General features: G+C 36.4%; 4 protein-coding genes and 1 pseudogene across 11 annotated transcripts; 3 read left to right on the top strand and 2 right to left on the bottom strand.

The window, feature by feature from the left end:
- The first annotated feature begins 205 nt into the window (after positions 1-205).
- Positions 206-14,490, top strand: LOC140021505 (DExH-box ATP-dependent RNA helicase DExH5, mitochondrial-like). Its single transcript, XM_072072493.1, has 19 exons — positions 206-838; positions 2,240-2,394; positions 2,480-2,567; positions 2,948-3,178; positions 4,919-5,014; positions 5,937-6,125; positions 6,216-6,375; positions 6,457-6,587; positions 7,381-7,548; positions 7,636-7,908; positions 8,985-9,179; positions 10,219-10,422; positions 10,598-10,667; positions 10,784-10,932; positions 12,576-12,881; positions 13,168-13,227; positions 13,306-13,458; positions 13,675-13,785; positions 13,995-14,490. The coding sequence occupies exons 1-19, from the start codon at positions 452-454 to the stop codon at positions 14,460-14,462; spliced, it is 3,594 nt and encodes a 1,197-aa protein (XP_071928594.1). The 5' UTR covers positions 206-451; the 3' UTR covers positions 14,463-14,490.
- A 7,359-nt stretch (positions 14,491-21,849) lies between these two features.
- LOC113719358 (CDP-diacylglycerol--serine O-phosphatidyltransferase 1) lies at positions 21,850-30,535 on the top strand. Of its 5 annotated transcripts, none has more exons than XM_027244569.2 (14): positions 21,850-22,286; positions 22,510-22,575; positions 23,791-23,957; positions 25,267-25,332; positions 25,429-25,488; positions 26,165-26,255; positions 26,708-26,762; positions 26,902-26,981; positions 27,117-27,233; positions 27,321-27,405; positions 28,237-28,328; positions 29,591-29,889; positions 29,977-30,065; positions 30,217-30,535. In XM_027244569.2, exons 2-14 carry the CDS (start codon positions 22,573-22,575, stop codon positions 30,342-30,344), a joined length of 1,332 nt encoding a protein of 443 aa, XP_027100370.1. In that variant the 5' UTR covers positions 21,850-22,286; positions 22,510-22,572; the 3' UTR covers positions 30,345-30,535. The 5 variants fall into 5 exon arrangements, with proteins under 5 accessions (XP_027100370.1, XP_071928738.1, XP_027100372.1 ...); XM_027244571.2 differs by having other exon boundaries at positions 21,851-22,286; positions 29,591-29,844; XM_072072637.1 differs by lacking the exon at positions 25,429-25,488.
- Positions 30,536-38,248: 7,713 nt separating this feature from the next.
- On the bottom strand, positions 38,249-41,017 carry LOC140021589 (palmitoyl-acyl carrier protein thioesterase, chloroplastic-like). The gene is made up of 6 exons (XM_072072797.1): positions 40,464-41,017; positions 40,255-40,388; positions 39,426-39,539; positions 39,175-39,343; positions 39,032-39,100; positions 38,249-38,923 (listed from the first exon to the last, which is right to left on the bottom strand). Exons 1-6 carry the CDS (start codon positions 40,824-40,826, stop codon positions 38,582-38,584), a joined length of 1,191 nt encoding a protein of 396 aa, XP_071928898.1. The 5' UTR covers positions 40,827-41,017; the 3' UTR covers positions 38,249-38,581.
- A 578-nt stretch (positions 41,018-41,595) lies between these two features.
- LOC113718577 (putative tRNA pseudouridine synthase) lies at positions 41,596-44,648 on the top strand (annotated as a pseudogene).
- Positions 44,649-46,378: 1,730 nt separating this feature from the next.
- Positions 46,379-52,591, bottom strand: LOC113719699 (uncharacterized). Of its 4 annotated transcripts, none has more exons than XM_027244984.2 (5): positions 49,881-52,591; positions 48,133-48,238; positions 47,934-48,034; positions 47,530-47,608; positions 46,379-46,769 (listed from the first exon to the last, which is right to left on the bottom strand). In XM_027244984.2, exon 1 carries the CDS (start codon positions 52,303-52,305, stop codon positions 50,041-50,043), a length of 2,265 nt encoding a protein of 754 aa, XP_027100785.1. In that variant the 5' UTR covers positions 52,306-52,591; the 3' UTR covers positions 46,379-46,769; positions 47,530-47,608; positions 47,934-48,034; positions 48,133-48,238; positions 49,881-50,040. The 4 variants fall into 4 exon arrangements, with proteins under 4 accessions (XP_027100785.1, XP_027100784.1, XP_071928742.1 ...); XM_027244983.2 differs by having other exon boundaries at positions 46,379-46,748; XM_072072641.1 differs by having other exon boundaries at positions 46,379-46,748; positions 48,133-48,209.
- Positions 52,592-57,562: the final 4,971 nt, after the last annotated feature.

Raw genomic sequence — 57,562 nt, 5'->3', positions numbered from 1 at the left:
TATTAGAGGCTGGAAACTATTATTAAGTGAGGCTAAACATGAAATCATTAATTTGCATTGAAGCTAATCAGCAGCTAAATGGTTTGATTAATTATTTAATCATGAAGAAGAAGACAAGGGCTACAGAAAAGTGTCTGAAATGGTAAATATACTTTAAAACTGTTCTAACCGATGGTTTTGACTGCTCCTGATCAATTGGGATCTCAAAACTAATCTAATCTAGCATTAAGCCCACAAATCTAGTTTGTGAATCTTTCTTCCATATATCACCCCCCAATAAATCAGGTCACGTGACTCCTTCACATTAATCGCCTTTTGAACCAACCACCCGATCAAACCGTTTCTCTTCAGCCCAAACCCCCACAAAAACAGCTAAAACTTCCATGACTGTTCCGGCCACCGGAATCGGCACCAGCACCGCTGACTCACCTCACCGGACACCTCGCCGTGGATGATCCTCTCTTCTCTCCATTTCTATACTTACAATTCACACGCCAAAACCCTAAAACCCCAGAAATTGGTAGTATCTCGGGAGGTGAAAATGAAGGACCGGTTGCCGTCTTCCTACGGCGCTGTCTATGTTCCTCCGCACCACCGCCTCCGCTCCGTCATTTCCAAAACCGGCACTCCTACTGCTCCTCCCACGTCTCCTCCTCGTGCTATTCATTCCAAGCCGGCGTTAACCAACAGTGATGATAAACACAGCTCATTTGTAAATTCTAGAAACAATACTTATCTGCCTCCTCACCATTTTCACCAGCAGCTTAAGAAGAAAAGCTCGACTGATGACGTGTCATCGGAAGGCTCCGACCGTGACATTGATCTCCCTGTTCATCCAGTAAATCTCGAATTTGCTTAGCTTTTACATAAATGATAGTTTTGTTTAGTTTGTAGTCATGATTAATGTGCTTATTGTTATTGATTCTGTTGTGAAGTTGACGGATTGGGAACAAGTTTATTAATTTTTTTTTGGTGGAACTTACTATGTGGTATGTAATTTATAGCTTCACATTTTGGTTGCTTTTCCCCATTGTAAAGGCTGAGCTGGTTCTCTAGAAAATTTTTTAATATTTTTGCTGGATATATGGGCAATGGTGAAAATTGATTAGCAGTCAAGTTGAATGTTTATCAGGTGACTGAAGTCGAGTTAATTGGTGATTTCTTTCATATTGTCAGTGGATGTATAGCTGCATGAATAAGCATCTAATTGAAGGGAAAAAGGAAAAGGAATTTTTTTGGAGTCAAATTACAGGCGATAATATAATTATACCTTAACTATTAGTGATTCATTAGCATGTTAAAAATCTTAATTTTCAGACTTGATAGGAAATGGTGTTTACTGCTGTTGTCGTTTTCATGTTACGGATTTATGTTAACATAATCTGCTTGAAGGAGTCTTGATGAAGTATTATTCTTTGGTATTCATCATGTCTTGTCAACGTGAAGTTCTCTATTTTCAGTTTTGCAAGCTGTCATTGTGGCTCTCTCTTTTTGTTTAACTTCTGGGATATTTTTTTAAAATTCTTTGATTATCCATTATTGGAGAGTTCTAATGAATTTTGCAAGGGTGAGTTCTGCTTAGTGTTCCCGTTGGCACATAAGGCTGGTTGGCATGTTTGCTACTTCATCACGGTGTCCTCATATTGCATAGATTTTCTCAATTAATTGTTTAAAGTCTGAGTTAAGAAAAGGCTTTCATGAGCATAAAAGCAATGCAGTTCTCCTCACAAAAACATTATAATTAAGTGTTCCAAAAAGGTTCCAATAATCTGAAGCCATCCAAGATGGTGTGGTGCAATTTAGCATTTAGATTAGTGTCTAAGAATTCATTTGATTGGTTCTGGGATGTTTTGTCTAAATTTTTCTTTATTTATATATTCCTCATTTATTACCATTTACCATTTAGTGTATCCTGGGTCAATTAAACTATTGCTTCTCTCATTTTCTTCGAGATGTAAAGTTCTATTGAGTGTGTTCGACAGCAATAGATGCAACGTAGGATGCCAGTTAGTTGTACAAGTAGTTAAATTTGTAGTACTTCTTTGACAGATTGAAAGGGTAGGTATTGGTGCGCCTTTTGTGTGCAACATGCATTCAAAAAATGAAATAGACTTGTCTGTATTGAGTTTTGTGACTGCTCAACTTACGATTTTAGCTGAGTAATATTAGACTTCTTATGTATATGAGGAGGGAATGATGCGTTTGTTTCTTCTTAAAGCTTATATATGATAATTTCCAGGGTGGTTCCTCTTTTGATAATATTGATTCTTGGAAGTGGAAGCTAACCACTCTTCTGCGAAACAAGGATAAGCAAGAAGTAGTATCAAGGGAGAAAAAGGATAGGCGTGATTATGAAGATATAGCAGCTCTGGCAAGCCAAATGGGTTTGTATAGGTATCTTCAACTTCATAGGATCAGCTTTACTTATGTCTCAACATACTTTTGGCATGCAATCTCGACATGTGATTGTCTTTTGCAGCCATCTGTATGCTAAAGTGGTTGTTGTCAGCAAGGCTCCCCTGCCGAACTACAGGTTTGATCTGGATGACAAGCGTCCTCAGAGAGAGGTATGTTTAAGCTCATAAAGCTTTATGTGTACCCTCGCTTAAGTGCATGCTTGATGGTTTGATATATATTTGTGCAATTAGTTTTGTTTCATTTGGTCTTACAAACATGTTGGCTTTCGTTGTTCTTTCAATTTATTCATTTAGATTGTCTACCTTTTGGATGCAACTGGCTTTTCCCTCCTATTTTGAGTCATATCAATTTCCTCGATGTGAGTAGGTTTAATCATTGCCAACTGAGTTAAAAAGGTGCTTGCTGTTGCCATGGCCTCATTAGAATTCTTGCTTACGAAGAATGTTCTTCCTTTACCATTTCATTTACTCCCTCTTCTACTTTCACCTTTGGAAGTTACTAAATTTCTGGATCAACAAATTTATCACAGGTGATCTTGCATCCAGGGATACTGAGAAGCGTGGACTACTATTTGCGAGAGTACATGTCCCAAAAGCCTAAGGGCATGGATATGTTTTCAAGGTCAAGCAGTAATGGTAGTATTGCCACTGATGAGGGGCTTTTTGAGCAACCAGAACCATTCTCACATAATAAGGCTGCCATGAAGAAAATTATTTCACGGAGAAGTTTGCAGATGCACACTGAGCGGCAAACCTGGCAGGTTCAAGAACCTTTCAAATCTAGAAAGCATGATATCCCTCTTTCATGACTAAAAAGTGGAATTATTGGGATATTTGCTGTTTCAAGAAAGCAACTTGCTTGCTGTCCTGTATTTTTATTTCAATTCAGCTGTGTTTGCACTTAAAAATTATCCCAGAGTCATAGCTTATATGGCCAAGTTGCATAAAACACATTTGAAGGAGGTGCACAATGGTGCATAGTTACATTCAATTAGAGAGCGTGAGTTTTCATAACACAGGGATGTTACTTCTCAACCTAGTGGTCTCTCATTTTCATGTTGGAAGGGCTCTAGAGTTCTTGTTGAATGGCTGGAGAAGCATATTGGCATTTGCAAGATTTTGAGAACTTTTTTTTCTATTTGGTGTTTGCATGTTACCCGGGGCATGGTTCCTTGGGCCTAAGTGCCAAATATAAACTTAGAGAAAGACAAGTGCACATAAACACGGTGATGGAACTTTAATAGCAGTTGCATAGTTTCACAAAAAACATTATGTGGTTGATAGCTTTGCCATTTCAGATATGTGGTATAAACAGGCAAAAGTGTCAGCGATATATGGCAGAGGGTAAGTAGTTAAGATAGGAATACTGTAAAAAGGATCAGCAGTTGGGTATAGTTCATTGGGCAAATAGAGATAATAATTGCAGAATTAAGATGGGCCAATTATGGGTACTGGGAGGGAAGAGAAAGCTCAATAAAGGTAATGATGCTAACTGAAGAAGTCATCATTTTAGGTGTCCTATGGCTTCTTATTCTGGAAAACTTCATTGGAGTAGACAAGCTTTCGTATCACATTACAGAATCACTTGGAGAAGAAGAAATTAGCAAAAAGAGTCAAAATAAACCAACTGAATTGTGAGTTTGGCGAGTTGAAACCAAAAAATTGGTGCTGTGAAGGGAACTATCAATGGGGTAGCAACTTAAGTGAATGCTTAATGTGAAATGGATCAATTTCCATATTCTGGTTCTTCTGATACAATTTTAGCATTGAGGGGCTTTGTTCGCAACTTTTGCGCTGCATTTTGTCCCTCTTAGTACATAACCATGCACATTTTTTTCCTTCTGGCCTCTTGTTTGTTTTTCATTTCTCCTTTGTTCAAACAGCAGTATATTGCTGATTTATCTCGAACTACATTTTTTTGTCATTCGAGAAAAATTTATTTCTTAACACTTGTTGATTTTTTCATCTTTTAATTCTCTTCTTAAAGTAGAAGGTTGTGACTGCCCTTGTGATTAACTGTTGGAGCTTTAGGCCTAGTAATATCTCACCAGAGTGTGGAAATATCATTCACCTGACTGGTTAGGTTCTTAATAATGCCAGTAAGATAGCAGTCCCTGATGAGATCTTCCGTTGGTGAGATGCACCACTAGTTTTAGTTCTTATCAGCTGTTGCAGTAGCATGTATGGCTTGGAATGTAGTATCTGACATGCTATTTGTGCTGCTTATTGAGGTTGATTACACTCTCTTTGAGTTGATGTAGCTTCTCCATTGGCTTGGGGATCCAAGAAATCCTTCTTGATGCTTGTGTGAAGTTTCAAGTTCATAGAGTTTCTGTTCTCTGTTATGGTGTTCTCATACGCATTGCTTATTTAGCTATCGAGTATTTAAGGCTTAATGCAGAGTCTGGAGCTATGCAGAACGTTTAAACTTTTCAGTTTCTTGTTTAATTGAAAGAAAAGTGAGGTGTAATTGTAGTTATAATGCTTTTTGGTTTTGATAGGAATCTCAACAAGGCCAGAAGATAATGGAATTTCGCAGGAGTCTTCCTGCTTACAAGGAAAAGGATGCAATATTAAGTGCCATTGCAAATAACCAGGTAGTGGAAATGCTAATTTTGACCTTACTGATTGCCTGCCAAGAGTCAAAGACCTTTGAGAATTATGCATATTTCTAAATTTTCTGGACCATTAGACAAAATATTTTTAGCTACATCTTTCATCCTCTCCTCTTTTGCATCAAAATCAGTTTATTTGTCATCTGTCCATTAGATTAAGCTAAAAATTTTTCAGACTTTCTTTCCACTCTATTCTGCCCTTACCAATATGCTAATCAAATTGCAGTTTGGTATGAGTTCTTAAACAGTCCAGGAAAGATGTTCTGACAAGAAAGTTTTTCTTGCTTTCTAATATTTTGGTGCATAAGTTGTATTATGGCCTTGCTGATACTAGCCAAACCCCAAGGGCTACACATTTTCTAGAGAGAGAGTTTTATTAATTCAACTTCTGAAACTTTGATAGGGGTCTCTTGCACCCATTTCTTCCTGTTATTGATGCTTAAATGTCTTTTTTGTTTCTTTTCTTTTTCTTTTTGTTGGAGAATGCATGCAAATTATTCTTATTGGTGGAGGGAAGATATAATGCCCCAGTTAGTATTGAAAAGCTTGGCTGGGATTATTCTCCAGTGCATTTCGTGATAACAATCTATTAAAAAACTCTTCCTTTGTGCATCTGTTTTTATTGTTATTAGCTATATATTAGCGTAGCTTTGTGAAATATTTATAGATATTTAAGTCTTCATAAATTTGTTCCAACAAGAACAAGCAAGCGCACACACACACCAAAAAAAAGGAATAAAAAAAGATAGATATTGAGACAATGGGACTTTAAATTAGTTTTGAACATTATGGGAATCTTTCAGTTTTTCACTTGGAAGCTTTTCTTCTATAAGTAGATTGAAATATTTTCTCTGGTTATTATAACTTATTTCATTGAAGATGAGAAAACATTTGTTGTCTATAGGTGGTTATAATCTCTGGTGAAACTGGTTGTGGAAAGACAACACAGATTCCACAGTACATTTTGGAGTCTGAGATTGAGGCTACTCGTGGTGCAATGTGCAATATCATATGCACTCAACCTCGAAGAATATCTGCAATGTCTGTATCTGAAAGAGTCGCTGCAGAGAGGGGAGAATTGTTGGGTGAAACAGTAAGTCCCGATATTTCCAAATGTTCAGTATAGCCAGGGATGAGTTTGCAGACATGTAAAGTGACCTAAATATCTGATGTATATTCTCAGGTTGGTTATAAAGTCCGATTAGAAGGTGTGAAAGGAAGGGATACTCACCTCCTTTTTTGCACAACAGGCATCTTGTTAAGAAGGTTATTGGTAGATAGGAACTTAAAAGGTGTATCACATGTTATTGTTGATGAGGTCCATGAACGTGGAATGAATGAAGGTAAAATCTTGTCTTTACAGAGATCGTACCATCAGATCTCATTAAGGAAAGTTTCTAACTTCTAGTTATTCTTGATTTCAGATTTCCTGCTTATAGTTTTAAAAGATCTACTTCCTCATCGACCAGAATTGAGGCTGATTTTGATGAGTGCAACACTGGATGCAGAGCTCTTCTCGTCATACTTTGGCAGGGCTCCTATGGTCCACATTCCAGTGAGCATACACTGCATCTTGCACTTATAAGGAAATTATGGTTTATCTTGACTGGCTAAATTTTCTTTCAGATCACTTCATTTAATTTCTTTTTGTGGGTTTCCTTTCTTTTTTCTTTTATTTATTTATTTATTTATTTTGTTTGTTTTCTTGTGTGTGTGAATAAGACTTGCGTGGTTTTGTGCATATTTCAACTCGTTTTGTTTGATGTGTGTTCAAGAGTTACAATTGTATAGCTTGTAAATCAGCTGGTGCCTGGTGTTGAATTTTTTCTGAAATTCATGAAGGCTTTGATGTTAGGAAAATTTTTAAGATGATGCCCCTTTAGTGAAATGTTTTACCCACTACAGATCTGGTAAAAGAATCTGGTCATCAAACACATTTCTCATCCAAATTTGTTTTTTGGAGCTTATGGTTCCTCCAATGATTTTCATGTTTTCAATTTTAATTTTTTATTTTAGCGTCCCAGTTTGACGTTTAACTTGCTTTTTCAACTTTCACGTTGAAAATCATGCCAAGGCAATGCAGAACATTTAATATGGGATTTGGATTATTTGCCATTTAGTCATTGTCGGCCTTGTTAAGACCATGGTTATCATGGATTATGTGTGAGAAATTGGAGTTAGTCTGAGTTTGTGGGGTTTTACTGGTCTTGGTGTTCAGTCAGAAAAGATGGAAAAGATATATAGTTTTGCAATGCTATAACAGTTTTTCTTGTGAAACAAATGGATGAATAATTTGTGCAATCAGTGGAACCCCAAGTGAAATTTGTTATCAACTCGTGTTTATCTAGGGCTTCACGTATCCTGTACGAACTCATTTTCTGGAGAACATTTTGGAAATGACGGGATACAGGTTAACACCATACAATCAAATTGATGATTATGGTCTGGAGAAATTATGGAAAATGAACAAGCAAGCTCCAAGAAAGAGGAAAAGCCAAATTGCTTCTGCTGTTGAGGTATTGTAAGTTACTATTACTTCTACTTCATTCTAAGTTTGTCATTCTCTTGCTGACATGCTTTGCATGTTTGGTAAATGTAATCAGGATGCACTTAGAGCAGCTGACTTTGAGGATTATAGCCCACTGACACGGGAGTCCTTGTCTTGTTGGAACCCTGATTGCATTGGGTTCAACCTTATAGAGCATCTTCTGGATTATATATGTCAAAATGAAAAGCCTGGTGCTGTGTTAGTTTTTATGACTGGTTGGGATGACATAAGTGCATTGAAAGAAAAGCTCCAGGGCCATCAAATAATAGGAGATCCAAACCAGGTTCTGCTGTTGACCTGCCATGGTTCTATGGCTAGTTCCGAACAGGTGATTTCAAAGTATACAAATTTTTTGCTTCTTGGGTTTCTCATTTTATAAAGTTGTGTTGAAATGAACACGTCTGTTGGTAATGTTTGTCATTCCACCAAAACTTAGCAGATGCCTTGGCATTTGTCTATTGTAGCTGTAGATTCCTGGTGATCAGGAGTGTAGGAAAATATAAATATACACGTAAACCCATCTCAGTGATGGAAGATAGATCAATGAGAAATTATTAAGTAATTTAAATTGAAGTATTTGCTTAACAAGGAAGAAAAGGTGCGAGGATTAGACGGTTGAATGATACGAAATTTCTTTCCTGAGTTTTCTGCCACCATCCTGCCACTGACAAGTGCCGGTCATCACCCTACTTCTCCAAAGGTGACCCACCCATGGAAACATTGGTTTCGCCTGTGGCCCACCAGAGATGCTCTAAGAGTTGAGTTTCCTTTCAGTTGCTTTAGCCGAAGCTGCCTTAGATGCTCCTTTTCTGGCATAATAATCAGCAGCAACGATATTTTTGTCAATTTGACACTCTTAAGATGGTTTCTGTCATCTAGATTTAAAAATAACACAGAACATTTTATATCAGATGTGCAACATGTTCTTTCTTCCTTTTTTCCGGTGCAGTTAAATGTTTGGCTGAGCCTTTTTTTTTATGCTCATATCTGTTTCGAAGTGTTGTTGTTTGCTTTGACTTCTATTTGTTTAATCAAGCTGATTCTGACAAGCAGCCATGGAGGTGCGTTTGGAAGTAGCTTTGCCTGTTTGAAAAATTATATTAAACCAAAGCTTCATCTTTCTGAATTGCTTGTTGGATGACTGCTTTTAAGGTGCCTGAGAGAAGTTGAAATATCAAGAAGGAAACATGAGTTCCAAATATTTCTTTATCTTGAAGCATTTTGACAGGTTGTAGTGTCAATAGTTCAACATTTAGGCCGTAACATGTATCTCACAGAAACTTTAGTAGTCTTATATTTTTTTGCTTTCAGCTTTATGTGCAGAGTAATAAATTTTACCATTTGAAGTTAATTATGAGACATCCAATTCTAGTGATTTATGCTTTTGATCTTGGATGCCTGCAGAGTTTAATTTTTAACAAAGCTGAAGATGGAGTAAGAAAGATTATCTTAGCTACTAATATTGCTGAAACCAGTATCACAATTGATGATGTTGTACTTGTGATTGACTGTGGAAAGGCAAAGGAGACATCATATGATGCATTAAATAACACTCCTTGCTTGCTTCCTTCCTGGATCTCTAAAGTTTCAGCCAAACAAGTGAGTACTTTTCTTTTTGGATAGTTTATTTCATGTGGTAGCCTTGCTTGCATTATTTTGTGATCTTGTTGCCCTCAAAAGTTGATTTTTCTCCTTTGGCTTTTTAACCACGAGCATAACATTTGCGAGGATGTAGCCTCAGGGCATTGTCATGTTCAGGCAAATAATAAAAGGACCAATATTTTTTCCCTTCAAAGAGTTGATCAGATCTCTTGTTTGGCCGACAATGAACAACGGATACATACTACTGTGATATAAACTTAGGGCATTGCGATGTTGGGAAAATGAAAAAACATATAGAGGAATAAAAAATCTGATCTTAGTGACTGTGGGATTGAGAATGAAATATTTAATGACCATATCATTTACTTGAATATAAGAGAGCTTTAAGATACAGGTGTCGCAGTATCGAGATCATTGTTTTGATGAAAAGGTAAAAATCAAAGGGTTATTGTTGTTTCAGGAATGTTTAATTACTAGACACATATGACAGGGAAGGGGCAGCTGTTACAAAATCATTGTGTAGTTTTGAGGTTTTATGAAAAAGAATGTAGTTGATGTCAACAGCATTTAACTGGCAGTTTAGGTATACATAAAATCATGAAAATTTTTGGGTTAACATAAGCTTGTAGGAATTTGAAAAAATTCTTTGTAGTTATGGCAGGAGGTATTGTGGTTTAGTTTAACTTACCCTTAACTTTAGGTCTTTGTATCATATGGGCAAGTCCTTCACAAGAAAAGTAAGGCAATAAAAATTGACAGTTTTTTCTTATTCTATGATGTTATTCCAGCAAATTTTTATTTTGGAACAAGTAGTATTGATCATAGTCAGGTGGGTGATGATAAATTGCCTCCGTAATTCTGCTAGGTTTGCATGCAGAAAAGAATTTCCTTCCAAAAATCTTATCATAGCCCTTCTATGATGCTAATTTGGAAATTTGAGGGGGTTCCTATAGCACTCTTATGAGTGATATACTGCTCTTAAGTTTTGATTTCTATATTGACTACCCCATTATCTTATTGGTTCATGGAATTTCAGAGAAGAGGAAGAGCTGGACGTGTACAACCAGGAGAATGTTACCGTCTTTATCCCAGATGTGTATATGATGCTTTTGCAGATTATCAGTTGCCAGAGATATTGAGAACACCTCTGCAGTCACTTTGTTTGCAAATCAAAAGTCTAAAACTCGGTAGTATTTCAGAGTTCCTTTCTAGAGCTCTGCAGTCACCAGAGTTACTAGCGGTAATACTACGAAGTATACCTTTCATTTTGTTCTTATCACTTGTGTAATGTGGAGCCTCTTCTTTTGCAATATTTCCAGTTGGTTCCTTTAGCAACATGGGCACTTGACCTCCCAGCACACAAATTGTTAAATTCCAACATTACTAACTAATTCTTTTTCCTGAATTTGCTACAGGTGCAAAATGCTATCGAGTATTTGAAGGTTATTGGGGCTTTAGATGAGAATGAAAACCTGACTGTTTTAGGTATTTGTTCATTGTGTGTTCCATCGCCAGCCTGTGTTTTGTTTATTAATCATGGATATCAGCAGATCAACATTTAGTATAGATTCTGATATTGTGTTTCATCATTTTCTGGACAGGGCGCTACTTAACTATGCTTCCCATGGAGCCTAAATTTGGGAAGATGCTAGTACTTGGTGCCATCTTTTATTGTCTGGACCCTATATTAACTATTGTTGCTGGTCTAAGTGTCCGTGATCCTTTCTTAAGCCCTTTAGACAAAAAAGATGTAAGTCAAGCTTTCTTTTCCTTATATAGATTCTTTCTGCTTGTCACATGTAACAGTTGGTCTTTCTTCTATTCTACTCCTACAAATATTATTTTGATCTCCAAAATGTCCTAAAGACCTGGTGCTATATCCAGTCTACCAGTGTGGTGGTTTTCCTGCCCTTGCATATCCTTTCCAGTTAAATCATCCAGTTAATTTGTAGAACTGCTAATATTTTGTGCAATAGTTATGATTTTAGTCATGTACATCAAACAAGGATAAGCAGGAGTTGCTGATGGCATTATTTGGATGGTCAGATGGTCAACAGAAGCATGTGACTAGTTGCTTAATGTTATTTTCTGCTGTCAAACCTCTAGTCCATCCAAAAACATGTTTACATTGCTGTGATCTGCTGATGATCTGGTTCCAGCAACCTTACTTTGCACTGTATTTCTGTATTAACCTTTTCCATATAGTCAGATGTAAGTGAAATAAAACAATTCTTGTATTGCACCTTGTATGGGGGCCACATGATTTCTTGGGTGAAATGTTGTTGGCAGTTAATGCCACTATCATTTTCCCTGAAGCAGTTACCTTGTTTTCATTTTGTCTGTCTTCAACCAGCTTCTACCCTTCTTTCTTAAACAATCATTTGACTTATTACGAAATTGGGGAATCCAGCAACGCTAAAAATATAAAACAGAAAGGCATATCAGGATTAAGGGAAAAAGAAAGTGATCCTGTACATTAGGTTATCTTGTTAAGATAGACTGTTTATCTTGTTAAGATAAACCGATCCCATACATTAGGTTATACTGCTCGTTAAACAAGGGCTCTCCAGGCATTTTGTGGATCATTGGCTACCAAAAGAGTGAACTATTGCTTGCAAATGCATTTCCAAATGGAGAATATCAGACTAATTACTGCAAAACTTTGAATTCTATCAAAATTAGGTTCCACATCTTAATCTCAACACATAAATAACCTGACATTTTCTGTCTGCTTGTGATCATGTCACTTCATATCTGTTATAGGGGTTACATGGACTTTTAAAAGTCTAATTGATGAAAGAAGAACCTGGTTTGCACCTGTTGCTCCATTGCCCCTCTGCTGTGTCCATATTCGTGTATGTGTGAATGAAAACTTGGTATAAATTGGATTTTCTGCTCCTCGTTGATGCTCTTTTAAGTCTGTGTCTTAGTGCATAAGCAATAATTTTCCCTTTAATTAGAGGACATTGTGGGGGATAATTAGTGCCAGTAATTTATGTGTCAAAATCACTGAGAGTAACAAGTTAGACTCACCATTAATGTTAAGGATCATTATCGAAATAGCATTTGAGGTAAAATACTGGTGTTTCTGAAAATGTATGTTTTGATGCTAAGGTGACATTGTTAACATTGCAGATGAGATGTTGCCAGTTCATAAAGTGCAAAAGAAAAATCATTGGCAAGGCTTAATTTGAAAGTACTAGGCACTTCACTGTCAAGCTTCTACTGGCATTAACTTCTAAGTACTTGGATTTAGGATTTTAAGCACAAGTGGAAGTTCCTTTGGCAATCTGTGAGCAGTTATGTGTGATCAAGCTGATTTGCATTATTAACAGGCATTTTGAGATATCTATGTTAATGAACTGTTTCATAAAATGGCTTTTTTATTCTCAGCTAGCAGAAGCTGCAAAAGCACAGTTTTCTCAAGACTACAGTGACCACCTTGCCCTTGTTAGGGCATATGACGGATGGAAAGATTCTGAAATGGACCTAGCTGGATACGAGTACTGCTGGAAGAATTTTCTGTCAGCACAGTCGATGAAAGCAATTGATTCTCTTAGAAAAGAGTTCTACTTGTTGCTCAAGGATACAGGCCTTGTTGATAGCAACTCCACCACCTACAACACCTGGAGTTATGACGAGCATCTCCTCAGGGCAGTTATTTGCTATGGGTTGTATCCAGGAATTTGTTCTGTTGTGGTAAGCCATGCTCTTGTTGGAGGTTCTGTATATAGTTTCTTATGGCCTTTGGTTTCTTGGTGCATCAGTAATAATGCTTATATAATATGAACATAATATTGACCTTTTGTGTTTGAATGAACTGAATCGTGCTACAAGACACCGCTAACTGTAGCATCACGTTTTTTAATATGATTAGTGAATTAGTTTACGTATATACTGACATCGTGGAAATCTTGCTTGTTATAGATTTTTGTGTAGACCTTGCTTGTTATATTTCTGATTGCTTGCACAAATTTCATTACAGCCAAATGAAAAGTCGTTCTCATTCAAAACAATGGAAGATGGTCAGGTGCTTCTATACTCTGTAAGTGTTCATCCTCTACCTCCTTGTTTTCAAATTCTCGAAGTGGTGTTGGCTAATTTTTGTTTCAACTTTATTCAGAACTCAGTCAATGGACGTGAATCTAGAATACCATATCCATGGCTAGTTTTCAATGAGAAGATCAAGGTGAACTCTATTTTTCTTCGGGATTCAACAGCCGTGTCTGATTCAGTACTCCTCCTTTTCGGTGGAAGTGTCTTGAAAGGGGACATGGTGAGTTCATTCATTTAAGCATATATATTCTGCCTTAACAAACCCTCTTGCCTTAAGACCACACATCTCTTTAGCTGCAAAACTAAGGTCCAAGAAAATTAAAGAGAGAGAGGGAGAAGAAGGATATCAGGCTTTCGTTGTTGCTGCTTGTTTTGAGATTATAGCGTCGTTATGCATTTGATGTGTAATGTGAAATTGTGTTCTTCTTTTTGACAGGATGGACACATAAAAATGCTTGGTGGATACCTGGAGTTCTTTATGAGCCCTAGTGTAGCTGAAATGTACCAAAGCTTAAGGAGAGAACTCGAGGAGTTAATTCAGACCAAAGTATGTCGAATAGTGAAAGAAAGTTTTGTCATGCCTGAATGTTGCTCCTATCCTATTTCATTGCAGATTTTGTTTTCTGTGATTGTCTGTAACGATTTTTACCTAGTATTGCTGCATTTTTTTGTTCCCTACGACTCTTGGTTGCTTAGTGTTTCATAAGTGTAATCACTTGTAAACAGTGTACTAAAACTAATGAAGTTCATCTACAGCTCCTAAATCCTAGAATGGACATACACTCCCATCATGCGCTCCTATCAGCAATTAGATTGTTGATCACTGAGGATCAAGGTGATGGCAGATTTGTATTCAATCGGCAGGTTCTACAACCCCCAAAACCATCTGCTGTGGCAGTAGCAGCACCACCAACCTTGATGTCTAGGACAGAAAGTGGCCCTGGAGGTGATAATTCAAAGAGTCAACTACAAACATTGCTGACACGAGCAGGATATGCAGCACCCATCTACAAGACCAAGCAAGAGAAGAATAATCAGTTTCTAGCAACAGTTGAATTTAATGGAGTGCAAATAATGGGCCACCCTTGTAACAACAAGAAACAAGCAGAAAAAGATGCAGCAGCTGAGGCTCTCGAGTGGCTGTTGGAAGGACACCAGAGAGGTCATGATTATATTGAACAAATGTCCTTGTTTCTCAAAAAAAGCAAGAAAGAGCACAGATAACGTTGGTGTTGTCATAGAATGAACAGAAGTAAGCTGCCATATTGCAAGATCACGATGATGAAGCATGGAAGTGTTGCTTCTAAGTGCATGCCTTGCAGGCTTACGGAGTACGGATTCTGCTCTTGCACCAAGGAGCTTATCCATTGACAGATAGATAAAAGGTTGTCAATGTGAAGTTTGTTTATGGCAAGAGCTATTGGGTCGGTATATCCAGGCACAGAGATGCAAGTGTTGGTCAGATATGCAGCCGCTCCTGGATGTGGATGGATTGGCAGATAGACGAAGTTGTAGAAATTAGGCTAGAGGATTAATTGTTATTATGAAGTGGCAACGAGGTCAGGAGCCTTTGTGCTTCTACCAAGCAAGCACTTTGAGATGATCCCGATGAAAATATGCATGATAGCATATGGAGAGATCTCTGAAAACCGGGCTAGTGTATTCCTTTAGTGCTTAATGATCACGTTGATGCTTGTTGTACCTAATGTTCTGTTGTAAGATCATCATCATAATCCGATGGGTCATCATTTTCCTTTCAGTCTCCAATCACCTGTATTGTGAAGGTTTTTTCTTAGTGTTTGCTTTACGATTGCTAGCAACCGACCGTTTTAAGTCATAAACCATGTACCTATTCCTCAATCAACAACACATAAGCGGGGCACGCGCAGGCCTGCTTGATAACCTGGAAAACTTTCTGAAGTCTAAATTTCAGGTACAAGAAAACAGACACTGCAGAGTTGAAGGTTGCCGTCATAGTTAATTCTTGTGGAAGAGAAGAGTCTGTCTCTCTCTCTATCTCTCTTCTTCTTCCTTTTTTTTTTTTTTATTTAAAAAAAAAAGAGGGGTGGGGGGTGGGGGGTGGGGGGTGGGTCAAGCCTGCGTGGTTTTTCTTGTATTCATTGAATTAGAGCATCAAAAGTTACAGTTGGATTATCATAGGCGCCTTATATGCACTTTCCTTGTGCGCCATATCTTTAGTTGTTGATTGAGCGAAAAATGCTGCAGTTCCAAGTTATTTTTCTTCTGAGACAAATACGCCTGCGAATCTGTGAACGTGTGTGCATGAAAATTAGTAAGTTGTTGGACCACCTCCAGAAGATTGTGACACTGTTCCCAAATCAAATGAAATAAAAAATCAGGAGTGTCCTCGAAATGCGACATTGATCTGACTGTCGGGGATCATCTATGTGATTAGGTAAATAATGTTGAGAGAAATGGAATCTAACCATACGAGATTGGGACAGCTTGGGAAACTCTGTTCCTCCTTGTCTTGAATCCTTAACTGAGAAATGCGTTGTTAATTAGTCTCAATCTTTGCTGCGCATGAAAAGGCAAAATTTAAGTCTGTAGGGTCGGCAAATGGCCAAATGCTGTGCTCCTGTTCACAAAATGAGGGCCTTAATATGTTCATAATGGTGGTGGGGAAAAGAAGAGATATAAAGGCTTCAAGTACTTAAGTTTCAACTTTCAAATCCATCCTGTCAAATCCATTGGAGTGCATGCTTTTGATTTGTTATGTTACTATCAATTTCAAGCCTGATAAACAGATTTTTATAAAACTGAAGGGATCATGAAAATAGTAAAATATGCATGTACGCACTAGTCACATAAAACACTTTTTTTTAAAAAAATTTTTTTCGTCTTTTGCCTTGTTCAAATTACAAAACTCAAAGAAAGAGAGAATTATGAGTTCAATTTGTTGGTGCCCTCTTCATAGTGAATCAATATTGGACCAATCATATGATTAAAGTGTCATATATAATTGGTATTAGCAAAAAATTTTATGAGCAACGAACTTCAATTCCTCCTTTAAATCTTTTGAATATCCAGTAGGACATATTGAGGCGAGAGTTTCTTGGCAAGAGCTAATCCCTTCCAAGGCCCACGGTTTGGGTTCCAAATTCAACCAGTCCATTATGTAACTAGGAAAAGTAGATAATTTTAGAAATCTGCCCTGAGGTTTTGTGAAATATCACTTAGCTCCTCTAAATTTTCAAGATTTGGCTTAGCTCCCCTCGAATTGATATTTTGTTAACAGTGTCAGCCCTTCTAATCAAAAGTAATAGAGTATTAGAAAATGCACGTTAGAGGAGAGAGAGTATTTTGGTGTCCTTAATACCCTTAGGCTGTTCAAAAATAAACAATTGAGAAACTAGGAAATGAAAACATTTTGAAAGTGAGAGAGTAACAGTATGATCAAGAGAAAGGTTTGCTGCAATCAGTAGCTAGTAGACTGTTGAAAGCCAATGGTCACTTCAAATGTTGCAGCATTAATAAAAGGCACAAACAACATCAAGAGAGGTAAATTGAGAGGAAATTGGTAGTAAAAAATGACTAGTTCAACCTACGAGGGGCGGTCATACAAATTATCATCATTGTTGAACATTAAAAGTCGCTATTGTGGATCCTATTTTTGATCATAAAATCTCGGGCTTAAGCACCACTATCAAAGGTGAATATTATCATATTCCAATGTATATCAAGTATCGAATTCGTTTACAACCCAAACCATCTCCTGTTACTTATTACATGATTATTTAGAACATCAAATAGTTTAGATTTTTAATTGTTATATAGTAAAGTTTGCGGAATCATGCCTTTACTCCAAAACATTAGGGAATCCCTTTGCTGGTTGTGCAAATTTCTTCTTATTTCCAAGAAATACACCTATTATTCTTTACATAAGAGAGGAAAAAAGGATGGTCCTGCCAAGTAGAAACAAAAGTTCTTTTGTAGGTTATAGCACTCTGATAAAGAAGTTTGCGCCTTTGCTACTATGAGAGACAATTCGTGTCTTTGCTATATCTAGGGTGTAAAAAATGTGCCAATCTCATTTCTAGCCCTTTTCTATTACATGCCAAGATTTCTCTCTCTCTCTCTCTCTGTTGAAGCTAGATAATTGCTTGAGAAATGAGTGTATTGTTGGCAATTCTTCCCCTCTAATAGTGACATATAATCCCCCCATCGCTTCACAAGAGTTAAGCGAGATTTTGAAAATGTCGGGGGAGTTAAGTGATGTTTCGTGAAGTCTCGGAGGAGGTTTCCAAAATGATCCTAAAAAAGAAAGGCAAAACTGAAAACCAATTGATTTTAGAGTTGTTCTAGAATCCAAATCAACCAATTTAGATAAGAGTCTTAGTGGCTTTCAAGCCAACAGGATGTCCTATGATTCTTCGTCGTGTGGCTGTGTGTTTGCTGGACTGTTGGCCACAACGGTGTGATGACAATCACAAGTTGCAATTTGACCTAAAGTTTATGTCACATTTTCATCAATTGAATTTGACAGTAAAGCTTAATGGGACACATGTTTTTTAATCTTGTCGAATTGAAATTTGTGGATCCTTTTCTGGGAAGAGCCCTTGTCCCAATATATATGGCCATGGGCTAATTGTTTTTTACTACTTTCCGTTGTGTCTTCTTTTTCTGGGCCATGTTGGTTTAGATCTTAGATGCGTGATTCCCAACCTATAATATAACCAAGAAAGATGGGTCAAAATCTCAAACCATATGGGGAGGTGGGACGGCCTGTCAGGTCTAAATCAATTATTATTTTCTAAGCTTGCTTGGTCTTGATGATCATCATAAGGACAAAATTTTTGTCATCAGCATAGATTAAGGCCCTTCTACTTTCACCAAATTAAGTTACAGAGGGATAAATTAAATTCCCCCCCAAAAATGCCTTGCTTTCAATAAATAATAGCCAAAACCATTTGCACCGTCGATCGATCGATATTAATACATCGGTTGCTTCCTTTGTTTTGGAACACTGTTGTTATGAAATTTTTGAGATATGAATCGAATTTACGCAAGTAATCTGTCACAAAAATGTAAAACCTCACAAATTCCAGACAAAATGTACGTGCGAGAATGACCTATTATGAAAAACACAGTGCATATACAGACCGATGGATCTATAACATACTTTCTTCCATTAGAATTTGCATGAAAGTCGAAAGATTTATACTCAAAATATGTAAAACAAGAGGGGGCAAATTTATAGACTACACCACTGCGCATTATACTAAACAGAGATGTCATTGTATGCTAGAGAGAAGATTTGATGGGTTGTGGAATAATATTGTCTCTTTCTGTTTGGAATCTCTCTATATCTTCAACCCTACAGTCAATATTGACCGTGGGCCACATTTTTTGTACATTACATGTAGTTCTAATAGTCGTTTATTAAATAATTCTGGGCCCAACTGCAACTAAAACCTTAGTATTCTTAATTTTTCTGTCTCTTCATTTCCAATTTTGGGTTGAGAATAGTAGGATACTACCTACCAATCTGGACCACACAAGGTGGCTTGCCAGCTTGCTGTTTTTTTTTTTTCTAATTTTTTGAGAATCAAGAATTGGCAATTGCATTGGGGGTAATTGTTGTCCAAACCTTCTTATCCTGAGTGAACCATTGCATATTACACTGTTGATGTATTATCAGATAATGAATTACATGAAAAAAATTGATCTATCATTATTGTTTGATAGCTTGGGGAAAGCTTTTTCAGCAGAGAAATGCCCCAGGGACTTAAACAGCTGATTATTTCTCCAAATATATTTACTTACATCATCATTACAATTTTCAATACATCTTTTTATCTTCTCAATTACCTTTTTATCTCACATACATCACATCACAAAAAGTGCTACAGTAAAAATATCTCAAATAACTTACAATCCAAACAAACCTTTTGTTTGTTAAGAGTAAACTTTTCTAAAAGCCATAAAAGTTGCAGAAAAACACATTGAGCCAATACTTTGCTCCTGTTTTACCCTTGAAATTAAAGTTGTGGCTCAATTTTTCAAGTCAAGAAGGAAAAAAGATAGTAGCAACTTGGCCCTTAAAAATTTTTGCCATAAATGACATTAGGGTCATTATTGATCATTTGCTCAAACAAAAAATGGGGTTGAGTGCCTCTCCTATGTAGAAATAGTTGATAGCTATTGTTGTGTCTAGTGGTAAGAGCTAGCCAAGTAATTTCTTGAATCTCAAGCACCCTAATCTTAATCAAGATATCTTGCCTCAAATGATTAGTCATTCACAAAATCATGGTCGGTTATATTTGCCAGACTAGAGGACATTTCAATGTATCTTAATGAAGATATCTTATTCCAATTATTGTGTAATCTTCCAATGTATTGGAATGATTGTACCAAATATTCTGACAAATAATGACGAGGGTATCAAAGTTTTTGTACTTAATTATACACAACAAACTTTTCTAGGAACTCAAGAATCACGGAAACAAAAAGTTGTGCAGTCAAAGAAATTAAGCAAAGTAATTAGACCTACATCATTGGAAGGTCCCAAAAGAACAGAAAGCAATCTTTCTGAATCTTTTGTGGTTAATAAATCAAACCAGGAATCATTACATCCTAGATCCTCACAGCCATTGTTTGACTGGCACTCTTTTTCTTTTCTGATTTTTAAAGCTAATAGGTGGGCAATAATTAATAAAGCCACTGGAGTAGAGTTTATCCACTCTCATTTTAACTGGCTAAGCCAACTTCAGTGAATCCAACCCCACCACTCTCTGTACAGACTTTTTCATGAGCTGGGGAATCAAGAAAAAGAGATTTCCAAAAAGGGCAAACTTCTTTTGCTTAGATCTCTTTGCAGGTTTTTCTAGCAGGTGCCTTTAGACCACTTATTAGCATGTATAGTATTCACTTAATCTATCACTTAAAAAATATAATGCTTGAAATATATCTTAACAAGTGTCCTACGGACATCCGTTAGACAGATCGCTCTTCATTTTTAGTAGACTATCCTGAGGCTCAACCAAGTATTTGTAATCTGCTATTGCAGTGAAAAAATGCAACATCTCAAGCACTGGGGTTTGTTGGACCAGTTGAAGCCTGTATTTTAATGCAAACTAAAATTTGTCAGGGATAGCCAGTAAAATGGCATGTTGGTCACATATACCAGCCTGGGCAATGGTACAAGGCATATGCCTGAAAGCACCTAATTAACAGTTGATAATATGCTGTTGCTATTGGAAATTGCTATCCCAGAAAGAAGGGCCCTTTAGGCTTTAGGCAATAGGCATCTACATAAAGGACCTTTTGTCACTGTCAATAAAGTTGCCAAGAAGACTTTCCACGTTTGCTTCTCAATTTAATTATTAGTACTTTTTTTTATTTTTCCCTTCTAGTTGAGGTTTTATTTTTATTTTTCCCTTCCAGTTGAGGTTTTATTCACTTGGAAGAATTTTGCTCGAGGGGTGGAGTAGAATCGAGCTTCATTAATCATTGAGTATTGGTATGAAGATTTGAAAAACATAAATATCTTGACATATAAAAAGAACAAGCTGGTTCATCCACATATTTAAGCTGCAATTCATGTATATCCCTTGCAGAACAACAAAACTGTACTTTCATTTATTAAGGTCTCGTTTGGATTGCATTTTTCGTCATTTTTCGTGAAAAAATTACTGTAGCGATTTGATGTATGTAAGGAAAAAAGGTAATAGAAAAATGTGTTCACGGAAAATGACAAAATTTTTCTACCGAAAACAGCAATCGAAGCAAGGCCTAACATTCTCATCCTCCTAGCTATGTTTAGTAGTAGTAGTATTAAACAGATGGTACCTCTTGTGAACTTTCTGGCTCTGTGCAACCACCTTGTACAAATTCTCCATATATACTTGAATATTTTCACTCTGTACTAAAATCGACACTAGTTGGAATTGAATCATAAATACTACTGTACTTTAATGTTAATGTATCCATTTTTTTTAACAATTATTCGAATAAGCTTGACATCGGTAAGAGGAAGGTTGTGTTTGGATTGCATTTTCCGTCATTTTTCATGGAAAAATTACTGTAGCGATTTGATATATGTGAGGGAAAAAGGTGATAAGGAAATGTGATCACGGAAAACGATAATATTTTCCGACCAAAACCTTCAATCCAAGCAAGGCCGAAGTTTTTAGAATCCAATCTAGCGTCAAGTTCGGAGTTATTATACTTTTGACTTCTTACACTGCAGAATAAGTCTGATGTTGGTGAATAGCGATCAATAGTTCTATAAACATGTTTTGATTCATGATGATGATCGAAATTGCATTCATTTAAACTTTTTGCTAAAAAAAAAAAATTTATAAAACAAGCATCTAATCGTCAGCATCCTTTAACAGTTAACACCCCATTTGCAATATAAATCCAGCAAAAAAAAAAAATACAGGAAAAGGTTTAAGATCCAAGTATGGGTAGATTGAATTAAACCTAAGAAAAACGAAACAAGAAGTAGCAGCAGTCACCAGAGGGTACCCTGTAGAAGTAATAGACTATCAGTCGTAGCAAATAGCAATCAATTAATTACTCCAAAACCACCGTCCTTTTCCTCGAACTCCGTATCTAATATACACACGCAACACTGCACCAAAACACACACACACACACACACACACAATCCTCAGATCAAGTCTTTTGACCATCGTACACAGACACACACACTTTTTTGACACGCATTTCTCCTCCTTGTCATCCAGCTTCTTCTGGCAGGGAGGGAGAAAGATTTCGCAGAAAATTAAAGAAAACTGGCAAAAAGAACAGCTGACCTTTCTCCGTCCCTCCTTCCGTTACTATAAATACCGCCACCACCGCCTTATTATTATTACTACTACAAAACTACCTTTTAAGAGAGGGAGAAGAACAGAAAGAAGAGGCAGTTATCTTTTAGTCTTGCTTTTCTTTTCATTTTCTGCTCCTTTCTTCTTGTCAATCTCGATAAATTCATTAAAGTTTTTGGTCTTTTACTATTGTCTAACACGAGGGGTTTGATCCAACGGCCTCAATCACCCTGCCATTTCATCGTTCGGCCAGGTATCCCTCGACAACATCTGGCATTTTTTTTCGTACCATTACGTATGTTGCTGTCTTCATTAACTGATTAAATACTCAATTAACTTTTCTGGGTTCTGCTTGTTTTCCCATTTCTTCCTTCTATTCAATTGTAATTTTCTCCATTTGTATTCTTATCCTTGGTTTTTATGGTGTAAAGTCGTCATTTTTATGCCAATAACGTGTGGGGTTGGCAACCTGGCAGGCAATGCTTTCTGGGCTGTTTTGCTGGGTTTTGAATTCTGAGCTGTTGTTATTTGCTTGAGTAATGGTAAGTTTTGGATTGGATAAGCGTTACTTTTTCCATGATTTCCATTTTTTTAGTGGAAATTTGGGAGATTGTAACGGTTTCTGATCACATGCAATATTGAGTAGAGGTATTAATAGCATTGGGGAGGGAGGAGGGAGTTTAAAGTTTAGATTTTGTCTATTAAATTCAGTGGCAATAATGATTTCAATTTGGTTTTAGGTTTCTTTTCTTGTTAGTATACTGTTATGTCAGCTTTTTTTTCCCACTTGTGTGGCGTTGATTCTGTTTGGTTATTGCCGTGTTCAGGAGGGAATTTTTTTTTAATTTGTGTTTTGATTTTTAAGGCTTTTTGATGCTTATGAAGTTCTCAAATTCTCATCTTCTGTAAAGTATTACCAATGCATTTAATGGTAATGATAACTTTTTTAACTTTTGAACTGAACTTTTACTGTCGCTGAGCTGTTTCAGAAGTTGTTATGCGGGTGATATGATTTCTGGTTAATGAAATTCAAAAATCTTTTTTAAAAGGGATATCTTGTACATCTTATTGATTATTCAGCTTATTATATGCGTCCTTTTTTTCTTTTTTTTTTTAAGTTTACCGCATGGCCATGTTGTGTAAGTAAAGAAGCAAATTTATTATGATAAAGCTGTCGAAGTGACTCTAGCTGAACTGATGTTTGGGCGGTAATATTCACTGTATAGGCTAAGAATACCAAGACTAGCTTTGATTATGTAATTGCCGGGAAGGTATGCTGATATTTAGGATGTCCTTTGACTTCCTTTTTTGCTGTCCTTGATTATTACCTTTCTTCTGGATTGTTGTGTGTAGAGTACATGGCCTGACATGGGGTACTTGCTAGTTATTTATTTATTCATCTTTTGACACTTGTTTGTATGCCTTTTTCCAACCATATGCCATCTGTGAGTGGGGTTGACAATTCCGCTCATACTAACAATGATTTTGACATCTCTAAGCTCACAGGACTCACTCTCTTATTCTTATTGCCAAATCGTTTTTGTTGGCGATGTCTGTAGAGTTCATGCTTCAAAGTATAGCGATGTTATTGTCGTTTCACTTTCAGTACTTCTTTCTGGACATTTATTATCTAATCTTTTCTGATATAGCTAGTGTTAGTTTATCTATTTTCTTGAAGCAGCATTTCTTTCTTTTCTTTTTCTTGTTATGCCTGTTTTGCCATTGAAATTGGAAACTTGAATTCTTCTCAACTCTAGGAAATGGACCCTAATGATCATCAGAAAATGAGGAGGAAGGATTATACTGCAAAGCAAAATGGTAATGTCAACATATCAAGTGCTGATGATGAGTTGGATCCATGGACTGCCTGGGCATACAAACCTCGCACACTTACATTGTTGTTTGTTGGTGCCTGTTTTCTCATGTAAGCAAGCACTACTTATATGATAGATTGACTATTTTGGTTTTCAGCTATTTTTTTTTTTCTTTTTAGTTGTATAGATGTTTCAAGTTATGAGGTACATTTCATACGAATCCAACTTTGGTGATTCTAGGTACTTAGGGAATCCAAAGCACAAATTAACATAAACTGTGGTCGATTAGCCTTTAGAAGCGGTCATGTTTAATTTTTATACCCTCAGTCATGTGAATACCTGACGATCAACTTTGTTCTTTGCTCTCAGCCACAGGCTGAAAATTTAAACTTGACTCCTCTCTCAGCCTCTAAGTTGTTGAAATCTAGGTAGACTGGTAGAGTGTATATTCTTGGTTGAAGAGCTTCTTCTGTTATTACAGCTATATGCTTGGCATTTCAAAAAAGCATCTAGAACATTCGGCATTTCTATTTAATTACCAGTTGCCATCTTAGTTGCCATAAGAGAGGCCTCCAGAATTTTAGTTCCCTTCGGATCTTATGCTTTAAGCTTTGTTGGGGTAACATTGTAAAGTCCATTAAGCTTCAGCATATTTTCCAAATTGGCAAAGTTGATGACGTTTTGTTGTCTAGATGAATTCTACAACCAGAGTCATGGAATTCCTGTAAAATTATGGTGAAAAAATAAATCAAATTTCCAACCAATTGTGATGTCTAGTTGGAAATGATCCCCCTTTTAGTTTCTGATTTTTTTCCTTAGTGTTGGTTGAGACTATGCATCTATGTGGTACATACAGCTTTCCATTTTGTAAAGAAGTTAGTGTTGGGAGTAACTATAACCAGTTATATAGACAATTACTTTTTGATTAGTTTTTGTAATTCAATATCTAATACACTTTTTCAGTAGAGTAGCTTAACATTTTCTTGGCTGCCTTGAATACTGCCAATTGTTTGACTTCATCACTTTTCAGCTTCTGATCTAGGCTTATTTTCTCCCTATTTTATTGTTCCATCAATTTAAGAATCTTGTCAACCCACCTTGTCCCATTTTGAAGCTACTTTTCCCTCTTTCAGACAGATATTCTAGCATGTAGTAGTTTAAATTTCACCATAGCCTACTCGAGCATCTCTAGCTTATGGAGGATATACAAATATACTACTGTATCAATCTTGGTCCTTATGCCTCCCAAATTGCATGCTTATTTTCTCATTGCAGATCTCATGCATCATGTTTATTCAACTGCTTGAATAGTTTTTATTTTGTTGTGGTCCTGGCATGGCTGTCGTATTATATGCAGTATGTGGAATGTGTATTCTGTTTCCTGATTCTTTTGATCCTTTTTTTAAAATAAATTTTTAGCTGGGCCAGTGGAGCCCTTGAGCCTGAAAGCGTTTCAGCTGGAGATAGTGTTGCATCTGTGAAAAGGTTTGTCTTTTCTTTTTATGAGCGCTCTCCTTCCTACATTAATTTTTTCAGAATCAGTTTTTTTTAAGGTACCAATGCATTTATGGCATTTGATAGGGGTGTATGGGCAATGATCGCAGTTTTTCTTACTTATTGCTTGCTGCAAGCCCCTGATACGTAAGTACAATACTAACATACTCAATATTGGTTCTTCTTGTCTTCTGGTGTTTCTTAAAGTAACTGAAGTTTATGATGAGTGAGGAAGTTGTCAAATGGCCTTTTTTTTCATTTAGGCTGATTTTAACAGGTAAGCTTCATGAGAAAGGAACACTCTTCTATTGTTATAATGCCTTGATAAATTGTACTGGTATTGTCCTTTTAAATATTATACCCGAGCACAGGTCAGCCCATGAATTGCAAATGTTAACTCTAAAAGTTTTCTTATTCTTTTTTTTCCTGCTGTGTCAAAGTGTATAAAAAATAAAACCTTTAAATTCAAATGTGAGTCCACAAGTAATGGTATGAAAGTTTTGGGAATAAGATACATGGCAACCATTCCAGAGTTTGTCGTTGCTTTGACCAAGAGCAATTAATTCTTGTTCTTTACCTTTTTCTCTAAATGGATGACTTGCTGTGTCATGAGGCAGCTAATTGTTGATGGGTGGTTGCGTGGTTCCCAACTGAAGTTAAGAATAAGGAGAAATATACTGAAATTTAGTTACTTAATCTGTGACCATGGGGTCATGTGGTTGGGGAACAAGATGGATTGTTGAAGTGCTTCATAGAGTTCTTATATGCTGAACAGCAAAGGGATTGTGCCATGATTTCCTTTTTTACTTTCTTACACTTGCAGGATATTGATTAGGCCTCATCCTGCAATTTGGCGGCTGGTTCATGGAATGGCTGTGATTTACCTTGTTGCATTGACATTTTTGCTTTTTCAGGTGATTTCTTTTGTTTGGATTCTTTATTTTTGCTTCCTTTGCAGGTGCTAAGACTTTAATTTTAAGTTTGTTTTCTGTTTTAGTTATTTATTCTGATTATTCATGATGATTTCAGTAGTGGTGCTAAGCTCAAGTATAGTTGGTTCATTTTTTTTTTAAATTTTTTTAATGAAGTCTAAAAGTAATAAGAACTTTGAAAGTGCATTTTGTTTTTATCATTTGTTTGATACTTGCCACTTGTGGTGAAAGGAAGTATCAAGTCTGTTTCCTATTCTTGATTTCTCTGGCCCCTCCCCCCTCCCCTCTCAAAGTCCTGCATTAACCTTGTTCTGGAACCAGATTTCATATCTACGATTTTTTTAGAAGTATTTTTGTGTCATCTATGGGATTTTGTACCTAAACTGTTAGTTTTGGTGTAGCTACTAATTTTTTTCCCTTTTCCTGATCTTCAGAAGCGAGATGATGCTCGGGAGTTCATGAGATATCTGCATCCTGATCTTGGTGTTGGTAATGGATTTCATCTTCACATTTTCAGTTACTGAATTGGCTATTAATGGCTCTATGTGGATTACACAAATGTTTTCTGAAACAGATCAAGTATCTGAGTATTTTTGGCTTTGTTTTCTAAGCTCCCTTTTTCTTGCAGAACTTCCAGAGAGATCTTATGGTGCTGATTGCCGGATATATGTGCCTGAAAATCCCACAAGCAGGTTTAAGAATGTTTATGTATGAATTCTCTCAGTCCTTCTACCTCATAAAGTTAATCTCTCCTTATTTTTTCTCCTGCTTATATTATACATGAAGCATGGTACCGAATGCCTGTCTCTTGCATCTTTTAAAATTTCATTCTGCCTTTTCTAGGATACGCTTTTTGATGAGTTTGTTTTGGCACATATCCTTGGATGGTGGGGAAAGGCCATAATGATTCGTAACCAACCTCTTTTATGGGTATTATCTATTGGATTTGAGTTAATGGAGGTGAGAGGCTTAGTCAACTATGCTTAATGATTAGTGATTTTCCTACCTATCCTATGAGTATTTTTCTTCTTTCATTTGTATTATCAGCTTACCTTCCGCCACATGCTACCGAACTTCAATGAGTGCTGGTGGGACAGCATTGTTCTTGACATTTTGATCTGCAATTGGTTTGGTAAGTACCTTGAAGCCGTTATGTTGGTTGCTTGCTATAACTACAGGCATTAGCTTTCTTTTTACAGCCACTTTATTTTGTTGTCTATGTTTGTCAATGTTGGCTAGATACATTATCCCTAGGACACATCCCACTTCTTGTTCATATGCATGATGGTACTTGTCAGTTAAGATGGTCAGGGTATTAGGATGCATGCAACATGAATAATTTTTTATTATTTTTTCCTTGCAAGACTTGAGATGGCATTCCTCTGATTGTTACAATTGTGGTCCTATTGAAAGTGATTGTGAGCTGTCGATCACTCTGTTGAGAAAGACTTTGTGGTAGGAGATGAGTTAATGCTTGGGCTGATACTTTGGAATCTCATGTTAAAAAGTTTGTTGAAGGTGCTGAGGAAAATGTTCATTACCTTTCATTTCAAAGTGAAACTTATGTTTTGGCTTTGTTGATATTTTTGGGAGTTGAAATTGTATAGCTTTCCATTTAAAGTTTTTTGATTATGTTTTCTTCACATAAATTTAGCTATGACTTAAAAAATGTAATTCTAGCTAAGTTAAGGTGTGCACCATATTGTCAAGTAGAGAACAATGGGAATAATGAAGCATCTTCCTTTTGAAAATTTTCAACAGCGAAAAATTGATGGGTGCAGCCATATTAATGTCTGATGTTATTTGATAAAGAGTAACAAATCCTCGTTTTGGGAAAAGGGATGTCATTTTTTGAATGCTTTCCTATAATTGTATAGTCGATTTCCTTTTCCTGCTATTTTCAGGTCATTTGTTGGTTAGTTGAAAGTGACTTTCTTGTTTGTGTTATTGCTTTGTTCTTTAGGAATTTGGGCAGGAATGCGCACTGTACGGTACTTTGATGGTAGGACATATGAATGGGTTGGCATAAGTCGGCAGCCAAATATCATGGGCAAAGTATGTGTTTCACTCCAGTTACTTTACTTCTCTGTGCTTTGAGATTGTTTTATAAACTTCTGTTGGCCATCAGATCTTTTCATCTCTTTTCGGGTATCCGACCTAAGGCAGAAATTTCCGTTTGTTACCAAGACAGAAATTTCTCTAGCCTATTGAGTATAACCTTCTGTTGCATTCTCTCTCGCTTTTGATAAAAGTGTATGCTCCATAACTTGCCTTCCTCAGCAGATATCTTTCACTTTTTGGACTTTGTGTTGTCTAAGCTTCTTGATTTCCTCTTGCATTGAACAATTACAAGTGAAGGAAAATCAAGCATTTTCTATAGACAAAACCATGATGGTTAGTGATTGGAGAATTTGTATGGGTTTGTAGTTAGAATTTTATGAACATTGTAATTAAATTTAGGAATCGAAAAGCAGAAGACTATCAGCTTGTTGGAAGGTTCTGATAGTTCTGGACATTCACCTCTGTTTGTAATAATTCCCTTTCCAATGTATGTTTGTCATGGTACCTCCTTCAATTGCATCATTCAAATTACATCATTTGGTTTTTGTATCAATGAAATTTAATTGCCAAGTGTCAATGATTTCTTGGTGTTTCTGTCTTCCTTTTTTACGCATAGTAGGTCTGTTCTGTTATGATTTGATATTTCCTTCCGAATGTATTTGGAGTGCTTGGAGAGGTGATCTATAAAAATACATAGACATCATATATGTCCATTGACATGTCCCAAATCTATATAAACAGAGTGAAAATAATTTTGCTTTCGAGCAAAACTTATTAAGGATGGAAAGTTACACATACATTGAAGATCATTGGAGCCTTCCTCTTCCTCCTCTCTCTCTCTCTCTCTCTCTCTCTCTCTCTCTCTATTTCTTTGTGCTATCAATTGATTTTCAATGTTCTGCTGCACAATTAAGAGTTCATTCAATTGTTAGTCTATTATCACTGCAGCTTCTAGCAGCAGAACAAAAGAGTTTATTTTATTCTTGGTCTAGTATTACTGCAGTATTGTTGACCATGTTCCTGCTCCACAATTTTGTGGATTTCTACTATATTTTCTGGAATTTGATAAGTTCTTCGACTTTGATATGGGTTTACTCTTCTACAATCAATCTACTTTTTGGATTGTTAGTGAAACACTTTTGAGGAGCCGCTGTTGTCTAGTGTTTGTGCTTGCCCTTTTTTTTTTTTGGCCTTTGGGCAGAAGTGCAGTTGTTATATCTGATTGTTATGCGGATAACTTTTACGGGACTTTCCAGGTCAAACGGACGCTGGGTCAATTTACACCCGCACGGTGGGACAAAGATGAATGGCACCCACTTCTTGGACCTTGGCGTTTTATTCAAGTTCTGAGTCTTTGCGTTGTGTTTTTGACAGTGGAGCTGAATACATTTTTCCTAAAGTTTTGCCTTTGGATACCTCCACGAAACCCCCTTGTAATTTATAGGTTGATTTTGTGGTGGCTTATTGCATTACCAACCATTCGGGAGTACAATTCTTACTTACAGGACAGGTACTCCATTGCTTTCTGCCCCATCTTTTGCCAATCACAAACCATGTACTATTTCTCTCTATTGGATAGTATCTATCATGTCTCTCTCTCTCTCCACACGATGCTTGAATGAATGGTTTAATGATTTTTCAGAAAACCAGTGAAAAAGGTGGGCTCCTTTTGTTGGCTCTCCGTGGCCATCTGCATTGTTGAACTCCTCATCTGTATCAAGTTTGGACATGGTTTGTTTGCTTTCCTATTCTGACCATTTCTCTTGCTTTTTTTCCCCCTGTATCCTCTACTCTAAGCTCATTCTAGAATGAATGATTTGTTTGACTGACTACGTTTCAACTGATAAATCCTTTTCCCTATTGTGGCTGTTGTGCTCTCCAGGATTATTCCCCAATCCCATGCCAAAGTGGTTGGTAACTTTTTGGACAGCGTTTGGTATTGGCCTCTTGATATTCTTGAACGCATGGACCTGGGTATTACATCGAACAATGAGGACAAAGCAGGAATAGTTTATTTTTGTTGTCTCGTCTCATTCTTTGGTTCCTTCTCTTCAGTTGATATTCAACCATATTGTAAATACCTCATTATTACAAACTGTAAATGCTTTCTCCTAGGTCAGCCATCACAGTTAATCCATGTAGAGAACCTTTTGAGTTTTGATTAGGATGCAGGAAAGGTCTAATCATCTTCATTTCTTCAATTTGAATTTTGCTGCCTCTGCTGATGAGATTTTCTTTTGGTGCTTTATGATTTTGACGAACTCTTTCATCAATCACATGACACACTTTATCCACCCAGTGTCCATGCAAGCATGAGAGTGTACACATTTTCTTTCTTGTAATTTGAAAAGCTACAGATTGTCTTAGTGATCAAGGTATTCCTCAGGGGAAATTAGAGATTGGTTTTTCCCCCACATGAATACCTTCATCATTATGTGGATGAAAACAAAAGTTGATTTCCAAATAACAGAGTATAATATCCTCGAATTCCTTTGTATATTTTTTTATGCACTGGATTGCATCTGCAGATAATGCACTGGCTTCCAACACAGAATCAAAAAAAAAAATTTTTTTTTGGGGTAAACAAAAAGATTTAATACCCTTTCTTTTCCAAAGTAGATGAAAGTGCACAGCATTTGGCCATATATATAGGGATAGGGGCACCCCAGAGAAAAGGATCCACAAATTTCAATTCGACAAGATTAGAAAACATGTGTCCCATTAAACTTTACTGTCAATTCAATTGAAAGAGTCACATAAACTTCAGGTCAAATTGCAACTTGTGATTGTCATCACACCGTTGTGGCCAACAGTACAGCAAACACACAGCCACACGAAGAATCATAGGTCATCTTTTTGGCTTGAAAGTCACTAAGATTTCATCTATATTAGTTGATTTGGATTCGGGAACTACTTTAAAATGAGTGAATTTGAATTACTATTAATCAATTGGTTTTCAGTTTTGCCTTTCCATTTTGGGATCATTTTAGAAACCTTCCCTGAGATTTCACGAAATATCACTTATCTCCCCTGACATTTTCAAAATCTCGCTAGCTCTTGTAAAGCGATGGTGTAAGGGGAAGAATTGTCAACAATACACTCATTTCTCAAGCAATTATCTAGCTTCGAAAAAAGGAGAGAGAAAAATCTTAGCATGTAATAGAAAAGACTTAGGAATGAGATTGGCACCGTTTTCATACCCTAGATATAGCAAAGATGCGAATTGTTTGTCATAGTAGCCAAGGTGTGAACTTCTTTGTTAGAGTACTATAGCCTACAAAAGGACTTTTGTTTCCACTTGGTAGAACCATCCTTTTTTCCTCTCTTCTGTAAAGAATGATAGATGTAGTTCATATAGATAAGGAGAAATTTGCACAACCGGCGAAAGGATCCCCTAATGTTTTGAAGTAAAGGCATGATTCAACAAACTTTACTATATAATAGTGTTGGAGATGTGCACATGTGCCTTAGTTTGCCGAACGAGTCTTTAGGAATGTTTTATTTGTTACTTGTTTTTAAGAAATCAGTTGCATATGTTTAGGAGTTGTTATGCTCAGAAGTCATGGGAACATGGATTATGTAGTGGGTTATGCTCAGAAGTCATGGGAACATGGTTGTTATATTTTTTCCCTATATATATTCAGCAACAAAGAAGTAGTTTCACGCTCCCCAAAAATATATCAAAAGCTAAACTACAAATTGGTATCAGAGCTTTCATCTTGAGGGACCTGTAAGATCGAGTGATACAAACAAAAACTTTCAGTATGGAGGCTGATACTCAATCATTCTTCAATCATGTTTATCCACCAGTTTTTGATGGCCAAAATTATCAAGCATGGGCTGTTAGGATGACAGTCCACCTTGAGGCATTGGATCTTTGGGAGGCTATAGAAGAAGATTATGATGTTCCACTGCTACCAGCAAATCCAACGGTGGCACAAATGAAGAATCATAAGGATAGAAAAACAAGGAAGTCAAAGGCTAAAGCATATCTTTTCTCTGCCGTTTCAAGCACCATATTTACCAGGATCATGAATCTGGAATCAGCCAAAGACATATGGGACTATCTCAAGAAAGAGTACCAGGGCAATGAAAGAACCAAGAATATGCAAGTGCTCAACCTAATCAGAGAGTTCGAGATGGTGAAGATGAAGGAGTAAAAAACGATTAAAGACTACTCTGACAAGCTGCTAGGCATTGTTAACAAGGTGAGACTGCTCGGTAAGGACTTTTCTGATGAGAGAATCGTCCAAAAAATTCTTGTCACTTTGCCTGAGAAATATAAGTCTAAAATTTCTTCTTTGGAAGAGTCTAAAGATCTGTCAAGCATATCCTTGGCAGAGTTAGTTAATGCTTTGTAGGCTCTAGAGCAAAGAAGAATGATAAGGAAAGAAGAAACTGTAGAAGGTGCTTTCAAAGCCAAATCAAAAAATTCTAGAGGAGGAAAAGACAAGAAAATTATGGAGAAAGGCAGCAAGTTTAGCAAAGCCAACAAAAATGATGCAAGTTCACCTTACCCATATTGCAAGAAGTTGAACCATATGCCAAAAAGGTGTTGGTGGAGGCCTGATATCAAGTGTAGAAAGTGTGCCAATATGGGACACATGGAGAGGGTCTGCAAATCGCAACAGTTCGAAACAGCAGGAGTGCCCACAGAACAACAAGAGGAAGAACAACTCTTCGTGGCTACGTGCTTTGCTACCAACAACAGCTCAAGTGATTCTTGGTTGATAGATAGTGGCTGCACCAACCACATGACCAATGATCAAGCTCTTTTTATAGAGATTGATAAGACTCTCATTTCCAAAGTAAAAATTGGAAATGGTGAGTTTATCTCAGTCAAGGGGAAAGGGACCGTGGCTATTGAAAGCTTGATAGGTTTGAAACACATCACTGATGTTTTATATGTGCCTGATATTGATCAAAACTTGCTTAGTGTTGGACAACTTGTTGAAAAAGGCTTTAAAGTTATTTTTGAAGACAAGTGGTGCTTAATCAAGGATGCAAGGGGCAAAGATGTGTTTAAAGTGAAGATGAGAGCCAAGAGCTTTGCCTTAAATTTGATGGAGGATGAGCACGCAGCACTTGCAAGTCATATATGCAATGCAGAATTGTGGCATAAAAGACTTGGGCATTTCCATCATGCTGGACTTTTATATATGCAGAAAAATAACTTTGTGAAGGGTGTAGCATTGTTGGAGGATAAACTAGCAGATTGTGTGGCTTGTCAATATGGAAAGCAAGTAAGAAAACCATTTTCTCAATCATCCTGGAGAGCATTACACAAGCTGGAACTTGTACACACAGATGTTGGAGGACCTCAAGCAACTCCATCCTGGAATGCTAGTAAATACTATATTGTCTTTATAGATGATTATACTAGATTTTGCTGGATTTATTTTCTCAAATCCAAAGCTGAGGTTGCTAACACTTTTTGGAAGTTTAAAGCTTTTGTGGAGAATCAAAGTAATTGCAAGCTGCATATAATAAGGTCTGACAATGGGAAAGAGTACACAAATGAAGTTTTTGACAAGTTTTGTGAGGAAACCGGCATTGAACACCAACTCACATCACCTTACACTCCACAACAGAATGGTGTGAGTGAAAGGAAAAATCGGAGCATCATGGAGATGGCGAGGTGCATGCTATATGAAAAGGAGTTACCAAAGAATCTTTGGGTAGAAGCTGCAAGCACAGCAGTTTTCCTGTTAAATAAGCTGCCAACTTGAGTTGTACAAGGAAAAACACCATTTGAGGCCTGGTTTGGCTACAAACCAGATTTACAAAATCTAAGAACTTTTGGTTGCCTCTCTTTTTCTTATGTGCCACAGGTGAAACGAGACAAACTTGACAAGAAGGCAGAAGCAGGTATTTTTGTTGGTTATAGCAGCACTTCCAAAGCTTACAGAATTTTTCAACCACAAAATGGAAAAATTATTGTAAGTCGAGATGTCAAGTTTATGGAAGATAAATAATGGAGTTGGGAGAAATCATTAAAAAAACAGGTGCTAGTGGATACACATTATCTTGATGACAATATCGATGATGTCCCAACTCGTGGCACAAGATCTCTATCTGATATCTATGAAAGAAGCAATGTTGCTGTTTTTGAACCTGCAGAATTTAAGGAAGCAGAGAAAGATGACAACTGGATTGAAGCCATGAGAGAGGAGCTTCATATGATCGAGAAGAATGGCACTTGGGAATTGGTAGACAAACCTCAAAATAGAAAGATCATTGGAGTGAAATAGATTTACAGAACCAAATTCAATGCTGATGGTTCTGTTAACAAACTCAAAGCCAGGTTAGTTGTGAAGGGGTATAGTCAAATTTTTGGGGTAGATTTTTCAGAAACTTTTGCTCCTGTTGCACGTTTAGACACTATTAGGATGTTGTTGGCCTTGGCTGCACAAAAAGGTTGGAAACTTTACCAGTTGGATGTAAAGTCAGCCTTTTTAAATGGTTATCTTCGAGAAGAAATCTATGTTGAACAACCAGAGGGATTTCATGTTAAAGGACAGGAGGAGAAAGTTTACAGATTAAGGAAGGCTTTATATGGTCTTAAGCAAGCTCCCAGGGCCTGGTGTAGTAGAGTTGACAATTATCTTCAAAGTCTTGAGTTTGTTAAAAGTCCAAGTGAAGCCACTTTATATGTGAAGAAATCAAATGCCAACTTAATTATAGTGTCTGTTTATGTTGATGATCTGCTTGTTACAGGGAGTAATGAGAAGCTAGTGGATGAATTTAAAGCTGAGCTGTTCAAAGCTTTTGAAATGACAGATCTCGATTTATTGACCTACTTCCTAGGAATGGAGGTGAAGCAAGGCCATGATGGAGTCTTCATATGTCAAAAGAAGTTTGCAAAGGAAATTCTTAAGAAATTTCATATGGAAAATTGCAAAGAGATTAGCACATCAATGAATCAAAAGGAGAAGTTTAGCAAAGAAGATGGAGTTGAAAAGGTTAATGAAGGGCTATACAGGAGTCTGATCGGTTGTTTGATGTATCTCACAGCCACAAGACCAGATCTAATGTTTGCAGTAAGCTTGATGTCAAGGTTTATGAATTGTGCCAGTGAAGTGCATTTTGCAACTGCTAAACGTATTTTAAGATATGTCAAGGGTACAACAGATTATGACATTAAGTATTCCTATTGTGATGATTTCCGGCTTCAAGGATTCTCTGACAGTGATTGGGCAGGTTCTACCAAGGACATGAGAAGCACAACTGGTTTTTGTTTTACTTTTGGTTCAGGTGTTTTCTCATGGAGTTCAAAAAAGCAAGATGTGGTTGCTCAAAGTACAGCAGAGGCAGAATTTATTGCAGCAAATGCTACGGTGAACCAAGCGATTTGGATAAGAAAATTACTTGTAGACTTGCACATGAATCAGATTGAGCCAACAGAGATTTTTGCAGATAATCAAGCTGCTATTGCAATCTCAAAGGACCCTGTTTTTCATGGAAAAACAAAGCACTTCAATATCAAGCTGTATCACTTAAGAGAAGAGCAGAGAGCTGGTGAAATCAAACTGATTTATTGCAAGACAGAGGAGCAGATTGCAGATGTGCTGACCAAAGCCCTTCCAAAAGCAAGATTTGAAAAATTGAGAATCAAGTTAGGTGTTTGCAAACACTAAGGCAAGGAGGAGATTGTTGGAGATGTGCACATGTGCCTTAGTCTACAGAACGAGTCTTTAGGAATGTTTTATTTGTTGCTTGTTTTTAGGAAATCAGTTGCATATGTTTAGGAGTTGTTATTATGTAGTTATGCTCAGAAGTCATGGGAACATGGATTATGTAGTGGGTTATGCTCAGAAGTCATGGGAACATGGTTGTTATATTTTTTTCCCTATATATATTCAGCAATAAAGAAGTAGTTTCACGCTCCCCAAAAATATATCAAAAGCTAAACTACAAATAGTTAAAAATCTAAACTGTTTGATGTTTTAAATGATCATGTATAAGTAATAGGAGATGGTTTGGGTTGTAAGAGAATTTGATACTTGATATGCAATGAATATGATGATATTCATCTTTGATAGTGATGTTTAAGTGTAGGGTTTTATGATCAGAAGTAGGATCCACAATAGCAATTCTTGATGTTCAGGGATGATGGTAATTTATATGACTGCTTTCCATAAGCTAAACTAGTCATTTTCTATTGCCAATTTCCTCTTAATTTACCCATCTTTTGAAATTGTTTGTACCTTTTATTAATGCTGCAACATTCGAAGTGGCCATTGGCTTTCAACAATCTACTAGCTGTTGATTGCAGCAAACTTTTCCCCTTGTCACACTTTCGCTCTCTCATTTTCAAAATGTTTTCATATATATAATTTTTTTCCTAGTTTCTCAAATGTTTATTTTTGACCAGCCTATAGGCATTAAGGCCATCAAAATACTCTCTCTTCTCCAACATGCATTGTCTAATACTATTACTTTTGATTAGAAGGGCTGACATTGTTAACAAAATGTTAATTCGAGGGGAGCTAAGTGATATTTCACAAAACTTCAAGGGAATTATTTACTTTTCCTAGTTGCATAATGAACTGGTTGAATTTTGTACCCAAACCGAGGGCCTTGGAAAAAGATTAGCTCTTGCCAAGAAACTCTTGGCTCAATCTGTCCTGCTGGATGTTCAAAAGATTTAAAGGTGGATTTGAAGTTGGTTGCTCATAAATTTTTTTGCTAATTCCAATTATACATGGCACCTTAATCATATGATTGATCCACTATTGATTCACTATGAAAAGGGCACCAACAAATTCAACTCATAATTCTCTCTTTTTTGAATTTTAACAAGACAAAGAACGAAATATATATTTTTTTAAATGTGTTTATGTGGCTAGTGCATGCATGCATATACTACCATTTTCCCGGTCTCTTGAATTTTATAAAAATCTGTTTATCAGGGTTTGAAAATGTAGTAACATAACAAATCAAAAGCATGTACTCCAATGGATTTGAAAGTTGAAACTTAAGTACTTGAATCCTTTATATCTCTTCTTTTCTCAACCACCATTATGAATATATTTAAGGCCCTCATTTTGTGGACATGTTTTGTTGTATGCACTGGTTTGACACATTGTAGAAAATTTCATCTTCTTACTGTCACAATTCAAGTAAAATATGTGACAATTTAGTTTTAATATTATAATCTTACATCTTCAAAGTTTGTAATTGTAGAATGCACAATAAATTTTTAATCGCTTTGTATATAATAAACATTTTGTACAACCAGCAATTCCTTAATTTTATTTATTATATAGTTTCTTAGTTAATATTATGCCAACAACTTAGTTTAAATATGATAATTTTCCATCATCAGAGGTTTTCCAACTGTAGAATGCATAATAAACTTTTAATTAATTTATCTATGGTAAACGTTTTGTACACCTATCAATTGCTTGATTTTATTCATTATATATATAGTTTTTAGTTTATATTATGCCAATAATCAAAGTTTAGTAGATTAGTAAAAGTTTTATTTCTTGGGAAAATATATTTACGTGCAAACCACATGTATTATTACTTGCAGCAATAAAAGAATTAAAAATGGTCTAAATTAATCATTACTCGCTCAGAACATCATTAGTTTATTTCGCTTAATCTTTTTTTCACCCCTTTAAAAATTAAATATCTAATATTCCCAGGAATTTAGACAATCTGGGTGTAAATAATTGAAACAGTCATTTTCTTGGTTTACCTTTAAATTGTCCTTTGCTGTCCTAGTCTAGAACAAGTCCTTGTAGTTTTATCGATTGTTCCCAAGTCCATCTGCGGTATAATCTAGTAGATTCTATTTCCTAGTCAGTCCGTAGTCTATTCAGACTAGGTGACATCTATGAGCAGCAAAAGAATCTTGTCTGCCCTGACTGGAATGACACACCAAAATGTAGTAAATACAGCACAAATTGTCTCAATTTTGTTACCAAACTCTATTAACAAAGTTAATGAAAAATACATGCTGGCTGATGTAGAGCAATTTCGAAATCTGCCAATCATTTCTAGGCTCCAAACTGCACATTTTTGGACATCTCACATACTGCACAACTAATGAGAATTAACGGTTTGTACAATTCTATAATTCTAGCAGAAGTTTAGGTGAAAATTTTCATGGAATTTACAGAGAATGCAATTTTCACACACTGATTTGACGCCAGCAAATTGATTTTGCTTCGAGTTTATGGTCCTGAGGATTAGCTAGCAAGCAGTGTAGCCTAATCCCTTTTCCATAACCTCTTGATTCATCCCTGCAAAGGCAGGCTATTGATCTTTCTCTTCCATGTTGTTTTTCCCCTTAAAATTTCTTCATTTCTGGATTCTCCTTTTGCTTGGAGAAGATGTGTATAGCTGGATGGCCCTGGATTTAAAGATTGGAGCAGTCCATTGCCTTCAATGACTCCTGATGACCGTGAAAATCCGCTCAGTAGACGAATGTTGTTATCTTGTTGAATTCCATCTGCAATAAGTCCACCTTCATTAGGCTCACAGAGGGATTGGACGACATCTGAGCTTCCACACTCTCTCCTGTACTCTAGAATGATGCCAGAAAGCTGGTGATTCTCGAAAAATTTGTCATGAATTGCCTGAAGAAGAACTTAGGGTTCAGTTATTTAGGACTTCAGACCTGGATATTAATATACCATCCGTTTATGTACCATATAGTAGAGAGTTTTTGTGCAGTTAATTTTTACCTCAAGCATCCACCGAACATACTTGACATTGTTGACATGCTGGTTCATATCCAAATCACTCCTTTTTGGCTGCCAGAAATAAAACCATCGATAAGTAAAATTATCTTTCCATGGGAAGAAGAAATACGAGTTATTGGACTCACCTGCAAGCCTGAAATGATATATTTTGCATTATCATCCAACTTCTCAATTTTTTCTGGGATGTCTTCTTTGATAGCTTGCTGCTCAATGAACCATGGGGAGATTTCAGCCCTGACTTCATCTGGCATTTTCGACAGGCGTCTAGTTTGCTGGTTCATCATCACCCATGTACTGAACGATCAAGAGATCCTCAGCACAAACATGAAAATGCTAAATCCCTCAGAAGATAAAAAGATGATATTTTGAGCTTCACCTTGTTGCACGAGCGAAAACAAGTCCTGTGGCATGACTTCGAAGCAGCCAGTCCCTCCTCATGCCATTTTTTCCTGATGCTCCAACCCATGTGTCTATTTCCATTATTTCACCCCTTATATACAGTAGCAAAGATATTTTCTCACTTCTTATTGTGCATGATTATGTGACAGTAAATTAGCAGGTTTTTCTAATTAACAGACTATACTTTTCATGGATGGAAACTGTTAAAAAACTATGTTAGTTTCTGCTAGAAAGGTATTGACCTGCTGATTTCATTTTATTTTAATTTTAACAAGAACAAGCGGATTCTTAGTTTAACCAGACACGAAGGGTTGGTCTGTCTCTCGTGTTTTACTGTTTCTGTCAGCAGCAGCCTTTTGTGTAGTGTAAAACAACAGGAAAAATCTAGGTAGACTAAACCACAAAACTACAAAAGCAAAGCAAAAGGAACCGTGCACTCTTTGGTTTTCAACAATTTTCCCCGTCATGGTGAAGATCTCAATGTGCTAGTGAACGTTTCTAACGCGAGACTGCAGATATTACAAATTTTTGCCGAAACTTTTGTCATGCGATCGAAAAAGTTACAGTTTTCTTCTGTTGGACGGTTCTAGCAATATAGCGTCACTGCAAAAACTGTCCTCATTAGAAGCTGCGGTGGCTTCTGCCATTTTATGCAGACGAGGATTCTAAACTGTGGTTCAATATGAGACGGAACAACTCATATTAAAGATTTTGTGCATATAAACAGCAAAAACTAGAGCCCGTGAAGATTAATTAAGTAGCTGAAATCTAAGCATTGAAGAACTACTCTTGATAATGAGACTTACCAAATTGGATAATGATCAACTTGAACTTGCATTCTTGAAACAACCCAAATAAGATTGTTCCTCATCATACCATGTGTTGCTCCAAATCCATCACCAAGAAGGCCTGACATCCATACATGGTTCAATGCTGTTTCCTGCATTTTCCAGCTTTGATAAGCACATATTCAGTTGCATAATCATATCTACATATAAAATGTTGGAATAATCACCTGAAGAAGGTTGAGTACGCTCTCAAGTGTTGCAGTTTTATCAGGACCAACTTCATATGATCGAATAACAACAGTTTGCCTGTAACCAACTCCCTCTTCAATAATCAGCCCTTGACGAAAAGGATCAACCAGTTGCTTCTTTGTTGGAATGTTTTGTCGAACCTCCTGAGTACTGATGTAAAGATTCTCAGAAGTAACTGTTGCAGCTCCATTCCTTTGGCCTGATAATTCAAACTTAGCAGAAGGATAGCTAGAAGTGCCATTGATTTTGACACTACTGATATTTTGCTCGTTTGGCTCATGGCCATCCCTATTGCTTGAGCATCTAACAGTAGAACAGGCCGAGAAAGAGAGGCATGCCATGTCTTTTTTTTTTTTTTCTGTCTGGATTGTAAAAGTTTGGAAAATTGTTTCTGCTGCACTAGTGCCTTTATAGTGCTTTGTGGGAGGAGTTTGACAGAAATTTTTATTTATTTAAGAGGAACAAAAGAGGGAACTTTGTAAAATTGTCTTACATATATATCAAAGGGAATTCTATGTCTCTTAGAAGATTGTTTTTTGAGAGCCAGAATGTGAGTTGAGGTATGTGCTTAGCTGTGACCGTCATTTGAGGTAGGACAAAGAGGTGAGCTCCTTTTCTAGCACTTTCCCCAAACCAACAAAAAAACCAAGAAAGAAATCAGTATTTTGGTGGTTAGATTTATGAAATTATAGGATTCACCTGATCCGTTTTTCATACTTGGAATTCCAGTATTTTGGTTGCCATGAGCTTACAAACATCTCATGAGGACTTCCAATCAACATCTGTTGCATCAAATCTTAGCATTAAATACTCCAAAGGGAGCTGAAGTCAATAGCAGAAATTTGAGAACAGAACATTGTAATTGAGCAATTGATGATCTAAGAGCAGCATTTATACAGTTCCTGAATGAAATGAGACATAAAATTATACAAAGTGATGCATTTTGCCACTAAACTAAAGCATCGTTGATGACCTAAAATAGTTTGTTATTTCTTGACCATATTGTAGATATTTAGAATCCCGTACCTCTTTCAAAATTTCACAGCTAAGTTTCCTTAATTTTTTTTTTGATAAACTGGCTTCGGCGACACAATCGAGAGATAAAGTAAGATGCTGCAATTTTTAACAGGTAAAGTCATGCTCAAGTTATCCCTTTCAACTTGTCAGCTTCAAAATTTTGCATGGAACAAGAGACATTTTCTGAATGATTTTCAAGATCTGCTCGGGAAGATCGATGCTTACTTGGAAAAGGGTTGTTCAATTCCTCAAACAAAGGGAAATCTATTGTCATCTTTCTAATATGTATTCTCAAAAACCTTAAAATTTTCAGCTTGTTCTAAAACAATTAATATATATACATGTTGTTCAAAGATAAAAGAGAAATATATATATATATATGGAGCTTGGATTAATATAGATGTTGTTCAAGGATAAATTCTGGATATGTAAACTCCACTGTTATAACAACTGTAAGATCTTCACCAAAATATCAACATCTGACAAGAAGAGAAGTCCAGAAACATAATATTCTGAAATCTTGTTTGTGATGATATCTATTGATTGAATGTGAGCATGCAAGATTTAGATCAATATCTAAATACTCAGGATGATTTAGAAGCCTCCATTGCTTAATAATAGTGCTGCTAATACCAAACAGTAGCAAAAAACAAAAAATTTTGCTGCATCATAACATTAGCAAAATCACATCTATTTAGTATAGGAGGTTAAAGGGTGGTTTTACTTTTAGAACTTGAAACAAAAATCCCATGATTAATAGTCCAATACGAACATGGATAGGGTGCAGAATTATTACAATTTACAATCCTCCAATTACCAGAGATTACTAGAAAAATAATTATAGTGAAATACGTAGCCTGATAATACAAAGTAGAGTCAATTATACTTAGATATAATACTCGTCCCTTTGAATTTTGGTTCTTTTACGTGTTAATCCTCGAGCACTACTCTAGTTGGTGTCCTTTACTAATGAACTAAAATGAAATTAGTTTTTATATAGCATGAGTTTTTGTCTTGAAAGTTTTTTTTTCTTTAATAATTCCAATAAGGGTTAAATGCAGAAAACCTCCATGAACTTTCATGGCCGTTGCACAATACACCCCGAAATATGTTTATAGGCACTTTGCACCCTAAGAAAACGACCGTTCACATATTTCACGGTGAAACAAAGCGCGTGGCTTGCACTTTCTATCCGTTGAATTTGCTGACAGAATTGCCCTCTTTCCAAGGAATATAAATAGTGATTGTTGGTGTGATAAATAGTGACAGAATTGCCCTCTCAAATTTGGTGTGATTTGTTAGTGTTGCTCATTAAATAGTGATTGTTGGTGGGCAGGTCTGCAAATGCAAAGGGATGAACATGCATTACCCAGTAAGTTTCTTTTTTTTTTTTTTTGCCATTTCCCTTTTGGATTGAGTTTTTATGGCATCGTCATTCGTGGCTGGGTGCTTCATTTGTTTTCTTGATCGTTAGTCTTGCTTGACCAATTCTGCTCCTTTAATGTCTTTGGTTGAGCCAATTAGACTTTGAGCTTAAAAACAAAAATTTTTGGTGAGTTTATTGGCAAAAATGGTCATTTTGTTCTTATTTTTTTTTTTTCAAATCGACATATTTCCCGATCATTTGGTTGGATTTTGTTTTATATGGAGGAATGCAGGCTTTTGCTTGCTGTGAAACTTTTATAATTGCATTCGCTGCGGTTTAAGAACCTTAGAGACTTTTGATTATCTTGACCTTCACAAAAAGGAGGGAAAACAACTTTTGGCGACAACCTCTACCATTCTAATGGTATAGCGTATTGTTGACTCGTCCATATTACATATCTCATCAGCATAGCTAGCATGGATGGAATTGGGCTAAAGCATTACAATTCCGTAATGCAGCTATTGAAGGTGAACTGGAGAAGGCAATTCATAAAGCTGGCGGAATTCGTGACAGTAACTTTGGAGACTTGCAGAAAATTGCTTGGGCAAGAAGTAGCAGAACTGATAAAGGAGTATGTTTCTCAAACTCCAATTTATGCTGATATTTTGCATTACATGACCTGTTCCTGGCTGGTTGTTGGTCTCTCAAGATAATATACATTTCAGGTTCATTCGCTGGCTACGATGATATCTTTTAAAATGGAAATCCCTGAAAAGGCTTAGAAGGATGACCCCAGCGGAATTGCTCTTGCTAATTATGTCAACTCATATCTTCCAGAAAACATCCGCGTGTTCGGCATTTTACCATCACAAAGGCGAGTTTTTGTATTGTGTCTTTACCACTCATTTCAACGTCTTACATTTGTAGTTGTCTACAGGAGACGCTTCAGTTTTCTAGTTAGTTTCCAATCTGATGCTTTAGAATATCTGACAATATGAATTTAAAGAGCGTGGTGCATTTGATTCATGAGCGCAACTCGGTTTTAAGTTTAAGCACCTAGGATATTGATATATCTGTATGAACCCTTCTTGCGTGGCTCTGTTGATATTATTACAGATAGTTTAGTAGAGAATTTGCAGGAAACAAGGAGAAATATTGTAACCAGATTGCAATATCTCTTTCATTTACTGCTGCCTGTTCAAAATTATGGAGTTCTTTGTTTCACGATGTTTTTGCTCTTACAATTTAGTGGCATTTACTTTATTTGGGAGATTTTCAGGAGCTTTGATGCCAGAAGGGAATGCGATGTCCACAAATATTCTCATCTCCTTCCTGCTGAAATTATTGGTATAAAGAATGAATTTACTGCTGCCTAAGTTGATTTGCATTTATCAGAATTTAATGGAATCCTGAATTCTTTTGAGGTCTGTTTTTAGTAAGTAGACAGTCTACTATTCCTTGCTGAAGCTTTTGCTTATGCCACTTACTAGTTTGAGGTTTCCCTTTAAAATGTAGAAGGGAAATATTTTTCCATGTTCAGTAGGATGGAAGCAGCTATAGTGAGGATGGAAGAAGTTTGAAGAAACAAAATTCTGCTTTGCCAATTGCACGATGGTTGTATGGACCTGATGAGAGGGATAAACTTAGTGCTGCCCACTTCAAAAAGATTTTTCAGTGTTATTGTGGAAAGTTGGCGCGCATGTATGGTATGAATTATGTAGAGATCTCGATTTGCGGAGCAGAATTGCCCTCTTTCCAACTAGTTAATGAGCAACACTAACGGAGGGTGCTTTTGTCCGTTCAATTATTATCTGAGGATAAAGTTGTCATTTGTGTGATAAAGTAAACGGTGTGTAAAGATTCGTTACTTTTCAGTGGAACTTGGGTGTAAAGTGCCTATAAACATATTTCGGGATGTATTGTGCGACGGCTATAAAAGTTCATGGGGTTTTCTGCATTTAACCCTTCCAATAAAATAAAAACATGGTAGGAGCTGTACAAAAGATGGCTCAAGCACACCAAAGTAACTAACCTATTGACTTCTCTACATCAGTAGATTCGGTACAATTTCTTTTTCTTTTTTTTTTTTCTTGGAGCTATTCAAGTTCATGAAGCATCTCCCAAGTAGTATGAAGTTCATCATAATTGTGTTTTTGTATTATTTTTAGAAAGGGTTCAAGTACAATCTAATTCATTGTAAAATACAATAGAAAATCTTTACCTATCCATCACATCACATCACTTCATATTCAAGAATTATGCAGAACACATGCTTTCACTATTAAAGCTGATATGCATCATCTAACATATTAGAGCATTCTCCACTTGAGGTTAATTACGAGGCAGGTAACTTCCAAACAGGAAAGTGAAATTTTGTATTGTAACTGTCAGGTTTGTTTGGGTTTTTACCAATGTATTTATTCTGCTACCTTTGAAAGAGAATCGAATGGCTTGGAAATGCAAGATCCATAGTCAACTCTTGACTCACTCGATAACCTCGAGAAAGAAATGTTTTGCCACTCAGAAACTTAGGAGCCTTGAACTTAGTGGTTCTATGTGACTCAAGAGAAATGGCAAATGGTGGACTTTTATATGAAACGTACAAGGACTGCCTGTATTGACAAGAAAAAAAGCTTAGAAATGACAGAGAAGATAACGTGTCATTGACCAGTTTCAGGAGTTCAGTAGTGATTCTCGTTGCATATTTTCAGAACGAATTTCTTGTAACTGTCACAGTGATGAATAATAGAATACACATCCAATGCTTTTCGTTATAGAATTGTACTATCACAATCAGCAGCCAACCAATGAGTGACCAATGACTTGGCCTTCTGACAAACTTTCAAGATGAAGAATTTAAGAATTAAATGTCATGCTCGCGGAAATAACCAGATACTTTGGGCAGATGAAGACATCAAGGAAGTGCATCTTGACTTTACTTGACGAGGGAACTTTCTGCTGACTTATTTAAAAGGGATCTATCAAGATAACTAAAACTTTGTTTGGATTGGGGTTTTTTTTTTTCATAAACTATTTTTGTTTGTGGAATTTACCGTAAAAAAAGTCCAAAAACACACATCTCAAAAACAAGTTATAAAAAACACAAAAAAAAAATCCTACCAATTCTCTTCTGTCACCCACCACCCTTCCCCACGATCGGAAGAGAAAAGGGAGGCGAGAAGGGAGGGAAGGGAAGGAGGGAGCTGGAGGAACGAGTAGAGGGGAGGAATAGGAAGACGGAGGAAGGAGGGAGGAAGAGGGAGAGGGAGGAGAGGAGAGGAGAGGAGAGGAGAGGGGAGGGGAGCGGTGGTGACGGTGGCCATGGAAGTGGAGGGGGGAGGGGGATGGTGGGTGGTGCTTTTTTTTTAAAAAAAATAATAATAATAAACCCATAAAATTTTAAATTTTAAGAATACTCCAACAAACAATTATAATGAAAGTTTTTCATATACAAGGCTACAGTGTATTTCAAAAACACCCCCAAAGATACCTTGGCTCGACAATCTAAACTTCAAGAAAGCAACTGACAAAGCAAATAAATTATAAATCCAAGAATCTGGTTCACGAGTCATACACTTCACGCAAATTGAATAATACAGCATAGGACAAAAAAACATTCTGCATCCCATCCCAGCATCTACAGTCAAAACCTAATTAACTTGCCAATCACCAAAGCAACAGGTGCTTAGCATTTTATAGGGTTCTAGGATATCAATGATAAAAAGAAAATATTCCATCCTTCCTTCTCATCAGAAACAAACTTACATCCGAGCCTTCCCTCAAACCTCCGCATAAGATCTTTGTTGCATCCAGCGTGCAGTCACTGTCATATCTCTTGAGGCAGAGATTGGAAGTGCTAGTAGTATCAGCATCATACCTTCTGCATGAATATCAGCAAGAGCTGCATAAATTGCCAATAACTGAGCAAATAAAGCAAATCACAAATACATAAGGCAAAGAAGCATCATCAGCTTCCATCTTTCAACCATTTGCAATTCCTCATTGCAGCCTTTGTAACATTACTGTCTCAGTCTTTTAACTTTAAAGACAAAAATATCTTAAATATAAGTAACTTTAACAAAAATGCAAAACTGAAAACTTACAGCATAGAAACATTGTTAAAGTTAACATTCATCACTTACTAAAGTTTTAAGTCCTATATTAAGTTTTGACACAAAAAATAATGGCTTGTCAAACATTCTAACAAAGAAAGTACAATGTTTAAGAAGGAAAGAACTGCAAATTGGAGATAAATAAAAAAAGACCCATCAAACAGTGAATCATTGTCATTAGTGGGTACAAGTCACCGTGCAAACACAATGAACGGTAGAGAGGGAAGTGTATAGAACATGAAAGATAAATTACAAATAACTATATCAGGAAAAATGTTCCAGGCATCATCTTCAATTCATAAATCATATAAACTTGTGTCCATATATATCTAGAGTCACATAGCGAAAGAAGCTGATGTCCAGAGTAATCATTCGGTATTCTAAATTAATTAGCCTGACAATGGCTCACATTTTCCAAAACATCTTTTCATGGTTTTAGCTGCCTGGTTGCCCTAAAACCACAAATTGGGTCATGGCCTACGTAGCTTGAAGGCGTGGCAGTTACTTCTATGACCAATTAAATCGATCTGTAAAGTGCTCACAACTTACCGCATAAACACATATAGGACCTGCATAATTCTGCATCAAACATGTACACCCTTTGCAGCACCACTGGCCTTTATGTTACCTGAGAAAGGTTAGGGATGATTAATGAGGTAAATTTACTACAAGACTGAAGAAACCTGTACCAAACTGAGCACCTTTCAACATATAAAGAACAACAGAGAGAAACCCCCCAAAAGAAAAAAAGAGAGTAGCCCATCACATTCTGGCTGCATTGGAGAAGTTAAGTATTACACAAGAAGTACTGTAGAACAACGAACTTAATACATTGTGGGGAAAAAAAGAACACCAGTTTATTAGAGGTCATAGCTATGCAAACATTTTAAACATTGTACAAGCACAATTAAGCATGAAATTTGCTAACCACAGAGGTTACAAGAGAAGTTAACCTTCAGAAGTCCAGCTTTTAGCAGCCTGTTTTAAGTTGAAGTAGAGGCACTCAAACTGTCTCAGAACCAGATTGAATTCCGCTTGGCAAACAGTGCACATCCTGTCGTCAATGCGCCAGAATTATGATTTCCACAACAATGACAATTCCAAAGCATGCATTAATAAAATTTATAATTTTAGACAGAAATGGAAACTCACTATACTCTTGGAAGGAAGAAGTATACAATTTCTTCCCCAACTTCTTCAGAGCAAGCACCAACTCGCTGATTGTGCAACTATCAATGGTCAATAAACATTACGGTACCTGTACAAATTTAAGAATTTACATTCTCATTATCTAGTCAAAGTGATCTGACTTGAAAACAAAATCATTGTAGAATAACTGTCCATGGTGGACAAATGAACGAAAGAAAATATTCATCCATGTAATTTACTAGGTTATATGGGCATATATATCCAGAGAGGACTAATAAATCAATTAACAAGATTATGTTCACATAAAATACAGAGTTTCCATAAACCCTTCCAGAACTAAATATGATTTCAAGCACCTCACTCACCAGCCCTGAACCACACATTGATTCCTCTTCTTGTTCTCAAGAGAAATTATAATATTGGCAATGAACTTTACCAAGGTACCTTAACCTTCATTTCTATAGTTTACTCACCCATGGTCATGGCAAAAACATTAAGCACTTGAACCACTCTTCATGCAACTTAGTGATTAAAATTCTCAAGATTCTTCATCTTCTTCATGAATACCTTGTTTTTGACTTCTTTTCCTCCAAAATCATAATAGCTTTAACACCAATAAGCTTTCCCTATGTCAGCAACAACACACAGAAAAATTTTCTCTTTGCTTCCTATATTCTTCTAAACAGATTTGCAGGAAATAAAGTGTCTCCACTCTTGGTAGTCTCACACCTTCCTGTTGCTTATTCACCATCTCACAATTCCAATTGCATGAATCATCACTTCTATGTCAATCTGAAGACTTTTAAATTTAACTTGCACAGTTATAGTAGTAATAGAATCTGTATAGACTTAAAACATTTTCTTAGTCATGACGCAAATGTAGTTAGCTGAGATAGTTTATCCTTGATGGTGGGTCAGTTCCTTTCCTCTGAGCTCCTTCGAACTTCCAAACTCCAATAGGAATGTATGGCCTCTCTTACTTCAATATACCATTTTATGAAAATTTCAAGTCCTCCAAAATAATAGTCACTTCATACTTAAGTTTGTCAACTAATTATGATTTGAGTAGTTTCTCAAAAAAGATTTTCAACCTTTATTTGATGTTCTGGTCATCACTGAACATTTAAACATTTCCTTAAAATTCTTGATGCAAGGTAAACAATTTAACTCTACTTCCTCTAGCCTTTATTTGAGTAATCCATAACCTAGCAAGCAGGTTGGTCCTTTCACAAATAAATATTCAGATCAAGGTTTAAACCAAGCAAAGTTATGGGGCCACTCTGCTTCAGATCCAAAATCAAAGTTATGTTCAATAACAGTTATGTCAGTTATGCCAAAAGGGAAGGATAGGGAGGAAGAGAGATAACATAAGAGCAGAAACTATTTTTTGGAATAAAATAACTCTGTAATTCCTTCAAAACTTTGCTGCAATCTAAGGTTCATTCTCATGGATTTGTAAAACAGAAGACTATCAATTCTATCAGGAATGCCAGGAAACTAATACTTAGATTGATCCGAGTTAACACTATTCAAAATTGGACAAAAAAATTTTCAGAGATTCTACACAAAACTAGCTGTGTGCATCATTCTCAATTAGTGAATAGTCATTCGACTGCATATCTATCAAGTTGAAGAACCAAAATTTCAGGTGATTATGAACAAGATAACATGTATTGGTACTTGCTTCACAATGTAGAGAAGTTTTCTCAAAATCTGTGCTACAGAAAAATTCAGGGAAATGGAACTCGTACCTAGTCATTCATCCTGGAAAAGCACATAGTTCCAGGAGATATTGAATTCTTCAATCATGTACAACATCCTTAGCAATTCAGTATCCCATTCATACACCAAATCCTCAGAAGTCCAGTGTTATGCGTATGGTTATTTCAAGTCCTTTCATCAGCTCTATCTTCACTTCCCGACTACATAGTCAAGGTATTGCACCGCATATAATTTATAGTCCTTGTTTAGATCTTTTAACAAGGCACTGTGTGTGCAAGAATCAGGCTTTATTCCCATATCCAGCATTTCTATATACAATCGCAAAGCCTCCAACCAATTATCCAAGTCAATGTTCCCATTTATTAAAATGGTGTAAGTATATTTATTAGGTATTACTCCTTTTGTTTTCATTTCAGAAAAGTATGTGTAAGCCTGATCGAGCCTTCTGCATTTGCAAAGACCATTTACCAGTGCATTATATGTTATCACATTTGGCACAATCCCCTTCTCCTGCATCTCTGAGAAGTACATAAGTGCTAGTTCTAGCCTTCCCAGACCAGCATGTGCATGAATCAGTACTGTGTAAGTCACAACAGTTGGAGACAAGCCATTGCTTAACATCTCATGAAATAACTCCCGGGCTTTTCTAACACGCCCATTTTCCAAGCAAGCATGAATAATGCTTGTGTAGGTGACATGGTCAGGCACCAGGCCGTCGAATACCATCTTTTGCAACACTGCATATGCTTCATTTAAGTTCCCCATCTTACAGATCCCTCCCACAAAGACATTGTAGACTATCATATCAGGTGGGAATCCTTTTGCAAGCATCTCTTCTTGCAGAGTCCATGCCTTGGATGCATCACCAAGCTTCAATTCACTGGATATTCGAGTTGTATAGGCAAAGCGGTCAGGCTGTAAGCCTTTATGCAACATCTCATCAAAGAATTCTGCAGCCATAGACAAGCGTCCTGCCTTGCAAGAACCATTTACTAGAATCGTATAGGTATATACATCAGGGGATATACCATGATCAACCATTTCATCCTTGAGCTGCCTTGCATCCTCTAAGTTCCCAAGTTTGCATAGTCCGTCAATAATTGTGTTGTACGTAACAACTGTAGGAATAAGTTTCCTGCGTTTTAACTCATCTAACAAGAAGGTAGCAGCCCTGGCATTACCCACTCGACAATAGCCATAAATCAAAATATTGTATGACACTATATCTGGAACAAAATTCTTCTTCAACACCACAGGATACCATTGCCAGGCATCACCAACTCTTCCCTGTTTGCAAAGGCCATACATTAATGTATTATATGTAGATAGTGTAGGAGAAGCTCCTCTCATTTCCATCTCTTTAGCAAGGCCCAACGCCTCAACAAGCATTCCGTTAGCACAGTAGCTAGCTATTAAAGGGTTATATGTGTAAGCCGAAACCGTCAATCCCTTGTTCAACATCTCTTGAATCAACCCTTTAGCCTGGTCAAACTGCCCTTTCTTTGATAGTCCATTAATCAACACATTATATGTAACACCATTAGGAAAACACCCTCTCCTTTGCATTTCTGAAAGAAGATCCACTGCTTCTTGCACTTGCCCTTCTCTACAATAAGAATCCAACATTGTATTATATGTAACAATCGTTGGCTTGATACCAAACTTGCCCATGATTCTGTACACCTCCCTGGCTTTCCCGATAAAACCCCTATTCCTAAGCCCTCTAAGAATCCTATTACAGTTCTTAACATCTGGCAACAACCCGTTCCTCATCATCTTATCAAAAACCAATAAACAAAGCTCAACATTCTCCTTTTTCGTGCAAACCCACAAAGCCAAATCAAGAACCTTAACAGAAACTTTCGAATTCAAATAACCGTCGATCAAAACATCCATTACACTACTCAGATTCACACTTACAACCCTTTCCACAACCCAATAAGCAGACCTCATAAAACCATGCTGTACCAAAACATCAAGAATCGTACAAAACAGAAACTCAGAATACTTGAACCCCGGTTTCCCCTCAGCCCACCTAAACAATTTGAGGGCCACTTTCGGCTTTTGTTGAATTGAATTAAGAACCCTTATTAACAGCTCAGAATCAGCATGATAATGGTCAGGAAAAATCCATAAACTATTCCCAGCAACATAAGGCTTTTCAAGAATTGTCCTCAAAATAAAATTCTGAAAATAACTATCTGAATGCTTATTAACTGAGTATATAACTGGAGACATATCTTTAAAGTTGATACTATTTAAATCTGCAGTATTACCAATAAACACAGGGGGGCAATGAGACTGATGAATTGAGGCAAAAAATAATAACTTTACCTCAACCTTTAGAAAATTCTTGGAGATGATAGATTTTGAAGCTCTGGCATAAAGGGTCATCATAAATCGGATAAAAAAGAGAACTTGCGGGACAAAAACTGAAATTAAGATTACATGCATGTGCGTAAAGAAGAAGAAAAAGATGAAGATTTGGCTTTTCAATTTAATTGGTCCAAATGAATTTTGGGTATTTGAGAAGATGAAGCCACTGATGGATTACCATTAATCTCCAGCAGCTGCATAGGGCGGCAGTTAGCGGTGGTGGATGGAAACTCTGGAAACTCGGAGCTGCTATCGGCGGGCAAGTGTGCAGCGTGGTTAAGTGAGGATTACAGAAGCTTTAGCCCGAACCCGTATTTGCCGAGAAGCTCAATGGGTCGGGTCCCTTTCTTCTGTAATCTTCCCTTTGCTTTCTTGGTAACTTACTACTTTAGGAGTATTGATAATTTGCTATTGTTATCTTTTTTTGGTAAAAAAAAAAATCTAAGGTAATATTATTGGCACCCTAAAAAAAAAGTTTCAGGCGCTCCACCATTATTTGTTATCCCTTTTTCTATAATCCTCCTTTTGCTTTGGTTGGTAATTAAAAACTACTTTAGGGGTATTATTATTATCTTTTGTAATTAAAAATGTTAAGGTAAATAATATATTGACACTCTTCAAAAGTTCTAGACACTCCACCCTTGTTATCCCTTATTCTATAATCCTCCTTTTTGCTTTGGTTGGTAATTTGTTATTTTAGAAGTATTACTATTATCTCTTTTGATAAAAAAAAAAGTTAAGGTAAACAATATTAGCATTCTGAAAAAAATTCTAGTCTAGAATCTTTTTCAGAATTTAATGCCAAAATCACCTTCAAAACATAGTTTAATGATCATTTTGTATTATGTTTATAGAGATCTCTACACGGTTGATTCCAAAATTTTAATTCTTTTTAAATTTCTAAGAAAACAAACTTTAACATTGCTTAAGGTTATAAAAATTCACCTGAAAAATAATAAACAAACTCAAAAGAAATATACAACTCCAAACCACAAAATCTAGTACTTCATTCAAGAACTATTGAAAACCTCATGTGAACAGATAGTTTTAAAATCATCATTATTAAGAATTTTCTTTGTTATTATTTGTATGACAATTTAAAAATAATTTAAGAATAGAAAAAACTAAGTAAATTAAAAATTTTTATTGATGAATAAATAAAGGCACAATTTTGTCTCTTAGAGTTTTTGGTAGGTTTTTTGTATCATTTACAATTTCTAAAAAAAAAAAAAACCTTTAACATTGTTTAAAGTTGTAAAAATTTCGCCTGAAAAATAATAAACAAACTCAAAGGTAATATACAACTCCAAACAACAAAATCCAATACTTTGTTCAAGAACTATTAAACAACTCATGTAAATACAAAAGTTTTAAAATCATCATTTTTGAGAGTTTTCTTTATTATTATTTGTACGATAATTTAAAACTAATTTAAGAGTTATTCATGTATATGCATAGAGGCACAATTTTGTCTCTTAGAAATTTTGACAGGTTTTTGTGTCATTTCACTAAGTAAAAAAAAAAAGGATGAAGTGTTTTTATATATATATTTTTTTGAAGTGCAAATATCATACTATGCTAAAACTGAAACCTTGAAATTTGTTCGGTCATGTCATATGTGACAACAGTTCAAAATAATTGTACATACTCGAGTGACCGTTGTACAAACTCATATATAAAAGGGATAATTTCAGAAAGCTCCCCTGAGGTTTCTGACACTTTCACTGACCTCCCTTGAGGTTCTGAAAATTTCACTTACCCTCCCTGGACCCCTTTTCTGACATCATAAAGGCCAAAATAACAAATGTATCCTCGAAAGTTATTGTTTATTACTACCGTTTAGTTGCCTAAAAAGGCATATGTGGTGATTAAATAAGTTTAATACAACTCCTTCAAACTTGATTACAAAATCATGAATTAAAGCTTGATTAAGGAGGTTCTGGCGCCAATTGAGCTGCAATATTGGCGCCATTTTTGTGTCTGCTGTGATTTGACAAGAAGATAACATATCACTTATATGCATAGTGGGTTGACACTCTGGATTACGAAAAGAAACAGAGGAGGTAACAAGAACAAAAATGGAAAGGAAGTTATTATCAAAGCAGTGGTCCTGATATGCATTGGAGTATCAGCAGCAAAGTGAAGCTATTAATTGTTGTTTCGTATAGTTGCAAACACAGCAGTAAAGGTACAAAATTATTTGTTCCTTTAAATTTCGTTTACTGGTGCTGCTCCTTTAACTAACTTTTACTAGTATTGCTTGATTCCACCTTTATCTCGTGTCTAATTCTTGATATTGAACATCCAATTTGTTTGTTAAGTGAATTTTTGAGTTAATCATTGACACTTAACTGAAGCCATTGCATATTATGTGTGAGACTACTCTGAAATCTTGTGCTACATGTATGCTGTGAAGATTAGTTGATCATAATTATTATTATGTTAATGAAAGTTGAGTAGCATGCTGCTGAGTTATATAACCAATGTTTCTAGTTTCTAGATGTTGTTTTCTCAAACTAGCTTTGGTTGTGATCATCATCATATTTGAATGCTGAGATTGTAGGATGGAGAATCTTGCTGTTGCCTATGACATTATGGTTCACTATAATGGGAACAAAATCAAAATTCCAAATGTGGATCCAACTGGCTATACGTACATCTCCTTGCTATTTGATGTAACTGAGAAGACATTGAGTAAAATGCCTGGCAATGTTAATATGGTTATGCAGATGAGATGTGAGGTTCCTGGAAAAAAAATTGCATGATGGATGTTAATGATGATGATTCAATTACTGAGATGTTCAAAATACATAAATCTAAATTAGTAATTAACTTGCATGTGTCTGATATGGAAATTATCCTAGTTGATGAAGACAATACATCAGTGAATGTGAGAGAAATGAACAAAGGAGATAATGTAGGCTTTGAACAAATTCCTAGCAAGACAATAGTTGTAGACATTGGACAGTCGGATGATAACTATGGTGACTCTAGCTCTGATGATTCCTGGAAACACAACCTACATGTTGACATTGATGAGGAATTAGATGATGATAGGGCAGTAGATGCATACAGTGAGGACAGTAACACTAACTTTTCTGATTTTGAGGACAATGAGGCTCTTGTTGTGGTTCCTGATTCTGATAATGAGGAAGAAAATGATCCTATGAGACAAGTAATGAGACAAAAAATGTGGATTTACAATAACAAAGATGAGATAGAGTTTCAAAAGGGTCAGTTGTTCACCAATGTGGATGTCTTTAGAGCTGCATTAAAAGATTATGTCATTCAAAAAGGCTTTCCTATTTTGAGGTTGAAGAATGAGAAGAGTCGAGTCACTGCTGTCTGTGGTGTTGAGGGATGTCAGTGGAGAATTCATGCTTCACCAGTGGCTGATTCAGTCACTTTTCAGATTAAAAGCTATCAGCCAAAACACACTTGTGTTATGGACAAACAATGTGCTGAGGCCACATCTAACTGGATGGCCAAGAAATTGGTTTCTGTCATGAGGGATCATCCTAATATGACTAGTAAAGGGGTAGAGGCAGAGTTGCTTAAGTATGGTGTGAGGCCTAATAAAATGCAAATTTTTAGAGCTAAAAATAAAGCACTAGCTGAGATAGAAGGCACACATGCTGAATCATATACAAAATTGCCAAGATATGCTGAGCTACTAAGAAAGTATAATCCCAATAGCATATGCAAAATACATTATGATAGGCCAAATATCTTAGTTGAGCCTGCCTTCCTAAGAATCTTTGTCAGTTTCACAGCACAAAAGCTAGGATTTCTGGAAGGGTGCAGGCCTTTTGTGGGGTTTGATGGTTGTTTCTTGAAGGGTCCGTTTGGTGGTGTATTGCTCACAGCAGTAGCTTTGGATGCAAATAACAGCATATTTCCTTTAGTCTTTGCTGTAGCTGAATGTGAGAGTAAGGATACTTGGAGGTGGTTCTTCCACTATTTTTCTGAGTTTTTTGGACCATTTGATCACAGGAAGCCTTTAACATTCATGAGTGATAGGCAAAAGGTAAAAATTCTGTCCAAAGCTTTTCATGTTTAATCTGAAAATGCTGGCTGAGTCATTTTATTTTGATTACAGGGATTGAATCTTGCATATGAGGAGATGATTCCTGAGGCAGTTGGAAGGCATTGCTGCAGGCATATATGCAGCAACTTTAAGAGTCAATTTTCAGGTATCTTACTTAGCAGTTTCTTTTGGAAGGCAGCGAAAAGCTATGATGCAGTAGGACATAATGATGCAATGGCTAGCATTAAAGACATTAACATAAATGCCTGGAAATATTTGGATAAAATTCCAAGAACTATCTGGTGTAGACATGTATTCTCGACTGAGTTGAAATGTGACCATGTGACAAATAATTTTACTGAGTTTTTCAATGCTTGGATTGGTGATCTAAGAGGAAAACCAATACTGACTTTGGTTGATGGTTTAAGAAGAAAGTTCATGCAAAAAATGCATAAAAGGTACCAGAAAGGCTGCACCTTGACTGGTCACATTACTCCCCGAATTGTTGAGAAACTGTCAGAAATTGGTCAAGCATCAAGAAAATGTCAAATACATATGGCTAGTGAGGATATATTTGAGGTTGGTGATATGGACAGGACCTACATAGTTAACTTGAGGCAAAGATTCTGTGACTGTGGTGTTTTTCAAATTTCTGGAATTCCATGCAAGCATGCAGCATTAGGAGTTATGTATAAGAGAAAAAAACTAGAGAACTACTGTGAGATTTGGTTCACCAAAGACATGTATTTAAAAACATACTCGCACATGATTCATCACATTCCTGATGTGAAGAGATGGCCTTCTATGCTTGAAGTGCTGCCAACAACTGTCTTGCCACCACCTCTAAGAAGAACTCCTGGTAGACCAAGAGTAAATAGAAGAAGGGAAGCTGATGAAACTACTTGCACAGCACAGCCAAAAAGGTCAAGCACTCTTAAGTGTGGAAATTGTGGAGCTTTTGGTCACAATAAGAGGACTTGCAAAGGAGCACCTGTGCAGAAAAGCTCCAGCAACACTACTCCTACTGAACAGGTATACATTACACTATATGATATTATCCCTGCCTCCTAACTATTACTAATAGTAATTAGTTGTTTGGTATCACAGATGGCAATTAGAAGAGGTAGACCTGGTAGAGGAATGGCTAATACAGTCCTGTCAGGAGCTATTCTCTGGGTAAAGTACAGTTATCATAATCATATGCTGAGTCAATTGAGTAGTTTATCTACTGCAAATCTCATTACAGCTTGTCTCTCATGTTTTAGGATCATGCAACTGGAAACGTACCTGTTGTGCACTCCAGTCAAT

This window comes from Coffea arabica, chromosome 11e, assembly GCF_036785885.1.
Source record: "Coffea arabica cultivar ET-39 chromosome 11e, Coffea Arabica ET-39 HiFi, whole genome shotgun sequence".
NCBI lineage: Eukaryota > Viridiplantae > Streptophyta > Magnoliopsida > Gentianales > Rubiaceae > Coffea > Coffea arabica.
The sequence above is the reverse complement of the archived record's forward strand: the minus strand, read 5'-3'. Positions and strand labels throughout refer to the sequence as shown.

Bases quoted from the DNA above. Each gene is read 5' to 3' on its own strand.
- LOC140021505 (XM_072072493.1), top strand. From the start codon at position 452: ATGATCCTCTCTTCTCTCCATTTCTATACTTACAATTCACACGCCAAA. The intron at 7,549-7,635 runs GTATTGTAAGTT...AAATGTAATCAG, and splicing joins AAATTGCTTCTGCTGTTGAG to GATGCACTTAGAGCAGCTGA. The intron at 10,933-12,575 runs GTAAGTCAAGCT...TTTTATTCTCAG, and splicing joins GCCCTTTAGACAAAAAAGAT to CTAGCAGAAGCTGCAAAAGC.
- LOC113719358 (XM_027244569.2), top strand. The intron at 25,333-25,428 runs GTTTGTCTTTTC...GGCATTTGATAG, and splicing joins AGTGTTGCATCTGTGAAAAG to GGGTGTATGGGCAATGATCG. The intron at 26,763-26,901 runs GTAATGGATTTC...TTTTTCTTGCAG, and splicing joins GCATCCTGATCTTGGTGTTG to AACTTCCAGAGAGATCTTAT.
- LOC140021589 (XM_072072797.1), bottom strand. From the start codon at position 40,826: ATGGCATGCCTCTCTTTCTCGGCCTGTTCTACTGTTAGATGCTCAAGC. The intron at 40,389-40,463 runs GTGATTATTCCA...TGGAAAATGCAG, and splicing joins GCGTACTCAACCTTCTTCAG to GAAACAGCATTGAACCATGT. The intron at 39,344-39,425 runs GTGAAGCTCAAA...TTGATCGTTCAG, and splicing joins GTTTTCGCTCGTGCAACAAG to TACATGGGTGATGATGAACC.
- LOC113719699 (XM_027244984.2), bottom strand. From the start codon at position 52,305: ATGCATGTAATCTTAATTTCAGTTTTTGTCCCGCAAGTTCTCTTTTTT.